The sequence below is a fragment of the Protopterus annectens genome, chromosome 5.part1 (genome assembly GCF_019279795.1).
Source record: "Protopterus annectens isolate FY-2018-M chromosome 5.part1, PAN1.0, whole genome shotgun sequence".
NCBI lineage: Eukaryota > Metazoa > Chordata > Ceratodontiformes > Protopteridae > Protopterus > Protopterus annectens.
The window spans coordinates 546,907,511-546,979,599 of NC_056736.1; positions in this window are offsets into that span (position 1 = coordinate 546,907,511).

Below are 72,089 nucleotides of genomic sequence, written 5' to 3' on the forward strand. Positions count from 1 at the left end.
TGTCAGTCATGTCAGTGTCATGATGATTTGCAAAGATAGCTGTGCAGATGTACTAGATTTAATACAAATGTATGTGCAGCTGTATCTCTGTACATCTCTGTGATACTGTGACCTGTCACCATCATTATGTCTTCCAGATAATGCCTCATTCACGCCTGCCAGCGTACAGCCACCAGGAGGATGATGTCCTCATCCCGTACCTCCATGAGAACTATGAGGTGTTGTTCAGCCATGTGCCACAGCATGCCCAGCAGTGTGATGACCTGTGGCAGGACCTTCGCAGGAGGATTAATGATGTGGGTGGCCATAACTGCACCTACCAGCAGGTGCGCAGACACTGCATGGACTTGATACGACATGTGAAACAGCGTGCCATTGCAATCACCAGGGGAACAGGGTGGAACAGGTGGTGGGCCACCAACCCAGCCCCCACTCACACACACTGAGGAGCTACTGGCCAGCCTGGGGACACACTCAGAACAGCATCCACAAACACTAGCTGCCATCGTGGAGGTGGGTGTCTCCCAACCAATGAGCCTGGAGTTGCCTGATAAGTCACTACTGCACATATGACTATTATATCCCATTTAGTTGCATGTGTCACTGTACAATATGTAACATAACATCATATGCAAAGTATGTTTACACACATGCTGCATACTACAGTATGCTACCCTGTGTATGCATACATGTGCATACTATATGCTATTGTACAGGCAAATGTGTTAACATGCACAATGCACCCTGTGGCTGTCATACAGTCATGGATAACATTCAAACTGCTGTGTCACCCCTATACAGGTACCTCTCGCGTGCCGCGTAGACATCAGTCCGTTGCAGGTAAGACTGTCATCAATATCCGGCATGTTAATGCATATATTTATTCGCCATGTGGCTAGTTAACACATGTACACATGATGTATGGTCCAGTCATGATATACAGGTCGCATCTCCCATCATTCACACTGGCTATCCATGTGCAATATATACACATGAAATGAAACACCAACATGAAACCACAGTATCTGTCATTGCTACATGTGTGGACAGCTGTGCATACAACGGTGGAGGTGTTGTTCAATGTAGGCAGATGTACTATACATTGGAACAACACATGTGTGGTGCACAAACAGTATCACACAGTGAGCTGGGATATGGGCAGCCCACAGGAGTCACCATTGTGTTATATGCCCCTGCAATGGGTGCACACATTGTGATGTGCCATCTGACATGTCTCAGACATGTAATGTTCTGGCTGCAATATTGTCACACTATCCCATAATACATACCCCAAATACCAAACATACAACCCATTGTCTGCATAGCCCTGTGGATGGTGACATATCTGACATCTAGGGGTGTATGTCATATGGGACTACACAGACATGTGAGTTAGACAGCCTTCACAAACATTTGGCCAACACATGTTCACACATGGCCATGGAGGATGGCCAGAGACATGTAGCCACACAGTAGATGTGATGTGTATACACCCTGTTGCACATTGTCCACACATGGTCCAACTATAGCCTTAGTTGACTGATTATACAGTTGATGTGGTACACTGGACATCCTAAAAGGCTGTGCACAGCTAGCGGAGGTGTCACGTAAGTCGACCATATAAGATGTGTTGAACATCACAACTGTCTCATAGCATGACAGTAGTCACCTGTACAGCTTCCACAGACATTGACATCACATCAGGCGACAGATACCGTACATTTCCCTTGCTGTTGTAGGACATCACCGTCAGCCATGCACCTCGTGTGTGTGATACATCAATGTCATGTGGGACATGGTATATTGACAAGTCTGCCATGTGTGGACATGGTTGCCAGGCAGCTAAGACTCTGTAGTAGTTGTGCAGGGGTGTAATCCGTAGGTCTTCCAGTGACCTGTCACATGACACAGCATGGTTTGGTGCGTATACACCTCAGCAACGTGGGTAACAATCCTCAGTTATGTCATGTGTATGCACACAGTTATGGCTTTGCAATGTGTGCATATTACACACTGTATAGCAATACAGACGTCTCATGATGCCATGCAATGGCACAGTGTCTGTACTTCACACCGTATAGCAATGTAGAAGCCTCACACTACCCTTCCATGCTCATGCACATTTGCTAAACGTGCATTGTATCTGTAGGGCATACAGCCAACACTGCAATGTGATACCCATTACAATGCTGTACATGTGACAGGACACCATTGTTTCAGTCATGTATGCATGTCAATGCACACGTCAGCAGATTACATGTCAAGGTTACTTCAGCCATGTGTACTGTTAACCTGTGCTGGTCCACATGGTGTATCACAGATGCATGCTTACTACTGTGATTGTGTGAACTGCATGGCTACTGATATGACACCTGCTTGCTGTTGTGTGCAACCCAGGGAGGTATGCTAACTACCACTATTAATGTCTGAGCTGCATGCCGTCTGCTGTATCACATGCATGCTGCATGCCGTCTGTCAAATCACAAGCATGGTGTGTGTGTGTGTGTGTGTGTATGTGTGTGTGTGTGTGTGTGTGTGTGTGTGTGTGTGTGTGTGTGTGTGTGTGTCTGTGTGTGTGTGTGTGTGTGTGTGTGTCTGTGTGTGTGTCTGTGTGTGTGTGTCTGTGTGTGTGTCTATTGTAATGTAGAGTTTTTCTTTGCATTCACAGGTGATGTAGGTGCATTACCCTCCTGCGGTCCATCTGATGTTAGTGTCCCCACAGATACTAGCAGTGATGAACATATGCATGAGGTACAGGCAGGGTTGTCAGGGGCTGAATCTGTGCCAATGGTTGCCATCGCAGCTATGTCCCCCTCTTTCCCGCACACAGTTCTCATGCCAACACATACCCCATCACCAGTGGCCATAGAGGAAGGACAGTCAGCCTGTGTTAGCTAGGAACAGGAACGTGTGGTGGCTACAGAAGGTGTACCTCCACACCATGGTGTCAGTTTAATGACTGCAGATGTGCCACACAGGCATGTGGCCAGTGCTGCTCGTAGGAGGACCTCTGGCAGACATGCACCTGCAGGACAGAGCGCAGCAGCTGGTGTCACCAGACGCATGTTCCAGACTGTAATGGCAGCACAGGCATGTGCTGAACAGCAGAACATAGAAGGGCAAAGGCTTCAGAGGGCTGCTATCCGTACTCTAAATGACAACATCCAGGCATTGGCAAATGCTCAACAGCAGATTGCTGATGTTCTGGACAGGCGATTGGGTGACATGGTCGGAATCCTTGATCATGGCATGGCAATCCACGAGCATAAGCTGTCTGTGCTGGAACATCTTGTAGGACTGAGGCGTAGGCCACATGGACGTAGGCCAGCTACACCACCTAGTACAGGTCAACATGAACGAGCCACCTCACATGTCCGCTCCCATAGTGCCGGTAGCAGTAGCAGTGCGGCTGGTGCTGCGCTGTCCACACCAGGACACAGCAGGCCACGTGGACGTGGCCCTGGATGTTCCCAGTGGGGAAACGGTTTCAGTGGACATGTGTCATCAGACAGTAGCCAATCTGTACCTCCGCCTGGTAGTGCCTGTGCAATCCCAGGCAGGCACAGGTCACGTGGCTGTGGCCAGACACAGTGAGCTGTACATCCTGGTCTGTACAATCTGGAGCTGTCAATAATACCCCTGTGTAGGCCTGGCAAAAGGCAGAACTGTGTGCAATCATACATGCACACAGCATAAACATCTGTAGGGCACTGCAACGCCCACATGCGTAACTACCACACATGTCCACTCAGATCACGGGCCCTTACCCACACACATGATGTCATCCACTGGTGCAGCCTATGTCCCTGGCAAACATTATCACCCTGTGCATATGATGATGCCTGTGCCACATCCCTGTCATCTACACTATCCGTGCAGGGACATGCTCAAATGTTCTGATGCATAGGGTGAACAGAATAGTGAGAGAAGTGTATATTACATTAGTTGTGTACTGTTGACAATCACCAGACATACCATATAGTACAGGTTTATAATGCATTGTTATATGTTCACAGTATGTGTCTTGGTAACAACAGTAACAGCATGTTGGTAATGATGCCCTGGATCACTCCTTATGGTCTACTTACATGTGTCAACAAGTAGCAGTGTTTGCAGTTTCCCATGTGTAAATGTGGAGTACTCACAGGCATGTATGGCAATACCAGCATGCTATACGTAGCCTCAACCTGACTGTTAGAAAGGCTACCATACCATAGATGTCCACACATCTACTGATCCAGAAGCATGTGGGCTGTTTAATAGGCTACAGTAGCTAAAGATGTGACATCCATACCAGGTCACATCACAGGTATGTTGACACGGTGTGGGGGGTTTACACAGTGGTCTGGCCAATGATAACGTTAGAGGCCACTTGATAGCATGAGGCCTCACTGTGTAGCAGTAATACCCTGTCACATTACAGGATGAGAACACACACAGACATACACAGAAACACACAGTAACATGCCTACACTCACGTGGTCAACAACACTATAATGCACACTCGATAGTGTTGAGATGAGGACGCCTGCCTATGTGGTAATCACCCTCACAGTACTGTGCACCCACATGATGTGACACAGAGAATGAACATGTACAGTTAGCCAGTAAGGCTGAGACTGATGTCATCAACAGGGTAGTAGACTGCATCACCATGAGGGGTTAGGGATCCTGTCTGTTCTGTATGGTAGCATACACCCTCACTCCATGCATCAGACAGCCATACATACATACATACACACACACACACACTGGAGTCCACAAATGTCATTCACATATGGATAGCTGACATGTGTGTGATACACACACCACCCCTGCCTACGTCATGCTTTTCACACTGCAGTATGTACAGATCTCTACAACAGTGTACAGGGGTGTGTAACAATTGGGGTGTATTCCCCACCATATGTGGAATATATGGTCACACAAGCAAACACACATGGCAGTACTGTGAATGATACACCTGCTATATGATGATACGTCTGACAGACATGCAGCAGTATTGGCTGCATTATGGGTACCAATGCTACCTTCAGCAATTGTGCTGCTATATGCACACGAGAGGATGTAAGCATTACAGGTGTCAAGTGACTTACAGTCAGTAACACCCTACCGCTGTGTAGGTTTTATGTTTTCACCATCAAGTAACAGTAACATAGCGTACTGTTTGCACATGTAATGGTAGGATTGCTTGTGACACACCTGTGAGCCATCCCCAGCAAACATCCATCTGCAAAGGTGGATCATCACTTTATGTACACACATCCATCCATACCTGATGTACATCCTACCGTACTGTCAATAGTTCACCATATACAGGTGTCAATGATGGGGCTGCAGTGCAACTGCATGCTGTAGTTAGGCACAGATGAATTATCAGCTACTGAACATGCATGGTAGCTGCATGCACACCACTACATGCACATGTGTGTTGGTCCTACATGCCTGTCATGTAGCCGTGTTTGTATGCATTGCAATTGGTGGACATGTGTGATGACATACATAACACATGGACTGTTGTATGATATGATGGGTGTCATGGGTTACTAGTACAGAGGGAATGTTTCCTCGGTCAACATTGCTACCTCATGTACTGTTAGCATTCAGCAGCCAAGGACCTACCTTCCATGTGCATGCGTGTGATTGCTTTAGCCACTTGTCTGCACGGATGACAGCAAAAGCTATGCTATGCACATACGTGTTGTGTGTGTGTGTGTGTGTGTGTGTGTGTGTGTGTGTGTGTGTGTGTGTGTGTGTGTGTGTGTGTGTGGTCCATGCACATATCCACTGCGATTACATGTATGTCATATCCAGCCATGTGTGTTCTTTGGTGTACAGTGGCAGTCATCTGTCACAGCTGTGTAAGACCCAGGGCCCCTGTTATGTGTAGAGCAGATCTGGTTATGTACAGTGGTATCATTGCATTGCATAACACATGATGGAACCCTGTCAGTACATGTGTAGTCTGCACAGTTGCTGTAGACCTATGTACAGTCCACTGGTCATGAGTCACACGGTGTTGTGGTAATGTATGGATGTGTGTTGCTGGTCCAAGGACATGGTGATGTCTGAGGGCTACATAGTAGAATGCGGAGTTTACCTCTGTGATCTGCACCTGAGACATCTGTGATGGCTCTTGAGTGTGTACTGGTCAGTACATATGAGTGGCCTTCATGCACGTGGGGACAGTAGCACTATACTGTGCCCTTCCATGTTTAGAATCCGTGTGCATGCAAGACAGCCCTTTGCTACTGATAAGTGTGTGAGCATGCCCAGTATGCCATTGTGTAGATGGACACACAGTATATTCCAAACGGGCGTGTGATACTAAGTGTGTGAGCATGCCCAGTGACACCTTGTGTCAGTGATGTGCCTCTGTGTATGTGCATGGCCATTGACATCCTGTATAGCAATGGTGGTCATCCAGGCAACAGATGTCCATTCCCCACATCAGGATGGATGCCTACATTCAACACACTGGTTGACTGTCTTGAAGGGTGTACTGTCTGTGGTGCATCTCGTATCTATGTAGTGTTCTAATAGTGCTCCATAGATAGGCAGTTGTCCCACTCACACCACTGCCTTGTGTTTGTCTATGTCTACCTTGGAACCGTAATATGCTTTTAGACTGCTCACTCTCTCTACATTCCCTATCGGCGTCTTTGCCTTTGCAGATGATGTCATCCACCTGGAAGTATGCCTCTGGGAGTGCTGTGTTTCAGTAATCTCGGTACCGCGTTCTGTAACTGTGTAATGCTGTAATGTGATAAGGTAGTTAGGTGTATGTTCGACTCCCAGCCCTCCCAAGTGTGTGTGTGTGTGTGTGTGTGTGTGTGTGTGTGTGTGTGTGTGTGTGTGTGTGTGTGTGTTTCCGGCTGCCTGGGGACAGAGTAATGCTTTTAGATGTCTCACTCCACATACATTCCCTATTGGCGTCTTTGCCTTTGCAGATGATGTCATCCACCTAGAAATATGCCTCTGGGAGTGCTGTGTACCAGTAATCTCGATAGTGCATTCTGTAACTGTGTAATGCTGTAGTGTGATAAGATAGTTAGGTGTATGTTCAACTCCCAGCCCTGCCAAATGTGTGTGTGTGTGTGTGTGTGTGTGTGTGTGTGTGTGTGTGTGTGTGTGTGTGTGTGTGTGTGTGTGTGTGTGTGTGTGTGTGTGTGTGTGTGTGTGTGTGTGTGTGTGTGTGTGTTTCCAGCTGTCTGGGGACAGAATAATGCTTGTGTGTGTGTTTCCACCTGCCTGGGGACAGAGTAATGCTTTTAGACAGCTCACTCCACATACATTCCCTATCGGCGTCTTTGCCTTTGTGGATGATGTCATCCACCTAGAAATAAGCCTCTGGGAGTGCTGTGTGCCAGTAATCTCGATAGCGCGTTCTGTAACTGCATAATGCTGTAGTGTGATAAGGTAGCTAGGTGTATGTTTGACTCCCAGCCCTGCCAAGTGTGTGTGTGTGTGTGTGTGTGGTTCCGGCTGCCTGGGGACAGAGTAATGCTTTTAGATGTCTCACACCACATACATTCCCTATCGGTGTCTTTGCCTTTGTGGATGATGTCATCCACCTAGAAATATGCCTCTGGGAGTGCTTTGTACCAGTAATCTTGATAGCACATTCTGTAACTGTGTAATGCTGTAGTGTGATAAGGTAGTTAGGTGTATGTTCAACTCCCAGCCCTGCCAAGTGTGTGTGTGTGTTTCCGGCTGCCTGGGGACAGAGTAATGCTTTTAGACGTCTCACTCCACATACATTCCCTATCGGCATCTTTGCCTTTGCGGATGATGTCATCCACCTAGAAATATGCCTCTGGGAGTGCTGTGTACCAGTAATCTCGATAGTGCGTTCTGTAACTGCGTAATGCTGTAGTGTGATAAGGTAGTTAGGTGTATGTTTGACTCCCAGCCCTGCCAAGTGTGTGTGTGTGTGTGTGTGTTTCTAGCTGCCTGGGGACAGAGTAATGCTTTTAGATGGCTCACTCCCCATACATTCCCTATCTGCATCTTTGCCTTTGCGGATGATGTCATCCACCTAGATATATGCCTGTGGGAGTGCGATGATGCCGGAACTCGGTAGCGCGTTCTGTTACTGCATAATGCTGTAGTGTGGTAGACTAAACAGATAGGTGCTCGATTCCAAGACATGGCAGGTGTGTGTGTTTGGCAGTTATACCGTATGTGTTGGTATCTGTGGGTGGCTAGCTGCGGGGTGTGTTTTGTTTCTGACCTATATAGTGTCCACAGCCCGCATATTCTACCAAGACACTGGTTTGTCAACACATACATTCGCCAATAGGTCTGGTGAGTAACTGTCAGCAGCCCTACTCCTACCCTTGATACGGTCTGACCCATGTGACACAACATAACACATGTGCCTTGATAGTAACAACACTACATGATGCAGGTGGCACATGTTGTTTCCCTTTCATTCCTGTCTAATGCATTGCTGTCATGTGGTCCGTTGTTGTGATATAAATGCCATATCTACATATGTGTGTACATGTATATGTGTGTATGTATATATATATATATATATATATATATATATATATATATATATATATATACATGTATATATGTATACACATAATATATATGATATATGTAGTTGCAGAGGTGGACATAGATGTGAACATATATGTCTGGAGACATCAGCACAATTGAATGTTTGTGCCGGATGATCTGTACATGATAACCTAGGATCTATGTATATCTGCCATGGCATGGTGGTAATGCACATCGTCTGTAGAGTGCAGGGCCACTGGTTGTAGAAGTGTAGACACTGGATATTTTGTTGCTGGGAAGACTATGGGACATCGAATATGGAGATAGTAAGGCACCTGTTGCCAGTTGTGTATGGATCTGAGCAACACTGAGCAGTGGTTATTAATTTGGAGGTTCGGTATGGGTCATATAACTATGCATTAGAAGACTATACTATGCAGATGAGGTTGACTATAGTGTAGCACATTTATCACCATGGTGTGCTGCTGGTCCCTGGAGTGTATGTGTGTAGTCAGCCGGGTGCAGGTCTCGAATATAGTTGACAGCATGGGAGGGGGGTCAGGCATACTGTATGTACATTGCAGAACTGTGCCTCAGGAGTGCTCCTGCCTTAGTACACTTAAGCTAGGGGTGTGTCTATACCTGCCTGGTGACATTGGGAGGGATGACAGCAGTGTTGGGGTAGTCAGGGTGTACAGGCTGCACAAACAGGTGTTGATCAGCACAATCAGCAGATGACATGGCCAGCCCGCACATGAACAGTACATTAATGCGAGCAAGCAGCATACACACAGGTTTCGTCTGCACTCTACACCACCGGTGTATACCTGCAGGGACATTTCACAACACAGTCCAACCAAATGACACAGGCTGCAGCAGGCAAGATATACCAACATGTGCAGGAGGCTGGGGCAGTGAGGATGTGTATGCTGCAGAACAACCCTTACTGGGGTGACATAAGACTTATAGACCGAAAGCGACTTACCAGGGGCTACATGGGCTGGGGATGTTGGAGCACTATGGGGTGGACAGAGACCTCCTACAGCAGCTTGTTGACCTGTGCCTGCCACACCTGACACATCAAACAGGCCGAGGGAAACATCACAGTGGATACCATGGTATGTGTTGGCCTAGGTGTACTAGCCACAGGTACCTCACACAACACAACTGGGGATATCATGGGTATCTCACAGGCATCTGCATCCAGAGTATTGCACCTGTTCACAGACACCATGTCAACACATGCTAGTGAGCACATACATGTCCTCAACACACGTGATTAGTAGACCAGCAATATGCATCTGTTCAACCACATGGATGACTACCCTGGGGTACTGGATGCTATAGCCTGCACACACATACACATCGTAGCACCACCCGGTGAGTGGGGTAGGGCCTACAGTCACTGCAGGGGCATACCCTCCAACAGCTAGGCGATATGCGATGGCCAGGGCATGAGATTGAATGTGTATGCTGTCTGCCCTGGAAGCTATGATGCATCTGATATATGGCTTCTGACACAGCTGTAGAACACCAATGCCAATATGGACATCCCCTACAGTCTCCTAGTGGGGGATGCTGGGTAATCACTGGTGTCGTGGCTGATGACATCAGCAATGCACACACACCTGAACATTCACACCATACTGAGTCGGATGCACAGGCAAGACATATACTTGTGCATGTGTTTGGGATGCTCAGTTCACAGTTCTGGTATCTGGACACATCTGTTGGAGCTCTGCAGTATTCACAAGCTACATGCATACAAGTTGTTATGGTACTTGCTATGCTACACAATCTTATCCACAGTAACAGTTGCAGCAGGAACAGCATGGGGCAGGGCTACACAGCCCAACACCACTGCCAAGGCCTGTACAGGCACAGTGTGGCTTGGTGAAGGAACTACCTGAGCAGGGCACAGTTGGTGAAAGCCCGTGCACAGTATGACCTGCCCTTGGCAAAGAGGCAACACAAGGCATATGCACTGACACAGTAGGTACCCAAGGATTTCCCCTCTCTGACCCGCACACAGTACAATGGATGCCAAACATGACAGTACCTGTGCTCAGCCATGTATAGAAGGTGCACTGTGTGCATCCGACATAGGCAGCACTCCAGCACCGTCCCCAAGTCCGGAACACACCCAAGGTATGTCTATTGACCTAACAAGTGGCAGTTGCATTAGAATGTGTAGTTACCCATTGCTATGCTATGTATGTGAGCATACAAGTGACTGTGGTGGCCAAATGTTAGGGCAGCAGACAGTACACATCCATAGTGGCACCATGACCTCTGTAGCACATACGGGGGTCACAGTGGTAGCCTGTAGTACACAGGGTGTCCTAACCGACTACAGATTATGGGCTGACCATCATGTGTGTCCGTAGAGCCCACACACGTTCCATGCAGCTGGACAGATGTGGACCAATACAGACAAATGATATACGATGGCCTATGGATATGCCCAATGAATGACCCCAACCCCCTAAGACACACACAGACGACAGCAGGCCAGGCAGTTTGATGTAGGTTGTTTAAGCTAGGACATCCAACACCACTGTGCTGGTAATTAAAGCTGGGAACTGACGTACCCTGGTATGCTTCCAACCAGCAATTTAGGTAAGTCCACACACTGACATGGAGTACCCGGCATACCAGTACAGTAGCAGCAGATGTGTACAACTGTTGCCTGTGCACCCCGTCAAACCTACACATGTGAGAGTCATGTGCGCCACCCACGGTGTTGTATAGGACTGTGGTTGTGGTTGGATGTCCCCCCACGCTATGCAGACATGTAGCAACTGTCAATGCCACATGACCATTAGCTACCGTGCAGACACAGCATGACACCTGCCTGTGTAGAACTGAGGGGTCAGCAACACAGTACTTTCTGGATATGTGACACATGCAATACAGTTGACCATACTTGGCATGCTCACACACATGATGGTATGATGGTAATGTCGGTCGACAACATGCGTAACAGTCATACTGGCCATGCTCACACACTGAAACACAGGATGGCCAGGCATGCATACACCAGTGGTCCGGACATATCTGCCAGTACATTGCTATACTGTTGGATGTCTGCGCTGTATGGTGTGTGTGTGGTCTATTGTCTGTACATATGCCATGGTCTATTGTTAATTCACATGAGCTATGTGCACAGGGTACTTCTACCATCACATGTATAGGGCAGTTCTTTGTTTGCGGACAGGCCGACGCCTTTGGATACAGACTGGGTAAGGCACATTCCAGCAGGTGGGAGCAGTTGTGCATGGGTTTGCACAGTGTTAAGCACTGCTGACCTCTGGTCACAGCACCTTATACACATTTAGACTCCACATTTCTTTGACAGTGCACTACTGGCATACTGGTAGACAAACACGCTTACAGCCGCTCGCTCAACGACATTTCCTCTTACATTTGTCACTCACGCTGGGTGAGTGCGATCCCTTGTTATGCGTATTACATCGGACTACATGACTACAGTATCGGGTATGTGTAACCATTTTGCGATGGCAGGCATTCGACTGTGCAGACACGGTGGCCTGTCCAGTGATGTAATCATATTATATGCGTGTTCTTCATATGATCTGCTCCCATCTGCCTGATACATGGGAACTGATACTCTGCAATGCTGACATGTGACTTGAGTTTGTTAATGCAGCTGTCTGCCAAGTCATGCTACCACATACCTACTGCACGTTGTCCACCTTTCAGATTGCACGACGGGAGACTGTAGGTGTGACACCTTTCCCACTTTGCATGGGACAGTCCCTCATCACGGATATCTCATGTGACAATACCAGAACTCTCCACCAATCGGGGACACATTTCGACAGAATCAGGGACAGGTCAAGAAAAATCAGGGACGCTTTTACAAAAGTAGTGCTATTAACTTGAAACATTGACAGAATCAGAGCATATGACTTAATACACATATTCTGAAGTAACAGTTGTTTATAACTCTTACTTATTGTCATTAGTCAGTAAGTGTAATTCACCACCTTTTATTCAACAGCCACTAATTTTAGGAGGGATTAAGAGGGACAGAGTTAAACTTTCAGTCAAACTCAGGGACGTACCTGACATTCAGGGACAGTTGAGTGGTATGGACAATACTCTAGCCATTACAACTGTCCTGATTAGGGGACATTCTCATGTTGTACGTGTCTGTACTTGTTGCTTGTTACAGGTCTTGTATACCTGACACATCGATATGTCATATGTAGTAGCATAAGCAACTTTACTGCTGCTAGACTACTCTTTGATTTGTTCCGATATGTATATTTCTGTACTATGCATGGCTGTAGGTATGTTCTGCCCTGATACATCTGACATTTCTACAGAGCAGGTTCCACTTTGGCCATTCAGAATGGTGGCGGCCCTATAGACCCTATATGTTGAGCTATCACATGTGTTAAGGCAACACATACCCACAGCCAGTAGTAAATGGACGACTTCCACGGTTTTCATACGTTAAGGTTATTTATGTAGCATTATAATTGATAATACTGTTTCCTATTACATGTAGCTGTTACTGATGCAACACATTGATGTCTGACACCACTACACACACTATATAGCCTCCATTCCCGAACTCACAGGCCATGTGCCATAACTGTCATTTTGCAGGACACAACTGCACAGATGGGTGTGTCCCTCGCAGGCATACGGGTGTTGAACCTCTTCTATTATGCTATCATCTACCTAAGGTGGTCAGCAAATTATGCACTTTCCATCAGTAGCAGAACTCACATATCAATGGGTGTGAATGAACATTGTATCAGGAACAATGCATAACACTCTGTGGGACACATTTAGATGATTGGTTCTATTAATCAGACACATTCACAGTCACAGAGCATATGTATTCATTCACGTTTGTTGAGGTACATGCTGTTTATGACTCATACATGTTGTCATCTTTCATTACCTGTATTCTGCCACCTGTTCACCTAATATCACTAGTTCTGGAAGTGTTTAATTGGACTTTGTTACATTCTGATACATAACTATGGATGTCCATGCTAATCGGGTACACGGCACTGAATTGTTCTCTATGTATTCTCCCGATGGTTTACAGACTATCCGGTAAATGTGCTCTTCAGGTTTGAGAGGTGTAGGTGTATGCTATGCCCACATAGTAATATTAATGACTTCCACTGGGTGGGCCTACTACATCTCTGCCAACCAGCACCTGCACACTTAAGCGCATTAATGCATACCCATGGTCCACCTACCTGGCACCCCTCTACAGCAGTCATGACAAATACTTACTGTGAGCGCAGCTGGGGTCTGAGCACACCCATACACATTGCCCACTCTGCCCATCTCGGGACACATGTCGTACATTTTGTCAACCCATGTATTATCACACTTGCACAACCTACTGTTCCATGTACACCTACATCCTGCTCATATTGGTGTCAGCAGATTCACACGTACCCTGAATTTTTGGGGTCCCGCAATAGACACCGTTATCCATGTTTAAAGTGTAGAGCTTGCAGAACTCTCCCACTGGTACTTTCCTACCAGTGTTTTGGACAGCGGCAGTGTATTGATCTGTATTGCCTGTCTGTATGTCTGTCTGGCCTAGCTGGGTGATGTGGGGGGTACAACGTTTATTTATTTGACCTCCCAGTCACATACACCCAGGCTGTAAATATATTACCCCTAATTGCTGTGAAGTAACCTATTTATGTACATGTGCGTATTTACACTGACATATTTTGTTTTGTGTGTATGTATATATATCACTACCTGTTGTTTGTGTATATATATCTATCTATATATATCTGTAGTATATCCTTGTGTGTGTGTGTGTGTGTGTGTGTGTGTGTGTGTGTGTGTGTGTGTGTGTGTGTGTGTGTGTGTGTGTGTGTGTGTGTATATATATATATATATATATATATATATATATATATATATATATATATATATATATATATATATATATATATATATATATATCCGTATGAATATATATGTGTATGTAAATTAATATAGATATATGTATATATACGCTTTTATCTATATATACATCTGTGTGTCCGTTAACCTATACATTTCCTGGACATGGACACTTACACATGCATATTGGGTTTTATCTCTGCTTCAACAGCATACTATTGCCTTAGTCATTATGACACCGACACTTCACTCTGGTGAACTTGTGATCAGTATACTGCATGTTATACAGCGGACAGATGTCGCACGTTATTCATGTCTGGGGTGTCGCTGGTAACTGAGATGTGATACAGTGTCATTCGACCTATTACTCATATGCGCAGCCTATTATTCCTTCTACTGTGTTTGTTTCTGTGCACATTCATATTATTACTGTTGATAGGATGTGTGTTTGTGTTAATGTGACTGTACATCAACATATTGTTGTCTTCATGTAGTTGTGTCTTTCTGCTTTTCCCGGTTTGGGATTGTCACAGCAGAACTCCGTTCCGCTCATGGGTGGCGTATAGGTTTTGCGTGCCTGGCTGCCAGCCCTGATGCACAACGTCCGACAACGATACACCCATTCACGCATGTCTCCACGCAAACGACGCTCTATCTGGGAATCGCACCTACGTACTAGCTGACCTCCACGGGCTGCTCCATTGCACCAGGTGCAACATACCCTAGCACTCCTGTGTCCATAATCGCATATCCATAGTTTCTCCTGCACACCCGTGTTGAGTTTCATAACAGCCATTATCCACCTGATATCACAGCCATGACACACCTTTACACATTGCCCTCTCATGAGCGTTGGGGCTCTACACACATTTTGTATCACCATGTGTATTTACAGGCTCACCATCCATTCATATTTGCACATACGTGCCTTTCTTGGTGTTATGGATTACGAACGATTTGCGGGTTACAAGTGTAGGTGGTCGCAACATGTACTACATTCTGTCTGTTTACAATGTTGCTGTAGCACTTCAACGATGTTATGGCTACTGGTATAACCCTGCCTCTGGTGTGAAGAGCGGTGCTCTACTCACACTTGTGCAGCTTTATGTGACATACGCTGCAAGCACTTCATAATTCCTTACTTGCTCTGGATTCCCTCACAACCCTTATGTTTGCTTTCATCTTTCAGTGTTCCTTACATATCTATATCTATATATATATATATATATATATATATATATATATATATATATATATATATATATATATATATATATCTATATCTATATATATATATATATATATATATATATATACATATAAAAGATAAATATATAGATATATAATTGCATATTTTTGTTATGTCTGTGGATATTTATCTATACACGCATCTATCCATATATATAAAAGTTACAGCTGTACAAGACAACATACATTTGCTATGCTAATAGCTGCGTACACCCGCGCAGGTGCACTTGCATCTACTTATTCTGAGTTACATATGTTTACAGGCACTTCTTTGGGATTACATGTGCTTTATTCCTTATGAAAGTACCACTTTGATGGAATCCGGTTAACGGACCCATGCGAACGTGGTCACCTTTACATGTATAAATGTTGGCTTTACAGCACAGAGGCATTCATTACACAGTTAATATGTGCTATAGTCGTACTTGAAACGGGAATGCCTTTACATCGGGTGGATGCTGTAACCACTACACTATTGGTGTTCTGGATCATTTATATGTATACCCATGGTTCATAGCTACTCTGACATACGCCTCACCGCTTCCCTTACACAGCAGGCATCCATTCTCCTGCTGGGAAAACGCAGTACTACAGTTAGGACATTCCCTGTTTCCTACTGCTCTGGACCCGTACTGCAAGTCTACTCACTCCAAGGATATTCAGAACTCCTAAACTTATAGTTCTCTCACATACGCATGTTTAATTGTCAAGGTGTTCATGTGCTGCTCCGGGTTTAGGCTCGGCCGACTGGTGACTAGAACTGCCCTGGCGCTGTTCAAAGATCAGACGTAGCACATGGACAGAGTTAGTCCAGATTTTAACATTCTACCTGTGTTTACAGACGCAGGTGTTTGGGCACCTCTGACCACATTATTGGGTCGGAGCTACATAATTTAGGGTGGCGAGTGGTTCCACTACATAATGCAGGTTGAGGGGTGGTTTCCACATGTTTCCCTTCCCATTTGACTATTTCATTAATTTATAGATACAATGAATATTATTCTGGACATCTGTTATAAATTCACTACAGGTATGCAATAGTCCTGTCAACAGATGTGACAGTTGATTGCTATACTTCTGTGTATGGACCTCTGTGATACTCCGGGACTCGTTTCTACAGTGACAAGGACAAGGCTATGACAACTCATGGACAATCACGGACACTTCTACCATATTAGTACTATTAACTTGGAACGTGTTGACAGATTCGTAATACTACTAATTTTCTGCAGTTAAATGCATCTATTACTCTTCATTGTTGTAAGTAGTCATTCTCATTCAACACCTTTCCCCCAAAGGTCACTGGCTTTGTGAGTGGTTAAGAGGCTGGCCAGTTATTGTGCGAATGCTCTGACCATTGGTAGTGTTGACATTGTCATATGTACAGGTTGGGATGTATTTTGGGGACTAGGGTTGCCACCTTTTCAAATGGCCAAGTTGGGACATTTTCGGAACACACATCAGATTTTACAAGCCGACACATACCCACAGTCAGTACAAAGGATAGAACTTTACTTATTTGCCTACATAAAAGCCTATTGTTGTAGCAGTTTAGTTGCTTATTCTGTTTCTTGTAACATTTAGGTATTTTAGATACTGAAATAATTATTTTCTGCAACTATTACATAACATATGGGACATAATTATGTCCTACAATCCCAGGACATCTGCCATTTCTAATGTATTTTGTCAGGACACAACTGTCCAAAGAGGGGTCACTCACAAAGCGGGACAGATGGTAACCCTACTGCGGACACCAGATTGTTTGGGCCAACACATAGCCATGGTCAGTGCAGGTTTAGAACATTCATTTGTTTCCTAGCTGTGAGCCTTATACCTTTGGCACTTTTGTTGTTTGCCTGTTTCTTCTACAAATTACATTTATTCTATCCTGATGTGACCGCTTTAGGCAACTGTTACATGCAGTATGGTACATAGTTATTTTCTACAATCACAGGACATTTGGCATTGTATCATTGTTGGTCAGGTCACACCTACACACACATTAATTGTCCCTCATACAGTGGATCAGGGGGTATCCTGTTTACGTCAGTGCCTTCATCACCCTTATACCATGTGCCACTATGCGAATGTGTGCAATATATTCTCTCGCTTATTCATGTCGGGACACGTTCATCACATGCAGTTGTTTGATCCTGGGTAGTAGGTTCTGCATGACCATCTAGGGCTGGACAGTCTCGTTAACCACTACTGTACATTCCAACTTGTGCCCAGATATCTACAGGACTGGACTTCGTGTCTTCCTACCCATTCTAATGTTTACACAGGTTACTTATCCCATGAGGGATATCCCAAAAATTGAACAAGACCAAAACAAGACAAATACCGAACATTCTTCTGGCATTATGAAAATGTGCTGGGGGTTTTACATGCAAGGGATACATAGTTTGCAATCCTGAAACTGCCTAGGGTGACACTACCTACTACATATGCGTAGTGGTCACTATGTGTAGGTGTGGCTGCACCAAACCAGTAGGCCAAGTATGGCTGGATTTGGTGGACATTCAGGTATGAGAGCAGGTTGTGTGCTGTGGAGGGGATGTGGGGTAGTCCATTATGCATCCAGGTGTGTTGCATTTGATATGGCCAGTTCCATCAGGACCAATCTGTGGGTAATGTGGCAGTGACATGTCTATACATTTGTATCGCACATTTTAATATTCATATGTTTGTGGGATTGTGTTATAGAGTATGGCCTGTCTGGTTGTATTGCAGATGTGTATACATGTTTTTGTGTTTCTTTCTGCTTCACCCAGTGCTCCCTCATACACCTCCAGTTCACGTATTCTGCATACGACACAGTGTTGCCTTGGAGGATTATACCATTACCCATCCCCCCCACACACATATTCCTGACACTCCATCCATCACTGCTTTTGTTGATGGCCCATGACACGGTCAAGGTAACACACTGCATACCCTACATATGTCAGGTACCTGTATGGTTGTGTGGCCTACCCTGCCATGTTTGACTTTCCACATGCTATACCTCACGCACATAGGTACATGCCCATACTTAACTTTCATGACATGGTTGGTATACCCGGGTAATACCCGTTCAACTGTGACACATCCTGACAAGTTCGGCTTGGACCGCTGATGTGCGGATTTTGGCCCACTGTTCTAATCATTGGTAGGATGCCACCTTTTCCTATGTCCAGGATGGGATATATTGCGGACACATATCTGACTGTACTGGACAACATGCACCCACAGTCAATGGTATGGATAATACTGTTCCTTTCAGCCTACATGTTGCCTTATTGTTGTAGAAGTTTATATGCTCCTTCTGTTTCATTTACATGCTTATTCTATTTCCTGTCACATTTGGTATGTGAAATATGGACATACCTATTGTATGTGACTATTACATGCGTTGTGGCATATAACTCGGTCATATGTTCACTAGATATATACATTTATCGTGTTTTTTGTTATGGACACATCTGCCCAGCTGTGTACCCTCCCTCACAATATGAGTCAACTGGTGCCCCTGACCATTGGGCTGGACGTACTTATTGACGGCGCGCTAACATATGATGCGTTTCACTTCCACTTAGTATAACTATCCACACTGCGTTGGACTACGGGTGCATGGTTTTCAATGTCATTTGTTTGCAGGATAGGGAGCTGTTATTCCCTACTGTGCATTTGTGTTTGCTTCTTCATTTTGTGTTCGCAGGAACTGTCTTGCATGGTTTGCATACATTTCAGTATCCACAGACACTGACAGATGTGATTACTATTGCTTGCAAATTGTTATATGCAAGCATTTTAGGTTGCATGTCGACTGCTGCCATTTCCACGCATCTGTGCGGCACTTTGACATGCCCTATGCACTCGCGCTCCTTTCCTATGCACGTGGCTGTGGCGGCAGCGTGCCTTCATTGATATGCATTTGGTGCTACTGCGCCATCTTCATGCCGCATGGTCTGCGCAAGCCAATGCCGGCCTTGCGCTGAGCTTCATGAATCCCGGGGATTAATGGTATAACATGATAATGGAGATACATTATTTGATATATCCATGGAACAATCCTAAGGATGAGATTAAAGAAGGAATAAAATGTGATTTATTAAGACACATATATGTAAATAAAGCAAACCCTACACTTTTTGTTGAGTACCACAGGATATTTTACATCCACCTGAGCTAGCACCAACCCAGGTAGAGAGGACCTCAGTTTAACTTTCCATCTGAAGGACAACATCCAACATGAGTGTGACATGAGGATGGGGCAGGGGTAAGGAGGCATTTTTCTGTCCTCTTCATGAAATGTATTTTCTGCATACTACTCCAACTGTTTTTCTTAAACATTGTATTATTTCCTTCTTGCATTTGTCACAAAATATTTAGCACTACTTTGGCAGAAGGAACAGTTGTATCTCAGAAATTTTGCAACCTTATGAAAATTAAGCAAACACATATTAACAATCCAGTTCTATAACTGGGTTCCAAATACCACCTGCTTTTTTAACTGTGTGTTAGTATTCACCATCAACCATCATCTTCATGTATCTGGAAGAAAATGTTGATTACAAGTGACATTTTGAGTCTAAACAAGAAAAAAAAATGCACACCATGTCAGTCCCATTATGTCATTTTGGCACAAATTAAATAAAATATGATAATTACTTAGAGTGCTAAAGGCAAATTATACTGTAGATCAAAATACGAGGAAAATCTTTTTTCCCTAGTTTTGTTGTTCATCTGGTTAAGGGATGAAAGCGAGAGGGACTCTGCAGTAGCCAGAAATCATTGTTTTCTACTGTCTACAAAATCAGTCTTCCCTTGACAAAAATTAGTTTTCTGGAATTTGGCAAGCCCTATAAAATACGGTGGAGTTCATGCATGTTACCATGATATATATATATATATATATATATATATATACAGCCAAGTAACCTTTCTGAATGCATAAACAGTTAAAACACTGTAACAGGCCTGTCTGTGAATTCGGTGTTATCTACATCTCTTTGTAACCTTTATTAATTTCCTAACTGGTGAATTCTACTCTAGTGAACCATATTGCGACACTTGATCTTGAAACCTGCCGTCATGCCACCATTCTGATATTTTGTATTATTAATTGATAAAGCATATGCAGTATAATATCTTTAAGTGTATTGCTCTTCCCTGTGGTGATAATGTACAAAATAGACTTTTAAAATAGTAATTCTGCAGTTGACAATTTTCTAATGAAATTAAATCATAATACTAAATACCAGACCCATGTGTGATTTTTAAGAAACATGTTAATTGCATTTTATTATGGCATTGACTCAATAATTTTAATTTTCACAGTGAAGAAATACTGAAATATTTATTAAACAGATTATTTGTTCCCCATACTCATAACATTATCCTTTTTTTAAAGATGTATACCTTAAGCTCAGTATACTGCAGTTCAATATATTAATTCAGCAGTTTTTTATAGTTTTGGTATATGACTTATTTATGCAAAGGGCATGCATTTATTTTATTGAGTAAAAAATTCTTCATGATTCTGTATTAAACCGACCCTGGAATTTAACTTGATTCTTTGATATAAAGCAACTATCTGATATGTCAAATATTAGCTATGCATATCTATAAATCAAATTGTGGGACAATGTCAAACTATTAAAAAATGTGGTTTACATTAACATAGTTATACAGCCATGTTGTTACCAAAGAAGTGAGACTTAACTGTTGAAAGTAATTTCAAAGTCACACAGCTTGTCATATGATGATATGTCTCAATTGCCCAGAATATTGCAGGATGTGCAGATTTTTGCATTATATTTGCCTCATATTTTAGCACATTCTTCATAAAGTTCTAATTTTATGACAAATCATTCATAACTGATGTCACTAAATTATAGCAGACATTTCATTTCAGACTTCGTAACCTTTGGGATATGCATTATAATGGAAAACATGTTATCCTAGCAACTTTCTAAGTTTATAAAAATGATGAAAAAAACAGCAAAGGAAGTTTCTACTTTGTTAAATGAAAACAAACTATAAAACATCCTGTCAAACAATTAAAATCTTAATTAAATAATTTTATCCAAAGATTTCATCAAAGCAAAGAAAAAAAATGAAAATCAGTGGTTTAAATACAAATGCTTAATAGAGGAAATATCAAATAGTTAAATGAGAAAAATTTAAAAAAAATAATTAAAAATTATACTGTAATGAATAGCACACAATGTCCACACATCATAACATAAGTAATAAATCAATAAATGCAAATATCATCTAAAATTATTTTAACCTTCTTACTTAAATAAATAAATAATATTTAACGTCTCATTAAGGGGTGTGTGCTTTATCAGCTTATAGCCTTAATTGCCATAATGTTTCTTTTTTTTTCAACTAAATTTTAAAATCTACTTGACTCATATCTTTACTTACTTTTTCCAGTCTAAAAAAAAATAAATTTCTTATGTTCAGGGAATTCTGTCATCTGTCTATGTAAAGCATTATTAATGTTTAAAACTTTCCACATAAAATGTTTGACAATAATTGCATAATGCCATAATATATATATATATATATATATATATATATATATATATATATGGGTCTATTTCAGTTTATCAAAGTTTCAAAACTTTGAAACCCATATGGCTGAGACAATATGATCGAAGTTTTGAAACTTCAACCACTTTGTACTGAGATCGCTGTACAGCATGGAACTCAAGATTTACCATTTTCTTCACTTTAGCGTGATCTCGGAGTTGGTATATTTAATTAGCAGGGGCTGTGGTGGGTGTAGCCCCCCCCCCCCATATTGGGGGTGCAGGGAGGCTTGCCCTCCTGCAAAAATGTAAAGATAAGTTTCAAAACTTCGATCATATGTTCTCGGCCATATATGTTTTGAAGTTTGGAAACTTTGACAAACTGAAGTAGATATATATATATATATATATATATATATATATATATATATATATAGTAAGCCTTCATATTATCATGTGTTAAATAAATACATTTACTATTAGACACATATCTACAGACTTAACTGCTCCCACATGAAAAAGTACCACAGTTCTAGATGTACTGGGTACAATAACTTTAGTACTATATTTACACAATACATTGTAATAGTTTTACCATTTTTATAAACAAAATAAGGACGTTCTCCTACTAAATAATATATATATATATATATATATATATATATATATATATATATATATATAAAACAATATATATATATATATATATGTAATATATATATGTGTATATATATGTAATATATATATATGTGTGTGTGTGTGTAATATATATATATATATATATATATATATATATATATATATATATGGATCTACTTTTCTTCATTGAAATTACACTTGTTTGAAAAAGAAAAGTAGATCCCCACTTCACCGAAAGTGCACTTCAATGAAACTGTACTTTCGCTGAAGTATATTCCCGGATCAGTTAACCCAAACAAAAAACACACAAAAAAACATCTTTTGCAGAGGACCACGCCCCATTGCAACCACCACATCCTCCTACTTTAATATTATCACTCTGAGATTGCACTACAGTGGGGAAAAGGGAATATTCCCTTATCCTCTCCGTACCACAATCTCAGCACTAGTTTGCTTAGTTGTACATCAACACTAAACGTTGATGTACAACTAAGATGCAAACTGCTTGTTTTTTCTTATTTCTTATTTGTTTTTTTCTTTTCTTTTAATCTTCACACGAAAGTGCATTTTTGACAAAATGCACTTTTGCGGAAGTGCACTCATGAATTTCTGTTTCATTGAAACGTAAATTTGTTTCAGTAAATGGATCCCATATATATATATATATATATATATATATATATATATATATATATGTATGTATATATATATATATATATATATATATATATATATATATATGTATGTATATAGCAGAACTAGCTCTAATAATTTTTCAATTAGTAAAAGAACTGATCATTTTCTTATTGACTGTCATATGTACAGCACAAACCAATTTATTTGTTGAAAAGTTCACTTTAATTTATTTTTCTGGAACCAGAATAACAATAACTATTTAGTAAAAAAGGCAAAAAGTCTACATCCTGTTTAGAAATAACCTCTTGAGCTGCATGATCTAATAGCAATGCCTCATACCCTCTGGAAGCAAACATATCTTTAATATAAAAACTTCCTTAAAATCTATTACATTTTTTGTCAACCTTATTGAAAACACTATTATACGCTTCTAAGTTTCTACTAAACATTATTGAATTGCAAGGATTTATTGACAGAAATATCTAACTTGGAAATATCTTCACCCAAAGAAGTAATAAGAGAGTTGTTATGTCTCATCAAGATATTTAATCACTGAATACTACTATAATTAAAAATATAAATCTTTGAGTTCACTACCTACAGCATCATGAACAGTGATGGTGTTTGGACATTTGAAAAACTGAAGTCTCTTAGTAACAGTGTGCAGAGAAATACACTAATTTGGATGTAAGTTGTCATTTTTTGGTTTTCTTTTCAAATGATATCAGATGTCTTGAGCATTGACAAAGAAGTTAAAATTATTATTGCACAAAAGCATAATAAAATCTGTAGAGATTTGAATGCATATCAAAATGGTTCAGGCAATGTTATTCCACTTGTTAAAACTACCACTTTGGCAAGGCTGATAAGTTTACATCTATTAATTCCACCAGTTATTTATTTATGTTTTATTTTATTCATTTATATATTTATGTTTTGGATTATCGCAGCAGCTTCCATCCCTCAAAAGGTCTGCCTGATTAGAAGAAGAAGGGCAGTCAGTTACAATGGCAACATATCTTCAAACAAATGAAGACTATTTGAAAAGGTACACCAACAATAGTTTTCATTGGGACATTAACTTCAACACCAGCAGAGGACATGGATATGCAGAGGGTAAAGAAAAAAGTAAAAAGTTTTGACATTACATTTGTTAATGACTTCCTCATGGATTTTAGCTGTACTAATTAATGAGACTTTTTTACAAAGGCAGTTAAATATTATAAATAAGGGTTTTATTTTATTTGTGCTTGTGTTTGTAAGACTTTAAAAGAACTGAGGTTACATAGTCACAAATGAAACCATGCTTATTTGTTGCATGGCATTGGCTCTGAAGAAAAACTTTTATTAAAGTCTACTACATATACCTCCCCCCATTATTCCTCCCTGGAAGTGTTTCTAGAAACTTGTGAACAGCAGATTGTTGCAAGGTTAAATTGTAAGGCTAATAGTAGAATTCATAAACTGGATTTGGAAGAAGAGAAATCCTTTTATGAAAGTAGAATACATCTATGTATAATGAAGGCAGATAAGGGGGAGGGATGGTCATTATGTATATAAAATAAGAGGGAGGGATGGTCATTATGTATATAAACAATTATATTGCAGAAATGATTTCCATTTCCAATCAATAAGAATATAAATTGGTTACTTAAATAAAATACACAAAGAATATAAATAGAACAAGGGTTTATAGAGTTTAACATATATAGTTTTCTGAGTATAACAGAACCCAATATAGCAATATATCTGGGATTCCTACACTTCATTAAAAGAAAAAAAAATCAATGGAATGTCTGTGTACCTAGATTATCTTTGTGATACTTTTGTGCAAAGTTTACCATCATTTATTAGAGATTCTGGTTCTTTCTTTTTTTTATTTATTTTTTGGATAAGCTTAGGTAATTTTTTTTCATGCGAAACATTTATTGTATCTACTGTCAATGTGCAAGTGTTATATACTTTTATTTCTACCACTGAAGATTTAGAGTTTCTGAGGATATATTTAACAAAATGTACTTAGTGGACTAATATAGCAGTAACCCATGCCTGGGTGTGGGTAATGCTGGATTTACCCATGGTTGGTGTCGTTTGGTCATGAGGGCAAAGCCCGAGTGGCCAAACAAAGACAACTGTTGGTAAATCCAGCATTACCCACACCCAGAAGTGGGTTATTGCTATTATACAATGACATTATTTAAGAAACAAAATACTTACTTTTCTTAAATAATGGCATTGTATAATGCCTCCTTGCTGCCCTTCCACAGCTGTCTGGAATTCTGCGGCAGTTCTGATGTACTGCACATGCGTATGCTTACGCAGTATATCAGAGGTGTGGGTGGAAGCAATGGAGAAAGCTAGATCTCCATTGCTTTTTACAAAGTGTCTCGCTATGTTAAAGGAGTTTAACATAGCGAGCCAGCTTTAAAAAAGCAACGGAGAATCTCCGTTGCTTTTTACAAAGTGTCTCTCTATGTTAAAGGAGTTTAACACAGTGAGACAGCATTACAAAAAAGCAACGGAGAAAGGAAGATCTCCGTTACTTTTCTTAAACCTGTCTCGCTATGTTAAACTCCTTTAACATAGCAAGACTGTGTCTAAAAAGCAATGGAGATCTTGCATTCTCTGTTGCTGTAAAAAAGACTTATACTAATGGAAAACGTCCGGGCGACTGGACCTTTTTCCACTAGTATAAGTCTGATTTACAACGTGCAGGCTGACCAATCAGCATGCATGTTTTGGAATATTAATGGGGGGGTCATTGTATAATAAAAATATTAACACAGTTTTTTTATTAATGGACATTGTTCTAAACAACATTTTTTATATTTAATATTGGCCTTTAACCTCCCATTATTTTTGACTTTATCTAAAATGCTTACTCTGAGAGGTTGAGAGGGTGACATATATTGATGTTACCCTTTAATATAAATGAAGACTTTAAAAGACCTATCAAAAGAAAGGTTACATCACTGCAGTGTAGTAAACTGTGAGAGTGGCTAACAGCTCTAATGGTTGAATGATATCATACATTATGCAACTACAAATATAAATAAGGTCCAGTAATTCCAGGTGACCTGAAGCAGGTGCTCAGAATGTAGATAACTGCAACAATCTCTGCAATGTCTAGAATGAGTCTATGCCTTTTGGTGTCTGCACAGACAGCACAGCTGAGTCCTAGTAGAAATAGCTTGAAACACACTGATGGCAGTCCATCTCCTGTAGCAGAGAGTTCACTACAATGTTAGTAAGATATATTGCAATATAGAGTGGCACGTGGATGGCACAACTGTCGAGTACAAAGGACAAGCTAATGCAAACCCTTTTTAAAGGACAGACACACATTTCTTAAAAAGCAGACATCCTGTGGTAATTCAGGATCAGAGACTACTACAGGATTGAAGATGCGGTGCCAAATGTATCTGGCCCACCCAATGCCACCCCTGGGAGCATGGCCACCCCTGGGAGCATGGCAGACACTGCCTTAATCTTTGAATAATCTACTGTCCTGACTGACATATATGGAGACTGATGTTATTGTAAAAGCCAAGCATATGCCCTTTACAGATATGTATAACAGAAGCAAACTGGAAGGACATGTGAGTGATGCATGCAAAACAAATGACAGAACTACAGGGGATGGCCAGTGCCTTTCATTACCAGTGATTTTCAGAAATCACTCATTCAACCATAAACCATGATGATGCAGACTCCTCTGTTGTAGCATGACAATTGTGCTGGTAGCCACACATGAGTAGTCACACTCCACCGAAGGCCCTTCAGGACACATTATACAGAAAATTATAGCTATTGTGTCTGTGGAGATTACCTTATTTCCCTAACACAGATGTCATGTTATGCATGGTACAGCACCATTGTGCATGCAAGAGGTTGCCAGTGTGCACTTCTGAGCAGATTTCACCATACCCATAGCCACTGCTGTAAAACTGTGGGAGTGTTTTCTGCACACAAGGTATGGGGATGAAGATATCAGGTATCTACTTGTAGTGATATATTTGAGCTTATAGGACATGTTGTGGGCTGTTAGGTGGCATACTTAAATGAGCTATGTAATGTTTGACTGAAAACAATTGTGTAGATTATAAGTGATGTATAATGTTTGTAACAGGAGTGTGTCAGTATTGTTTGTGATGTAAAATGCTTGCAAATAGGATTGTGTCATTTATATAAATTTAAGATTACTTACATCATAAGTGATGGTTTAATAAAGTTGTTTCTTGTTTAAAAAAAGGGGGCAGACATTGAATAATTTAAGTAATGTTGCTTAGGCTGCATGATAGATGGAAATATTTGTGAAGCATAATTGTTAATACAGTCTGATTGCTTTTATATAAATGTAATTATGACTGACTATGTCACAAGTGATAATTCAATAAAAGTGTTAAAAAAATGCTTTTCAGGACAGCCCCTACATTACAGAAGAGATAAATCATTAGTAGTATAGTCATAACAATGACTAACAGTGTGTTTTTCCATTTTGCATATACAAGTACCATAGGGGATCCTACTGTACTATACATGATCAGATGCATGAGTAGGTCACTGAGCCATGTCAGCCTGTAGCCATTGATTTTTATAAGCAGTTTTAAGCATGCATGCATGCATTGCAATATGCAGAGCACAGTTTCTGCTCACCAAGCACAAGGGAGGCCAATGTTGTCTTGCATGGAGTATAGGGGTGCCATGTCCAACATGCTGGTCTTTCAGTAGTCTTTGATCATGATTCAAAGCTGACATGGAAAATCTAGTATATGTGCTGGCTTGCCTTCCTTCTCAGTAGACTTATTTTGATGAGATTTAGGTTTTCAGGAGAAAAGGCATGCCCAGAGGTTGAGTCTAAAAGACAAGCTGAAGGGATGTAACAATTTGACTGTAATCTCCCCAGATATAGTCCATATGTGATCATGCCACTCTTAGCTTACCACTTACAAGAAAGAAAGTAAAGGGGTTACACTAAAGAGTACATAGGTTTGTTAAACATACGTTGATAACATGTAACAAAAAGCTTCTTATCCTAAAAGAAAACACATTGGAATCAAACTGGTATTAAGCGCTTTTGTTCTTTAATTCGGTACTAAGAACTTCATCAGAATCAATAAATTCCAGCCTGAAACCCTTGTTATAAATTAGCAGGGTAAAACACAACAAAATATCATGAGCCAATGAGAAATACAGATGCAAAACCGATAGAAAACACAAAATGTACAGTAACCAATCAAATTAAGATGAAAAAACAAAATGGTGGAGCTTATGCCTACCAGCGCAGAGAGCACTTGATGTTAAGATTCTCATTCATTCCTTATGCGATAAGTAAAAGCTGACACTTGAGCTCTCTAACTTCAAGGAAAGAGTTACAGTCACCAGAAAATAAATCTATCTGCTCTAAAATAAAAAAAAACTTTAGAGAGAAATGTAAGCACTCTAAGCTATGTTAGCCAAATGCATTGTTGTCATCTCTGCATCACACTGCCACTAAATGCTCCTTTATTTGATTTGACAGCCTTCTGAATGTTTTGCCAACATAAAAAAAACTGCATGATTCACAAACCCCTGCATACAATACAATACATGAATGACAATCAAAATATCTGTTAAAGTTAAGTGTAAATTGCTAGTGTTGAAAAACAAGATTAGAACCTGTGTAGATGAATTTACATACAACACAAGTACCACAGGTTAACATGCCCGAGGTAAGTTGTGCAACCTTAGGTTGTAACAATAGAAAAGGAGGATAATTTTTCTCAAAAGCAAAACTAAGTGTCTTTGTCCTTCGTGTGTGCTGAAATTCACCATTGCTGAGCAAGCAACAAAATAGCCATCTGGCATAGCATGGTAGTTTATTTGCATTCATTATACAGGCAGTGGGAATTCCACTCACACAAGTAGTGACTATGCTGTGATAAGCTTATCAAGAACAATTACAAACTCACAAAACAGTTTGTGTCAGTAACCTGGAGGATGATTGTTACAGTCAGCATCATGGAGTGAGATTTTAATACAGGAATGCAAGCTCTATTTGAATATTCTATATCATAGCATTGAGATTAGTCCTGTGGAACATAAGTAAACCTCCAGCTGAATCTAAAGGTTAGCAGTGTAATGTAGAAAATTCTGAAATTTGATCTATGACTATTGTGACTTTAAAGCATGCCTTGGTCACTGTAATAGTGCTAATATCTTATAAGGAAAGGAAAAAATTAGGGTTCCTCAGTTTCCTATAACTTAGTAATGACAGACTCACTTCTGTACATACCTTTCAAGTGTTCTGATTTGCCTATAATCGCATGAGTTTACTTTACAAAAAAAAAAAAAAAACACAGCCATTCTGACTTTCCAGTGTAACTGCTGGGTCTATATTATAAGTTCGAAGTCTGAAAACTTCGAATCTCCTATGATCGACTCTACATGAGCGAAGTTTTCAAACATCGAACTTAAAATATAAACAAACTAAAAACAAAAAAAACCTACCTGAACTCTCTATGCAGGGGGCAAGCCCCCCTGCACCCCCCACACCCCTGCTACTTAAATATACCAACTCCGAGATCGCACTACATTGAAGTGAAGGGAACTATTCCCTATGGTGATATCCGTTGAAATGTTCAATGTTTGAAAACTTCATTCATATGATGTTGATCATATAAGATTTGAAGTTTTCAAACTTGGACTTATAATATAAACCCTATCTGCTTGCAGTCCTGTAATCTGACAGTAATGTCCTCTATACTAGCTACAGACAGTTCAGGCAATCAGAAGGTTGCTTTACTGTCTTTGATTTTCTGCAAGACGGCCAGATGCACTTCCCCAACATGCTGACACACACACACACACACACACACACACACACACACACACACACACACACACACACACACACACACACACACACACACACACACACACACACAGTCACTGTTCCTGCAGCCTGCTAAGAATATGTGAGGCTCATGACAGCTGGACCAGGAAGACTGCAGCATTAGGAGACCCAGATGATATTGTTTATATGTGTGGAGTCACTGAGATACTTTAATTGCCAATAACTTGTCCTGTACATCTGCTCACAAGGAATTCTGAGGGGCTGCTGATTTTGTTTATTTAAACTTTAGGATCATGGACAGCAGATACTCACCAACATGTTTTTTTTGTCTTGTTAGAACAATTATTCCTTCCCCAGCTATTTACAGCAAATGAGTGAGAATGTTATATGGAATAATGACCAAAGATCAACAGCATAGTCAGATAAACACAAGTAAGTGTAAAGAGAAAGTGAAGCAAGTTGATGGTTAATAACCAGCTGCATTTGTCAGCTGAGTACCAGAGTCATACATTCTATTCTAAAATATGTTACAGAATTTTTACTATCCGATTTTTAAGTTTTGTAGCTGTAAAGAAAAGAATAAAGGACTGATTTCATGCATTTACAGAAACAGAGATTTCCTGAATATGGGTGGCCACGGTGGGGCAGCGGTTAGCATTGCCACCTTACAGCAAGAGGTTCTCTGGTTCGATCATCAGCTGGGCTGCCTTCTGTGTGGAGTCTGCATGTCCTCCTTGTGGTCGCATGGGTTTTCTTCGGGTGTTCTGGTTTCCTCCCACATCCCAAAGACATCCTGTAGGTCGATTGGACACTCTAAATTGGCCCTAGGTGTGAGTGTGCATGTGTGCCTTCTGTGGAAGGTTGGGTGCTGGGCTGACAACTCAACACTGTAAAACTCCACTGCCAATCTTCAGCAGACAGGTGATCTGCTGTGGCAACCCCAAAAAACTGGGAAAAAGCCGAAAGAAGAGGTGTAAACATGATGATCAACTGAGAGAGAAAGCGTTATCCACATAAATACCTAGGTCTTTAATTACTGTATTTTATCAGACGAGGACAACTATCTATAAAATATGAGTTGGGAGAAACATTTCTGCCAAATGCTATTATGCTGCACTTTTTTCATTTAGTTTGAGACCACTCTTGATGCACCATGTATGGTTGTGGTGGAAGTTAGTCAAGGATTTGTGGTTGCCTTCAGTAGTGACACAGTAGCTAATCTGAGCATCGTTTTGCATTGGAAGACACTATAGACAGTCTACTGTTTATGGTTGATTTGGTAATAGATGATTTGCATTTCAATTTCATTATTATTGGGAAAGTAGAAGATTTGTTTGTGGAGTGGAGAAAGAAAAAGAACAATTAGGGTGGTGCATAGGTCCAGCATAATGTAACTGAGCATTTAAATGCTTATTAAATGAAGTCCTTCAACACTTCAGCCGGAATTTAGAAAAATTGTTTAGGCAGCCATGTTAGGGAAATAACACAGAGTAGAGAACTGCAACACTGATTAAGTATACAGTAGGAGTGATGTAGCATGCCTGAGTGTGAATAAGTACCCAGTTCACTTGTGAAATAAGACCAAGTCATACAACAATCTGGACAGTGAACATATGACCACAAGGGTCCATTAGTATGCAGGTGGCATGCTTGCTATGATGCACGTTCACATGAGCAATAATGCAGTGCTATGACCACAGTTGACAGTCCAGATTAGGGCTACAAATCAAAGTCCCCACTATGTTTACTTTGCAAACTGGAAGAAAACAGATGGCTAAGATTGGAATAATGGGAAAGAAGAAAGACAGGAATATACAGAAGAAAAAGTCAAATTGAAGAGTTGTGTCAGGGGTGAGGTAGCAAGAGTATATATATATATATATATATATATATTTTTGCAAAAGGTGCCCATATTTTCATATTTCCAAGAATGGTTGAGGGGAAAAATAGCAGGGAAAGTTGGTAACTATTTGAAATGTCAGGACTCACAACAGTGAACCCTGAAACATGGAGACTGAATTGCTGAAAAATGGACTAACATATACTAAGTCCGAGATGGCCATTTCTCTGACTATTCCCTTCTCTACAAGGTATGATGATCTTGGAGTTAGTATATAAAAGTTTGTGGAGTGTGGGAGGGGGGTTTCAGAAGGCTTGCCCCCCCTGCAAAAAGGAAGTTTAAAGGAGACGAGCAATGTTCAAGATTTTGCTCTTTTTCTGTTTTTCTTTTTGGCTTGTCAGCACTTGACCTTATGGAAGTGTAGAACAGAGATGGAAATAATCAGCCACAACATGGCTGGTGATGGAGATGGCCATTTCTATGACTATTCCCTTCTCTCCAAGGTATGATGATCTTGGAGTTAGTATATAAAAGTGTGTGGGGGAGTGTTTGCAGGAGGCTTGCCCCCCCCCACCCGCAAAAAGGAAGTTTAAAGGAGACGAGCAATCTTTGAGATTTGCTCTTTTCCTGTTTTCTTTTTTTTTTTTTTTTGGCTTGTCAGCACTTGACCTTATGGAAGTGGAGAACAGAGATGGAAATAATCAAACACAACACAAAAGGAGAGATAATAATACCCCCAGCTAGTAAACAGAGGCTGGAGCTACACACAGGGACAGAAAGTATGTACATTTAGCATACTGGTATTGTAGGTCTATTATTAGGAACTAAACGCATCAACAATTAGTAGCTGCAAAGATCAGCACTTCCCCATGACTTTCCAACATTGCGTGGAAGAGGGCATACAAAAATATTAAATATGATTCCGCACCGAACATCAGCGTAATGTTTATATATGTTTATGGTATATTACCAACAGAGACTGTCATACCATTCTCACACCCCACTTACCTTCAATTTCTTAGTCATCTCTGAATCTTATCAATAATAAGAGGGGATAGAACATTGCCAAGAGAAGGTGACACCTTCATAAAGATAAAACACTAATGTGTCCTATCAAGGGAAGATCCAAATGTAAATGTAATTTAGACCACAGAATCCTACGCTTATTGTTATTCTTCTAGTTTACTTCTAATGGTCAACAGATAATAATAAAACAATAGATGGTGCTTGAGGCCTATGCTGGGCAATTTGCTGACAATTTTTGATAACTCACTTTTTGTGCTATGAACACGATCCACCTTGACAGTTTTTCTTGGGCCACAGAATATTCCCTGAGAGAAGTACATCATGAAGTTTTATAAAGTATATACCATTCTTCAACTCATCTCAGAAACATGTCTGTATTACAGAAGTTGCAAGTATGTGCTCCTGGCTACTACATGCATCCACTACATCTCCAGCATCAGTCAGAGGATCCAGCAGAAATCATAGGTAACTGCTGTGCAATATAACAAAATGTGTGAAGGATTCTCCAAGAAAACAACTTCATTGAAGTAATAGAATTATAGTGGCAATGTGTAGTTAATAACTGAGTTTTGTTTACTGCAGATAAAATGCTGTCTATTATTCCCTCCAGCTTTTGCCGAAAGGAAAAGAACATTTCATGTAACCAATTGCAAATACCCATATTTAAAACAGGAACTAATTTAAACCAAGTGGTTGTAACCAACAATAGAGAACACCTTATTTGTATTTCTTGAGAAGCCATGATAGTGTTTCACTGGACTCACCTAATAAAAAGACCTAGTAGAATTTCAACAGATAGTCTGAGATGGTTTGTAATCATCTTCTTCACTTTAATTCATTGAAAAATCCCCCTCTTTAGTGAGTCATTCAGTTTGGTTTGTGGAGTAATCAATGCAACTTATTTTAAGATGCACAGACATGGAGTTAATTTTCTAGTAAAGGTGTCATAGACAAAGCCTTTACAATACTGCATTTTATACATTAATAAACTGACTTTCAGTTCAAAACATTGAATGTTGAGCTTTTCATAATGAAGCAATTTAAAATATTTATTTGATAGCTGGTAGTTATCCATCTGTTTTTGAGATGTAACTACTGAAACAAGAACAGGGGCCATCAGCGTGATAAATTAATTCAAGCAGATATAGAAGGAGCTTATTGTCAGAAGAGCTAAAACCTCTGAAAGAAACACTAACATCATCCCATTAAGTAGTTTGTTGCATGTGTTGCTAAAAATCGAGTCATTTGGTGACCAAAGAGTAGTAACTACATTGCATGGTATCTTAGACGTAAGACTACTAGATCCCACTTGTAGAGCAAGTGGTTCAATCCCAGTCTTACACTGAGTTTGTTAAAAGAACACTGCATAAGCTTCTCAGGCTAAACACTAAGACACCTCATTAATTACTTCTCAAAGCAACACACCCACTCTTACCCTTCACACCCACGGCCAGAACACATACCTGTAATAGAATAGAAGGGTGCTGACTCCAAACCCTTACAGCCTACTACGATTGCATCTAACTATGGTAATGTTTTAATAATAGGGAACTCAATTTTAAGACATAAAGATACCACCCTCACCAAGTTGGATAACAAGAGCATCATAGTTAAGTATCTTTCTGGAGCTAGAAGTCAGGACATATCAAGGGCTCTTAGAGCCTTCTCTCCTGAAAAATATGATTATGACCCAATAGTTGTCTACATGGGGATTAATGACCTTAAGTAATCAATCTAGAGGGGTGTACAGAATGATATGATTGAGTTTGCTTTGCATGTGTCTGATTTAGGAAATACACTGGTTATATGTGTTAATGTCCCATCAACCACAATGATGTTAAAATTCTAAACCCAGATAAATGGTTTTAATAATTGGTTATGTAGCTGGTGTCATTCTAATTGAATCCGATATGTGTCATTTTGGAATGATAAAACTGAAAAGCCTTCCTGCTTTTCCGGGCTGGACTGCACCTGTATTACCTGCTTCCATAATGACTTTTTTTAGGTAGAGTCCATCTATTCATCATTGAAACCTAATATAATAAAAAATGCCCAGGCATTAGGCTCTTCTGCAACTTGAAGACATTCATATATGTGTAGTTGCAGAGACAGGGTTTAAGAGCAGTAACAGCACTCCCTCTAATCCTGTGAATAGTGACTGTCTGAGCATGATAGATGTTTTAACACCTTGTCTGAAATCACCATTAAAACACAATGCATTTCTACTGAAGAACTTCAACTATCCATCAATAACCAGGCTTAACTACACTGCCAATGGTTGGCGTGTCCACCATTTCCTTGACATTCTAAATGGTAACTCTCTTTTACAAATAGTTAACCATCCAGTATCCTTAATCTAGTCCTCATAAATACGACCAATTCTAGGACATCAGTATATGTATTTTCCTGTTTTGTTAAATCAAACAATAAATTACTGACATTTTCCTTTAAAACTTTTAGTACTTCCCCTGTAAATACCTCTGTGTTTAAAGAGTTCTCAAAAGTAAACATTTTTTAGTTATGTGATAATCTAAATAAATTCCACTGTAAGTCCTCCAATGGATCTTTTTGCTAAAGCTTCTGTCTATGGCTCTTGATTTCTACTCCCACTTAAATAATTGTACTGATAAAGCAGTCAGTATCTACCCCAAATACATTAAATCATTGAAAAATAAACTCCTATGGTGGAATATCCATATAAAAATTACATAACTAGTGAAAGAAAGTACTTAATGCTTATAACAGGTTTCATTCTAAATACGTCAGAAGCATACTTAAACAAAGTACTAAAGAGGTTATGGGAATCACTGGAAGCTCAAAACTGAATAAGAATTTAAGAGTGTCACTTAAATTAATATAACTACAAGTCTTTCTTTGTCAATGTTAGGATGTTAAGAAGTAACAGCCAGCAAGGTTCAGAGCTACTCCATAATAATACTGCCCACTCAGACTTAAATAAAATAGTTAGTGTCCCTGTTATAAAAATAGTTCAAATTATACTCCACCCATGGTTAAAACTATTCCATAGATTCCACAATCCTTTCTATCTTCTTTAGTTTCCATGGAACAAATTCTCTCAGGCTATAACAAGCGAAAAACACCTTGTCCATGGACCTTTATATTATACTAATTTAAATATTATTTAATGGACTTCTAAATCGGATTAGCTAACTGATTGTCTAACAGAACCCATGCAGTCAAAGTCAGAAGTGCCACTTCTGAAAGCAAAACAATTTTACCAGTGTGTATGCCATGTGGTTCAGTGTTTGGCCCCCTCCAATTTGGCATCTCTTGGTCAGATCTTCAGGGCAACATTCTTGGCCTATAGTTATCAAAGTTTGCAGATGTCAGTAAATTAAGTACTGTTATTTGGCCTTCCACTGCCTCGCAATAGGTCCAATATGAATTAGACCAAATTAACAGTTAGAGCAAGGACAATGGTCTCAAACTAGTTGTGAAAAAATGTGGCTTAGTTTAGACTGGATAGAACAAAATAAATAAATAAAACATTTTCTGATATCATGTGGTAATCTGACACTGCCATAAGGGATTTTGGCACTCTTGTTAAAAATTCCTTATAATTTCTCCATCAGGTTTCTGCAGTAGTTTCGAAAGCCTTCTATCCAACTCATCTAATTCCCAAAGTTATCACCACTATATACAAAGAAGTGTTAATTCCACTTTATTCATATCTCATAATATCCATTATTAAACATATGCACCATCTGGTATGCATTTATATAAACATGCCAGTTAACTTGGGAGGGCTAAAATATTTATAACTGGCCTCAAAAATCTTAAGTATAAAGACAGAATGGCAATATTCTCTGTCAACATTCTGTTTCTTATAGGCTGCACAATGGAGATTTGTATTTAGCTTCTCAAGCTATGAAAGAGCCAACCATATCTGACCTTTTATTGTTTCACAGAATAAAAGGAATTGGGGATACCCAGTTCATGGAAGCAAACATTCACCAACAGATAAATATGATAACTACACATAATAATAATTTGTTAGTTAGTAATTCCCACTGGACACACAGTCTCTTTACAGGGGAAACCTGGGAGCAATATCTGGTTAAGTGAATTGCTCAAGGTCACACGACAAGCAAATGGGGATTGAGGAAAACAAACCTAGTACCACAGCAATTATATTTCACAGCCTTAATCCCAGAACCACCCGCCAAACATAACAGTTTCATATCCAACATATGACTCACCTCTGGAACAAACTTCTAGTACATGTCAAGAAAAGTAGCACCCCTTCAAACTAAACCTATATAACTGGATGTGCAGCCTCAAATACTTCCCAATTCTATCTTGTCTTGTTTTCCTTGAGGCTAGAATGAACTTTTGAATACAGGTGTTTGGCTTCATAAGTACTTACCTATTAACACCAGTTACTCCCTTTGCATAGTTTTTAATCTCTCCTTGTATTTTTGAGAGTTTCCTGTAGATCTTAGCAGTTTCCTCCCATTTCCCCAAAACACAAAAATTGACTGGCTACACTGAATTGCCTCCATATGCACCTTACTTACCTTCGTCAGTGTGGTCTGGATCATGACTGAGACGAGTACAAAAAGGAACAGATCAATGAACTGGTTATCAAACAAAAAAATAAAAGGTTAAATAAAATTTAATCCAAATTTCTGAGTGGAAATAAAGAGGTAAAGACAGACCACTAGAGATGTTGAGTTTCCCTGAGTTTCTGTAGAACTTCTGTGTAACAAAGGAGAAAACCAGACAGAACAAAAGTTATATAGATAAATATAATCACCTCAGTGAAGAAGTGTAACTGTCATAACATATGTAGGTAAAAAGAAGCCAGCTCCATTGGTAAAAGGATGCTAAAACTCTGACTTCATCCTGCTTGACTTAATTGGTGTGAGGTGGGTAGGCTTTGCTTGTCCTGAATTGTAGATAAAACTGCTTAAGAGAAAAAAAATATATAACGCAAAATATATGACTATAGCATGACATTGTAAATAGCTACAGTTGCTCATGACATGAATTCATATAAAATGATAGAAAATTATAGAAATCTAGAATCTTGAATATTTGTCACGAGGCAAACAGCATCAATAATTTAGGAGGCAGGGAAGTTAATTACTATTATTCATTTTTAAGAGGAAATCATGTAATTCATATTGTTGTAAGGTGACGTCCCACTCACCAGACTGAACAAGGAAAAGATCACAGTAAGCTGCCTGTCGGGTGCTAGAATCCGCCACATAACACAAGCACTCAGGTCACTCCACAGCAAGTACAAGTATGACTCAGTCATTGTCCATGCCGGTGTGAACGACCTGAGAAGTACCTCCCTGGACTACATGAAAAGAGACATAGAGGAGCTCTCAGATTATGTAGCCCAGGCCGGTATGACCCTGACCCTGAGCAGTATCCTACCCTCACCAAGAATGATGCCATATTACAGAGACAAAATGATCAGCTTTAATAATTGGCTTAATTACTGGTGTCATTCTAAGGGGATCCAATGTCTGTCTCCCTGGGATGACATGCTTGACAAGCCACGCTGCTTCGCAAGGGACGGCTTGCACCTGTCACCCCTGGGCTTCCGGATAATGGGAAAGGCTTTGCCACCCCATAGTGCCTTTTTAGGCAAGGCTCAAATGATAAACCTACCACCCTAGAAAACAAAAATGGAAAAAAACTAAGGGTAATAGTGCTCAATGCCAGAAGTCTAAACCTCAAGATGCACGCCCTCGAAGCCCTCCTCAGTATGGAGAACATTGATGTCTGTGCTGTGACTGAAACCTGGTTCAAGGCTCCTGAGAGCACCCCAGCACTATCAGGTTATACCTCATATCATGCGTTCCGGCCCCAAAATCTGGACCAAACCACAAAAGGAGGGGGAGTATCCATATTCATAAAGGATACCCACACCTCCAGGTTAGTGGCAATGCACGAAGCATCGGAGACCATCCAGGTGCAAATAACCATAGATAAAACTGCCCTACAGTTTGTAGCATGCTACAGACCACCCTCTCAAACTCAGGAAACCCACACAGCCTTCCTGAAGACACTGGAGAGTATGAATGTCTCTCCAAACACCATCATATTGGGTGACTTCAACTACCCAATCATAGACTGGGTACATTACTCAAGCCCCAACACCCTAGCCCAAAGGTTCCTGGATTTCATAAACTCAAATGCTATGGAACAACTAGTCACCATTCCCACAAGAGGAGAAAATATACTAGACCTGATCATCACAAACATGGGGACAAAATGCTCCACACCGGAAGTATATCCCTCATTGGTGAGATCAGACCATAAATTAATCTCACTGGAGATCCACATCCCGCCCCCAACCACAGCAAAAAAGACCACAGTGAAGAACTTCTCAAAAGCAAACTTCACACTTCTTAAGACTGGAGTGGTATCCATCAAGGCCCCCGAGCCAGTGGAAACCACAACCCACGCTGCTGAAACCCTTACAAATGCCTTCTACGAGCACCTCCAGGAATGTATGGATCAAACAATCCCTAATAAAATCAAGACCCTTTCCACCAAAGGCAGGCGCCCGGTCTGGTGGACCCCAGCCATAAACAAACTCTACAACAAGAGGAGAAAGCTACTACATGACAGAGCAAAATCCCTAAAAGGGAAGGCATCTCTGATCAATACTAGCAAAAAACTACGATCACTCATAAAATCATCCAAGGCCAACTTTGAGAGAAAAATCACTAAAGACACAAAAGACAATCATAAGGCCTTCTTTAGCTATGTTAGAAACCTGGGTGGAAACTCCCAGATATGCTCAGAATTAGTCCAAAATGATACAAAAATCACTGAACCCACAGCCATTGCCAACATACTGGCAGACAGGTTCAGTGCCAATTTCTCCCCTCCCTCCCCCCCAAAAGGAGAAATATCTATCCCACCAGAGTCTAGCCTCCCAAACATCTCAGATGCCCAGGTGAGAGCTGCTCTCTCTAAAGCAAAAAACACAGCATCAATGGGACTGGGTGGTGTCCCCGGCTGTGTGCTACACAAACTCAATGAGGAACTAAATCCACACATAAGGCTGCTGTTTAATCTTAGCCTTACTACAGGATACGTACCCAAAGAATGGCGTACGGCAACTGTGGTCCCACTCCACAAAGGTGGTGCTTCTACCGACCCTGGAAATTACCGCCCCATAAGCTTGACGAGCCTTGTCTGCAAAGCTATGGAGAGGATCATAATGGAACTCATAAATAAAGACATTGGGGACCTACAGACACTGGATCCTACCCAATTTGGCTTTGTCAAGGGCAGATCCTGCCTCTTGAACTTGGTTGACTTTTTCGAAACAGTCACTGAGGCCATTTATGAGGGTAAGGCAGTTCACACAGCCTACCTTGACCTAGCAAAAGCGTTCGACACAATACCCCACTCGGGCATCATAGAAAAGCTCACCAGCTTAGATGTAAACCCATATGTCACAAGATGGGTTGCAAACTGGCTCAAGGACAGAACCCACAGGGTTAGAGTTGCTGGTGCCATGTCAGACTCTAAGCCGGTCACGAGCGGTGTCCCACAGGGCTCAGTCCTGGGCCCCTCTTGTTCGGCATTTATTTTTCTGAAGTGCAGGCAAACATAGGGGATTGTGGCTGACAAAATTTGCAGATGACTGCAAACTGGGCACCATAATTGACACTCCATCAGACACAGACATCCTCCAGAGAGGTCTCATAGAAATGGATAACTGGTGCCAGAGCCATGGCCTTAAGCTAAATGCCAAAAATGTATAGTCATACCCTTTGGGAAAAACAAGGTAACCCCTAATTACCACATAGGTGGTAATCCATTAAACACGGAAGAAGTTATCAGGGACCTGGGGACCCAAGTTGACAGTAACCTCTCTTTTGACACTCACATTGCCAAAGTGGTTAGGAAGACCTTCTACATTGCCCACCTGATCATGAAGGGATTCACATCCAGATCAGGAGAGGTCATTGTACCCCTGTACTCTTCACTTATCAGACCAATGATTGAGTACAACACCCCATTCGGAATGTACCTTACCCGACACCTGCAGCAGTTGGAAAGACCCCAAAAGTTCCTCACCAAAAGGATAAAGGGGCTCAAACATATGTCATACGCTGCCCGACTGAAGAAACTCCAGCTCTATTCAGTCGCATACCGTCTGCTCAGAGGTGATCTGTGCCTGACATACAAGGCCATGTACAACCCGGAATTAAAGGACATGCTCCACCTCAAAAAATCCAAATCCACCAGAGCCATGAGAGCAAGAGACTTAAACCTCAACACAGATATAAATAGGACGTGCTGGAGGGACAGATTCATCACCCAGAGACTCCCTACACTATGGAACAGAATCCCAGTCCATGTGAGGCAGAGCCCCTCACTGACTCTGTTCAAGAGCAATCTTGATGAGTGGATGGGAGATCATAGGTTTGCCCCGGGAATCATCTCTGTGTCACTGCTGGACAGAGGCACAGCAAACTAATGGGTATAGTATTCTCATCCTAAGGGGTTGTGAAAGCCACACACACTCTGGCTAGGCTTATAATGCCCTAGGGCAGATAGCCTAGTATGAACCTATGAACCTATGAACCTATGGAGGACAGTAAGTGGTAGAACTGACATAAGGTTGCCATATTAGGAGTTACAGGTACTCTGAGCAATCCTGTCCAATAGAACGACCTACAGGTGAAGTCATTATGTATTATTTTTCATTCAAATAATCTTAATCTTGAATCTTTTCAGAAACTGATAGACTGAGTGACAGTTTCACTGAACATTTTTGCAGTATTTATTTATTTGATTTATTTATAATTAACTGAAGTTGGGCAATGTACACAAATGACCAGTTGCAGGCATAGCCCATGTTATATGAATCGCAACACAAAATTAAACTTTGGCATAATATTAGCTTATAATATATATTAAAAACAAAAAGTGGCACAAAAGTAGAACCAAGTGCCACTACAACATAAAATGCTGCCCTCGGAACACCAGTACCAGAAATGAATAACCCATACTTGTAATCCCAAATTCTTTAATAAATCACAGTAAGTAAAACAACAGTTTACCCAGAAAAATTCCCAAGTCTGTATTCAGGAAGGGTGTTTGTTTAAAAGATATGTATGGACATAGTGCATGTAGTTCCCTGCTCAACAATCAACATTAAACTGGTACATTTAAATATGGCTGCTGTAAACGGTGCACTTATATCAGTAATGCTAAATTTATTTATTTGGAAAGCTGTGATAAAGAGTTGAGGTCCAGTCATATACTAACTGTAACTCTATTGGTTTAGTGTTTCATGTCTTTAGTTCTGATAAAGTTCAAAGGCAGCCATGGTGGTGCAGCGGTTAGCATTGCTGCCTCACAGCAAAAGTTTCTCTGGTTCAATCCTTGGCTAGGGTGCCTTCTGTGTGGAGTCTGCATGTCCTCCCTGTGGTTGTGTGGGTTTCCACTGGGTGCTCTGGTTTCATCCCAAAGACATGCTGTAGGTGGATTGGACACTCTAAATTGGCCCTAGGTGTGGGTGCGTGTGCCTTCTGTGGAAGGTTGGGTGCCAGGCTGGCAACTTGACCCCATAAATCCCCACTGCCAATCATGAATGGACAGGTGATCTGCTGTGGTGACCGCTAACTGGAAAAAGCCAGATGAAATTCAAGGTGTTTGAACAAAAGAGCTGAACTGTTTTGTTTTACTTGCTGGGATTTATTAAAGAATTTGGGATTATACCTACAGACTACTTATTTCTGCTACTGGTGTTCCAAAGGTGTGTGTATATATATATATATATATATATATATATATATATATGAAATGCATGAATAAAGGAATAAAGGAAACTGCATTTATAATTATATAGATACAGACAATTTATATAAATACAAACATATATACTGCAAAAACAAAGGAAACTGCATTTACAGGGATACATATATATATATAATGCATGAATAAAGGCATCTACATTTATTTAGAGAGATGTCTGTTACAATCTGACAAACATTTCAAAGGCAAAATTTATGCAGAAATGTAAATAAGACGAAGCAAGAAAAAGGTAAAAAAAAGAAAAAGAAGGGGAGAAAACAGGAAGGGGGGAATGAAAGAAGACAGAGATGTAGAGTAACCTTGAGTGTAGATTATGCAACAGTATATAGATAGGGGTCTATATTAGATCACCGAGTGCTTAAAAAAGCAAACGGTGATTAATCGACCCTATGTAAGCAAAAGCTTACAATTTCGAACTGTCAGAACAGCGATTTTTTTTTCCTAGGGAAAAAAAATCGCTGTTCCAACAACAACAAAAAAAAATAAAATATACTTTAAATATTACATGGTGCTTCACCCCCCCTACACCCCACTACTTAAATATACCAACTCAGAGACCGCACTACAGTGCAGAAAATGGCAAAGTAATGAAGTAGCCAAGCAAATTCTTTCCGAGGGAAAGAATTTGCTTAAAAGCCGCTTCAATATTTTGCCAGTTCAGGCTTTTGAGTTCGACCAAGACGCATTCGAAAGAATGCATCTTCAGTCTTCTTCTTCTAATAGGGAACCTATAGATAGGATATCACCTGCAAATTAGGAAGTCCTCAGCTGAGTATGCAAGGTATTGCATTCTGCAGAATTATGTTAGAAACATTGCATATTATCTACCAGGTATGTCAACAAAGAGTTGAGAATAAGCATGTAAGTAGCTAGAGGGGTGAGAGGGACTCTCTTGTAAGGGACCTACTGAGATGGAGGTGTAAAACTCTATGACATGTCCTATATTCAGAGAGTTGCATTCATGCTGATATTTTTTAATATACCTGATCATTTTCAGATATTCAGATGGTTGCATTCATACTGTTTTTATTAAAATATCTGATCATTTAGATTCCTATATATAGCTCCACATCTCAAGCTCTCTTTAGTAGTTTTTCCATTTTATTGTGTTATCAAAATAATCTTTGACTGCCATATACAACTACAATACCCTGTCTCACTAACCAACCTTTTTGGCAATCATTTTTGTTCATATTTTAGACAATACCCATTGACTAAACCATATGTTTTTTATACATTCCACTGTCAATGAAGATTACATTCTCTAGTTTCTATACTCTGCTATGAATCCTTAATATTTTTGGCACCTTTATCTCCATTTTGCCCAGTTTGCTATTTTCCTTCAGTTCTATAATATCTTAAAGAATATCTTAAAACACACTGGCTATGTCCCTGCTCTATCCCTGACTAATATCTCATTCCCCATCCTGCTCTCCCTATACTTCTCTGCTCTGTCGGTCTGATGCCTACCAGTGCTAACTAGTAAGTTAACCTCTAAAAAGTATTTAACAAGATTTCCTTCTTAGAACTCTATAAGAGTTTACTTAATTTAAAAATGCTAGCCCTCCTCTACACTAGATATAAACATAAGTTTGTACATCTGTAAACCAGGCCAAAAAAAAATAATAATAATTATATATTATCTTTGTTTTCTGCATTAGATCTTAGCCTAAGCCTTACTAAAGGACTCTGTATATATTTTTTTTATGTATAACCCTGTATATGTTTTTTATGTATAATCTAAATAATGTACTGCAAATCATGTTACTACTGCATATAATGTAATTTATGTTATTGCCTATACTTGGAGCTTTTCTCCCCGGGCCTCTACTGTAAATGGACATATATCCAGTTAGACTAGCCCAGTCAACAATTGTAAAATAAATAAAAATAAATAAATAATGTCTAACTGTTCTATATATAAAGATCGAGAAGTCATTCCCGGGATTCATGAAGCTTGCGCCCGGTGCAGGGGTAGCATAGGCGGTATAACGCCAAATATGTATGCCGAGCGATTCAGGTATGATCCCATTCCACGTGCACTACCAGCATACGCCAGATCTGTGCAGCTCTCAGCTCAGGTATGCTGATTACCCCATGCGCAGTACTGCAGCATGCAAATGAAGTTACATAGTGATTCATGAAGTGGTGCAGGCATACAGAAATGTAAACCAAAAACAATGGTTTACATTTTTCCAAACTGAACATCAGAGCCATGAAAGCAGACCAGACTCATGTACTACAAAGTTAACATACGCCAATGGCTAAATATACAGGCAATGGCATAACAAAACAAGTACAACACATAAAAAATAACATGTAATGTCATGGCCACAGTAACGCAAAGTACAACCGCAGGGGATGTGTGCACAAACGGGAACACAAGGAAAATATATACAGATGTCATAAAATTGCAATATAGCACAAATCATGATTTCACCATAATAGTCAAAGGTATGCATGCTACACCACAAGCAAGCTGCAAGGGTTTCCAAGGTTCTGTGACAGTGTTCGGCACGGTACCTATGAATTAGTAGTCAATGCCATGCAAATGAGGCAAGTAATACTGAATTGCAAACATCCCGCCAGCCTAAGGATGTACCATACAGCGCAGCACTACAACACCGAGGAGTGGTCTGGAGGTATACATGACATCAGCAGTGGGGAGTGCCACCGTAGCTGTAAGCACATTGGAGCAATGCAAATCCAGGTTGCCCATTGCTAAGCAAAGCCGCAGGATATGGGTGTGGATGTAGGTATAGCTTTGCTTAGTTGAGAGCACACGTGGTACCCGAAAGCGCATGTGTACGTGGATGACAAGGTGCCCGAAAACCGGTAAGCGGACGCACGCGCAGCGCACCACAGCTCAAACAGGAAGTTTACGGGAAGACAATGAGGAAATGCCGCAGTAGGGTAATTGGAGTACAACTGAGTAATTAACGCCTATTAACTCACAGTGGGCCATTGACGGCAGCTAACAAGGCTGCTAGTAGCAACCTGCAGAACAGGATAGGGGAGGTGTCGGATTGCAAAGAAAAGAGAACTGTCACCGCAGAGCAAAGCAAACCTGCAGTAGATTGGCTATAGAACACATTTCAGAACACAATCCTGGTTTGGGAAAGTACAAAACAAGAAAGCAGGCTGCTAGATGCATGCCCGACAATGGGAGGGGAATCATTAAGAAAAGTTAAGGCAAGGGCAAGAGGTGATCCACAGCAGCTAAATGCAATTCAACACCAAAGGCACCACAATAGCAGTACCTGTATTAAAACATATAAGATACCCTGCAGCTCTGATTGTACATACACACCCTATGACATCATCAGTGTTCAAAGCACAATAGTATAAACTGTGAAGGCACCTCACACTCACCCATGTATTCCCAACCACTGCACCATCGGTGTAAACAGACGGGGAACTTTTACAATGTACTTGTTGGGAGCTGCCATAGCTGTGATTCAACACCATGTGTTGGAGACTGAAGGTGGTGTGGAGGATGATGCTGACAACCACCTCAGGCCCCGAAGGAGGAGAAGAGTGTTCAGACCAAGGGTAACTTACCAGGGGCTACACGATCTGGAGATAGTAAAGTGTTACAGGGTGGACAGGGACATCATACAGCAAATTGTTGAGCTGTGCCCACCACGCCTCAGATCCAGAAACAACAGAGGGGAACCCATCCCAGTGGAAACTAAGGTATGTGTAAGCTTGAGAATACTAGCCACAGGTACCTTTCAAAGGCCAACTGAAGATATCATGGGGATCTCACAGGCATCAGCATCCAGGGTACTCCACCAGTTCCTGGATGTCATGTTACCACATGCCAATGAGCATATATATTTCCCCCAAACTCAGGAGGAGTTGGCCAACAATATGCGTCTCTTCCACCATGTGGCAGACTACCCAGAGGTACTGGGTGCAATAGACTGCATGCACATACATATCAAATCACCACCTGGTGAGCATGGTAGGTGCTACATAAACCACAAGGGATACCACTCCATCAACTGCCAGGTCGTGTGCAATGCCCATGGCATTATCATGGATGTGTGTGTGTTGGCAGCCCTGGAAGCTACCATGACTCCCACATTTGGCATGCCTCACAGATGTATCAGGTATTTGTCAGGGGGAACATCCTATATGGCCACCTTGTGGGGGATGCTGGCTATGCACTGGAGCCGTGGATGATGACTCCCATCAGAAATGCACACACACCCATGCAAGAACGCCATAATGAGGCACACGCGCAAACCAGAATCATCATAGATTGTGTGTTTGGGATGCTGAAATCATGGTTCCTTTGCTTGGACATATCTGGTGGAGCCTTGCAGTACTCTCCAGGCAGGTGTGCTCACATCTTCATAGTATGTGCCATGCTACATAATAAGATCCTGCAGAAACAGCTGCAGCAAGGACATAATGGTGAAGGCCCTCACAGCCCACCACAATTGCCAAGGCCATCACAAGCACAGAGGGATTCAGTCCATGAGCACCCTGTGCCAGCCCCAGTAGGCAGACAGAGGCATGGCCAATATGCCCATGCCTTGGCAAAGAGGGAACGTATAGCACATACAATGACAGTGTAGACCCCTATGGACTGACACACTTCTCCACATGCACACACAGTAAAATGGATGGCACACACACACGACCACCTGTAAGTTGTTATGTATATGTGGTCTACTGTGTGAATCCTACATAGGCAGCCCTCAACTATTGCACACACAATAGCTATTGAAACAAGGTAAGCCAACACCTGGACAGTAAACGAAGCTAACAGAATGTGTTGATACTGTATGTATAGGTTCCTAGGTACATCGGTAGGTACATGCCTGATTGTCAGAGGCCATGCTTCAGCCTAGGCAACATGTGTCTGCTGTCATCACCCCATCGATTAACTAACTGTCTCTCTGTGGAGCAGAGCCAATTGCAGGATCCATGTGTGTAACCACTGTTCCCCACCCACTCTGCATGGATTCCCTGGTGTGTTAATGATGGACTCCATATAATGTAATCAGGGATGTAGTTCCAAAGCATAGGGTGTACCCATGACAGGTATCCTTCACCCCAGCATTCTCCAGTCATGGTTGTGGCAAGGTGTTGCACATTACAGTGCATGGCTCACTGTGACATGGATTCCCATAGCTGGAGCACATCCATTGAACATCATTTGGACATACCATTAATAGGTATTATCCATATGTAAACTAACTGAGTTACACATTTGATTGCAGTATGGAGGAACATCCGTATTACAGTCCACATACAAAACACCATAACACCTGTACATATCCCAGATGCCCAAGTGGTAAAGCCACTGACTGTCATGCATGTTCCCGGTTCCACAACCTGCAAGGGCCATTACGTAATCCCAATGGCACGAATAATGGATATTGGATGCAGGTCATTAGAGCATGTTTAAGCACATGTTAGTGGGTTTATGCGCCAGCAAGTGATGGTAAGCGTTGTTTAAACATCACTACAGGGATATGTGCAAAACAGGTCTAAGCTTTGCTGAATATCGTGCAGATCATGGTCAAAGATGACCAGAACAGGTGAAATCAACATTATTCACCCTTGTACTAATAGTGCCTGCTCTGAGAGGTAAAACAACCACTGCCAGGAGTAGAACACGCAACCATGTACACAATCACCTACCACTAAGCTACCCGAGATGTACCAACAGCAGGTGTGTATTGTGACAGGTTAAAACACAAAAGGGCGGAGTTCAGGAAATAGTATACACCGCCATGTACCCAACGAAAGGTGTGTTCACTCTCTCTCTCTCTCTCTCTATATATATATATATATATATATATATATATATAATAATATACAGATAGAAAGGGTGATAGAGAGATATATGTCGATATATACGGATATACATATATCTGCAAATATATAGATAGGTTAACAGCATGTACATAACCATGGAGGTACAAATAAATAGGATACTGCCAACTACCGAATGCTTTACATACCAACACGTGTAATCACGAGGCTTATAGACCGAAAGACCACAGTCCCAGAACACTAGAACCACGAGTACTATTATTAAGATGTTAAGGGACATTTAGTTATTGCTGCTGGTGCTGCGGTCCAGGTAGGTACTGTGTTTAAGTGTGTTTCTGATTGCAGTAGTGTGTGTAAGTGTGTGTTGTGAGTGTGGTGTGTGTTCCTGTTGGACTGTAATGTGTGTGTGTGTGTGTGTGTGTGTGTGTGTGTGTGTGTGTGTGTGTGTGTGTGTGTGTGTGTGTGTGTGTGTGTGTGTGTGTGTGTGTGTGTGTGTGTGTGTGTGTGTTTGCTTCATGTGTCTGTTTGTGCTAACTCGGAGGTAGATTATTACAGTAGGTGTGGTCATAGCCAGCCTTAGGCATAGGGTTACCACCTGTCCCACTTTGAGAGGGACAGTCCCTCTTTGGGCAGTTGTGTCCTGGCAAAAAATATTAAAAAGGGCAAATGTCCTGAGATAGTAGGACATAATTATGTCCCATATTTTATGTAATAGCTGCATAAAATAGTTATTCCTGTATCTAAAATACCTAAATGTTACAAGAAACATAATAAGCAACTAAACTGCTACAAGAATAAGGTTTTATTTATGAATACTGTTAAGTTCTATCCTTTGTACTGACCGTGGGTATGTGTCGGCCACTAAAATCCGATGTGTGTCCTGCAAATGTCCCACTATGGCCATTTGAAAATGTGGCAACCCAAGCCAAAGAGGTTCAGTCACCAACACATCTGCAATGGGTGCAAATATCTCTGACAGAAATACATGAGACAGCTTTAATGTAGCAACATTCCATTACATATCGATGTATTTCCAGAGGGATTGAAGGATCAGCATCACCTGCATGCTATATAGGACCCAATTAACAATGGCTTAATGAATAAGCCTGCAATAACCATAGTATTAGTCTACTAAATGATAGGTCTTTAATTAGGGAAGGAGCCCTCACACACATATGGAATATGTATAAATGCAGTCCCCACAAACCTTTATCTGCTATGTACACCCACCTACATCTCCCCCACACCCGAAACAATTGCAATACAGACTGTAATAACATCACAAACATCCACTCACTCAATGACATCTGCAGAAGCTTTAACATACCTTGTGAGAGACACACTTGCAATGGCGCTATGTAAAATCGTTGCTGTTGTACAATGGAACAGACACCGATGTTACAGGTTTTGTTTGCAATAGTCTCGTATCAGACGGTTGAGATAACAACTACACGAGTATGTAGAACTACATACTCTAGCCATCACACACAATCCACGGGGAACATGAAGTCAAAATATGTGTGTCTCCATATAGCAGTTGCAATTCATCACAAAAAACACATCCAGGCTGTCTTCCTCGAAGGTAGGGCAAAAGGACAATGCCCAAGTGGAGTATTCAATTATACCCCACTGTTGCCATGTAATTGGCTAATGGAGTAGCTGCACAGCTGATGTGCATGTAATCATCTACTCCGGAACACCAACTGGTGGCAGGATAACACATGTTACTGGTATCTACATATAAAAGTATGGCTTGCCATACATTCAAACCATATGCTCATACCATAGAACCATTGAAACAGGAAAGGAGTAAGACAGATATTTTCATAAACTCGGGCCACTAAGAAGGTATGTAGAACACTCAGTATGTTAGTGTATGTAGTGCCTGTTCTGTATTAATGAAAGTGTACACAATGCATACAGTGGGAAAAGGTATTTTGTAGTGATGTTTTGTTGAGCATAGTAACGCTTGTAGAAATTGTGTGTACTACTGTGGGCCACAAGGTAAACATCTCATACACCACAAGGGATGCTACATAAGTGCTTTAAACACAACAATTCCACTGCAGCCGTTGTCAGTGGTAGGGTTTGTCCAACAAGTACGTGCCATAACAGGGGATAGTATATGCTGATATACTGTAACAGTAGGCATATGTATGGGTGTATAACTGAGAATAACATGTTTAAGGTGGTCCTGCTGTGCAATTATGCTTTGCATTATGGGATATTGTTGCAAAAATGTGAAATGTATAGTATTGTAGGTAGATATGTCAAATATTTTACATAGCATTACTGTTATATTATGCAAACATCAGGTATGTCTATTGGCATGTACAATACACAATAACAGGATACATATGGCTTGTACTCACCAGACAGTGTAACAGCATGATAGCTAATTGAAATGGAAGAGCTACTCAATTATCCGTGCACAAAGGACATGTAATAGCTTCATAGGTTCATAGTTAGGTACTATGCTGTCTGGCCAAGTCCATTCGTAAGGCCAACTACAGTGTTTTCACTTGTGGCACCTCCCTAGGTTAGTGTCCTGTGCCTGTGAACAGCAGAACCATTTGTTTCCTGCACCTGTGTACAGTACAGCCACTGCAGTGATCCCTGGTGTACATGTCTGTCTCCCCTCCACCCATCGAGGTATCTCTTGAAGAGTGCTAGTGAGGGTCCCTGCCTGATGTACATAAGAATCATGTTTCAAAGCATGGTGAGTATCCAGTTCAGGAATGTATCCCTCCAGTACGTCCTAGTCATTGTTGCATTTGGGTACATATCCCAGAGCATGTTGCTCTCAGTGGCTTTTGCTTATGTTGCTTATGTGGAGCATATCCATCAATATTGTTGTGGACATGGGCCTTGTATGTTCAGCAGAGATCACCTCTGAGTATGCAGTATGCAAATGAGTACATTTTGGGTTTCTGTAGTTGTCCTGCATATGTCATCCTTCGGAGGTCAGTAATCCACTTGGTGTGTCAATGTTGTGGTATTTAAAGCCATTGCTGTTTTGTAAGGTACACCGCAAATGGGGTGTTGTACCCTTGAACGTGTTTCATAAGTCAGGAGTACAGAGGTACAATGGTTGCCTTTGTTCTGGCTACAAATCCATTACAGATTAGGGTGGCCATGTAGAAGGATATCCACGCCACCTTGGCAATATGTTTATCAAAGGAGTGGGTGCTATCTACTTGTGTTCTAAGATCCCTTATAATGTCTAATGTATGTAGGGGACTACCACCTATGTGATAGTTAGTGGGTGATTGGTGTAATCCAAATGCGATGTCTATGCACCTTGTGGCATGCATCTTGAGGCCATGTTATTGACACCAGGTATCCGTCACAGTGACACCCTTATGGAGGGTGTCTGTATCAGCTGGTGAATCAATCATGGCCCCTAGTTTGCAGTCGTCTGTAAACCTATTCAGGGAAAGTCCTTCTCTGCTAGCCTGTACCTCAGAGAAGCATATACCAAACATGAGGGGCTCTATGACCGAGGACTGGGGTACCCCAATTGTAACTGATTGACAGTAGGAACTAGAGTATACTACCCTCACTGTGTGGGTCTTGTCCATGAGCCACTTTGCATAACATCTCGTGACGTAGGGGTTGATGTGCAGGTGGATGTGTATGTTGACAATACCAGAAAGGGGAACGGTGTTGAAAGCAATGAGAAGGCAAGATAGGCTGTGTGTAGCTCCTTACCCTCATCTACTACCTTGGTAACTGTCTCAATGGACTCCACCAGTTGTAGGAGTCATGGTCTGGCCCTAACAAATCCAAACTGGGTGGTATCAAAGGTTTGGAGGCCACCAATGTCTCTGTGAATGACTTCCATAATGATGTGCTCCATAGCCTTGCAGAACAGTCTAGTCAGGCATATAGGGCAATAGTTCCTCTGGTCCATTGTTGTGCCACCTTTGTGGAGTGTGATATCTGTTGCTGTGCACCATTCAGGGGCCACAATGCCTGATACAAGGCTATTACTGAATTTGGTGCCCAAGTGGGGAGCCATGTCTTTCTGAGGTTTGTGCAAATTGCAGCCTGGGATGTTGGACGGTCACATGGAGTCTGTGTTCCAGGCTTTAGAGAGTGCAGCTTTGAACTGCGTAGATGTGACCGCAGGGACTCTGCATTGTTCCTGTATAGATTTGGGCCCTTTAGGGTATGAGAGGGGTGTAAAGTTAACATTGAATGCCAGGATGTTGCCAATATCAGTCGGTTCTGTAATGTTCCTGCCTAACCGTTGTATGTCAGAGCAGATGTGGGTATTGCCATCGAGAGTAGTGACATACCTCCATAACACTTTGTGGTAGTCCTTGGACGAGTCGCAGTAATGTTTACGTAGCTTGCTTTGGAGGATGTGATAAGGGATCTCAGATTTCTACTGAAGCTGACCAGTGAGCTACCCCACCCATGGGATTGTACTCCACTTTCCAACAGTCTCCTCCTTCTGTTGTACATTATGTCCATGGCAGTGGACCCCCAGAGTGGCATCCATTATCTGGTGGGTACCGTCATGGCTGTGTTTGGGATAGCATGATCCATGCAGTCATGTAAGTGCTAATGAAGTGCAGTTGTGTATGATTCAGCGTTTGTAACTATATTGTCCATCTGCACAGGTGTCATGATGTTTACTACTGCTGTCATAAGAAGCCTGAAGCTGGCTTTGTAGAAATATTGTACTGTGTTTTCCGTGAAGGGTGTGGTGCTGGGATGTGGATAACAAGGGTGATTAGCATACGTTCGTATCTGACCAACGAGGGGATAAACCCAGGAGTGGAACACCAGTCACACATGTTGGTAATGTCCAGGTCTAGGATATTGTTGGCCCTGGTGGTGGTGTGGATAGGTTGATCCAGCCGATTGAAGGTTATGAATCCCAGAAAGCATTGGCCTAATGTATCGGTACATGAGTAGGTATCCCAGTTAAGTGTGGGGTAGTGTCAGTCTCACATCAGTAGTTCCTGTTTGAACCCTACTTTCCAGTACACTAAGAAGTGAGGGCTGTTAACCATGGGGTATGGTGTGGAATCCGTAGCAAGCTACAATTTGTATAGCAGTTATGGCCACAGTTAGTTGCACTTGGATTACCTCTGATGCATTGTGCTAAGCAACCAGCCTGGAGGTGTGTACATCCTTGTGAAATATGGACACACCTCCGCCGTGGGTGTTCCGGTCCTGGTTACTTGACTGAAAGGTGTGGTCTGCGTAATAGCCTGTTAGCGCAGGGGTGCTCTCAGGAGCCTAGAAGCAGGTCCAGTCACTACAGAGATATCGAAGTGGTCCATTATAAGGAGTGCCTCGGGTGCATGCATTTGAGATGAAGATGTCAAGCATTGAGTAACATTACCCTCAGGTTTTGCTTGCCTGTTCCTGTTATGGTGGTGAATATGTTATTTGAACCGTGTCTAAAACAGGCACTATAGGAGCAGCAAGAGCCTTAGACATTATCTGTAATCCCAGGGCTGACAGGTGCAGGTCATCTGTGCCAAAGCATCGAGTTCTGTTGACCATGTCATTCAAAGCAGACAGATACTGGATACCCTTGGAATGACACCAGAAGCATAGCCAACTGTTGAAGTGAATAATTCAGTCGTTGTACTGCGTTATCAGTCTGGACGAATGCAGAATGCTTTCAGGGCTAGGGCGATACCTGCCTGGGCTACAAGATCGGAGAGCTATTGCTTGTCTCTGTACATGTAGTCCAGGAAGTTACATCTCAGGGCATTCACACTGACATGGAGAATGACAGTCATATTGTACCTGTTGAGGAGTGACCTGAGTGCATAGGTTATGTTGTGGAACCTGTTACCCGACAGCCAGATGAAAGTGGCTATCACCTTGTGTAGCCTGCTGAGTGGGACATCAATGTGACCGCCTACAGAGTCACCTATGACTAGTGTGTTGGGTATGTTATATCACCCTATTGGCTGTAGTTGATGGGCACACATGAGTCTGTGGGCTATAAGTAATTGGTGTTGTGTTTGGTGATGGGGGCTGCCTGTGTTTCTGCTTCAGAGTCCTCTGTTGCCTACACAGAGTAGTATTGAGAGGCTCCACAAATGTTGTAGTCTTACTATGTGTGGCCTGTGGTGGGGGGATCTAGGGTGACTATGTGATGAGTGGGGTGTGGTGCAAACATTTAACATCCCCACATGATTGTCAGGTTCAGTCTGGGTTGGAGAGAGCATTACCTCCAGCATGGCTACATATATGCATCTCCCACAGGTTGTAGTGTCGTATGTTAGGAGGTGAGCATTGACTGTGTACATGAGACAATTGCTAGATTGCTTCATGATGCCCATATTCATCATATAGACAGGCGATAACACTGGGAATTTACACTTGGACATGCCTGAATATTCAACCATTCCTCACTAGATATGTGAGGTAAGTGTGTACAACAGCTGTTGTACTCTAATCAAGCTGGAAATGTAAGTACAAACAGTGTTCACCTGTAGGAAATGAGTAGGATTAAGTGCTATAGTAATTAGTAGCTCATGAAGTGCTTGCATGTTCTGAACAAGTGCTGAGCATGAATAAGCAATACAGATAGGGTGTTGGATAACATAAACTCATTGCCCCCCGCCCCCCAACAGGTACACAATCACATATCCATGAACACTACAGGGCCCCTGTAACCATAACTATGATGGTACAAGGTGCACTCAGGCTGCATGTGACCTGTCCACATCCCTGGTTGTATCATACACATATGGCAAAACAGTTTGCTCTACACATACACATCCATGTAAAACATAGGTTCATGTCAGTCCATGAAAACACTGAATGGTGCACACCAACAGTTATCACAAGCCACAAAGTGGAGACACCACTCATAATGGGAGGCACTGCACTATTAACCTGCTGAATATGGTCTGAAAGTCCATGAACCTTAATCAATGTAGATGTTGTTAGCAGTACAGATGTAGATGACAGTATGGATGATTTCACACTGCATATCATACCTGTGACAGGTCATAGGACATCATCAGCCATACTATGTTCCAGCTGCACTCAGTATACTAGATGTACCTTTGTATGCCACAGGAGTCTTCTGCCAGTGGCCTGTTGACAGAACCAACATTACAAAAGGTGTCCAAGTGACATGTGCATATTACAACAGTGGCAGCTACAGTAAAACAGGGTTAATGTTTTGTACTCCCCCCTCATTGTAGCCCATATCACACAGACAAATGGAAGGCATCTGTGTATGTAAGTATGTGAATAGCTATGACCTAGGAGCAATAGCTGGCTCAGTGTTGTGGACAACATACAGAATGGGCTTTGTGGGTGAGGTGCGTGACATATGTGCACAATCTGACAACTGCTTATTGCAATGTCACCGCTAGGTTAATAACCCTGTACCTATGAACTACCACCTAGGCAGCGGTCAACATTATGGACACTGTGTGTAAGGGATGGTGTTGTGCAGTTTACCTCCCTGAGCAAGTGACATCAGCAGGGCTATTAGGTAGTCATAAGAGGCAACCCTAGTCATGACAGGGTGCCATCCATGAGCATGGAGATCATTGTACAGTCATACTCATCACTCAAGTGACCAATATCAGATCACATATCACCTTTAAGGGGTATTGGCCATGATTGGGTGGGCGACACCAACCTTCACAATCCTCATCTCCACTATGCAGCATGCTACCTACCCTGCATAAAGACATGTCCAACACTGTGATGTTGGACATGCTACACGTACATATCCTGATCTGAAATACATACATCATGGACAGCCACCTTCCTAGTACAAGGATCGCCACATGCTGGACAGATCCCTGTGCCATACACGTTACATACTCCTGCCATACTATGCAACCCTGTCCAGCAAAGCTGCACATGTCATCTCTGTCAGACATGGTGTGATGACCACATGGTAGATGTATCATTAACTGTCCGGATCAGTTATGTGGCACTGATTCACCTGCCTGCGGGAACATGGCTGTCAGATACAGCTAGAAAACCTTACATCCTATGCTCATACATGGCCCAGGGCATACACACTACTACATGACCTTGGCCGTACATGCTATAGTTGATAACCATCCCTGAAAATACCATGCGGCTAGCCATTGTCCCATGTGTATCACATGTGCAACACAGGCGATACGTGGCAGGATGATGAACTGCTGTACAGTGCAGTGTAGATGCATATGGCAAAACACATGTATGTAAAGGTTTCCGTGCGCATGTCTGCATTGTCACAGCTTATGTCCGTTAAGGCAGTGTATGTGTTGATATGTGACATATACACAGCATCATGGTCAACAGCAGTAATGTGGACACATCCAGGCATGTGCTGATAGGTAAGAACACCAGTACAGGCAAATAGACATGCCCACATCAAGACACACATGGAGTATGAGCAATGTACTGAGGTGACACACATATATGGTGATAATATCCAATCCCCAACAGGTGTTACATGTGTGTGACACAAACATATCAGTGGTGTCAGTGTCATGAAGATTTGCAAAGACAACTGTTCATATGTACTAAATGTAATACACATGTATGTGCCGCTATATCTCTGTGCATCTCTGAGATATTGTGACCTGTCTCCATCATTATGTCTTCCAGATATGCCTCGATCAAGACTGCCAGCATATGGCCATTTGGAGGATGATGTCCTCATACCTTACCTCCAGGATAACTATGAGATATTGTTCAGCCATGTGCCACAGCATGCCCAGCAGCATGATGACCTGTGGCAGGAACTTCGCAGGAGGGTTAATGATGTGGATGGCTATAACCGCACCTACCAGCAGGTGTGCAGACACTGCATGGACCTGATCAGACATGCGAAACAGTGTGCAAATGCAATCGCCAGGGAACAAGGTACAACAGCTGGTGGGCCACCAACCCAGCCCCCACTCACACCTACCGAGGAGCTACTGGACGGCCTGGGGATCCCATCAGAACAGCATCCACAAACTCTAGCTGCCATCATACAGGTGGGTGTCTCCCAACCACAGAGCCTGGAGTTGCCTGGTAAGTCACTACTGCACATATAACTATTATATCCCATTTAGTTGCATGTGTCACTGTACAATATGTAATGTAACATCTTATGCAAGGTATGTTTACACACATGCCGCATACTATTGTATGTTACCCTGTCTATGCACACATGTTCATACTCCATAGTATATCCGATTGTACTGGCGAATGTGTTAACATGCACATTGCACCCTGTAGCTGTCATACAGTCATGGACAATGATCATACTGCTGTGTCACCCCTATACAGGTACCTCTGGCGTGCAGAGACAGCAGGCCATTGCAGGTGAGACGGTTATCAGTATCAAGCATGTTAATGCACAGATCTATTCGCCATGTGGCCAGTTAACACATGTACACATAATGTATGGTCCAGTCACGATATACAGGTTGCATCTTTAATCAATCACACTGGCTACCCATGTGCAATACATACAAATGAAATGAAACACTGACATGAAACCAAAGAAACTGTCATTGCTAGATGTTTGGACAGCTGTGCATACAACGGTGGAGGTGTTGTTCAATGTAGGAATATGTACTATACATCAGAATAACACATGTGGGGTATGCAAACAGTACTACACATTGAGCTGGAGTATGGGCAGCCCACAGGATTCACCATTGTGGAATATGCCCCTGCAATGAGTGCACACATTGTGATGTGCCATCTGACATGTCCATGACATGTAGTGGTCCAGCTGCAACATTGTCTCACTATCCCATAAAACATACCCCACATACCAAACATACATCCTTTGTCTGCATAACCCTGTGGACAGTGGAGTATCTGACATCTATGGGTGTATGTCATATGGGACAGCACAGACATGTGTGATAGGCGGCCATCACAAACATCTGGCCAACACATGTTTACACATAGCCATGGAGAATGGCCAGAGACATGTAGCAACACACAGTAGATGTGATGTGTATGTGTGTACACCCTGTTGCACATTGTCTACACATGGTCCAACTATAGCTTTTTTTGAATGGTTATATAGTAGATGTGGTACACTGAACATCCTAAAAGCCTGTGCACAGCTTGTGAAGGTGTCACTTAATTCGACCACATAAGATGCGTTGAATATCATGACTGTGTCACAGCATGACAGCAGTCACCTGTACAGCTTCCACATACATACACAGACACCACATCAGCCCACAGATACCATACATTTCCCTTGCAGCTGTTGGACATCACTGTCAGCTGTGCACCTCGTCTGTGTGGTACATAAATGTCATGTGAGACATGGTGTATTGACAAGTCTGCCATGTGTGGACACGGTTGCCAGGCAGCTAAGAAATGTTAGCATTTGTGCAGGTGTGTCATCCGTATGTCTTTCGGTGACCTGTCAAACATGACACATCATGGTTTAGTGTGTATACACCTCAGCGAAGTGGGTCACAATCCACAGTATTTATGTATTGTGTATGCACACAGTCATGGCTATACACTGTGTGTGTATTCCACACTGTATAGCAATAGAGACACCTCATGATTCCATGCAATGGCACTGTGTCTGCACTTTACACTGTATAGCAATATAGACACCTCATAATACCGTTAAATGGTCACGCACATCTGCTAAAAGTGCATTCTATCTGTAGGGTGTACAGACAACACTGCAATGTAACACCATTACACCACTGTACATGTGTCAGGACACCATTGTGTTCAACATGTATGCATGTCAATGCACACATCAGCAGATTACATGTCATACTACATGTTAATGTCAAGGACATATACCTCACATCAGCCATGTGTACTGTTAACCTGTGCTGGTCCACATGGTGTATCACAGGGATGCATGCTTACTACCATGATTGTGTGAAATGCATGGCTTCTGCTATGACACATGCTTGCTGTTGTGTGCAACCCAGAGATATATGATAACTACCACTATTAATGTCTGAGCTGCATGCCGTCTGCTGTATCACATGCATGTTGCATGCCTTCTGTCAAATCACATGCATGGTGTGTGTGTGTGTGTGTGTGTGTGTGTGTGTGTGTGTGTGTGTGTGTGTGTGTGTGTGTGTGTGTGTGTGTGTGTGTGTGTGTGTGTGTGTGTGTGTCTGTGTGTATGTGTCTGTGTGTGTGTGTCTCTATTCTAATGTAGAGTCTTTGTTTGCCTTCACAGGTGATGTAGATGCGTTACCCTCCTGTGGTCCATCTGATGTTAGTGTCAACACAGACTCTAGCAGTGATGATGAACATATGCTTGAGGTACAGGCAGGGTTGTCAGGGGCTGAATCTGTGCCATTGGTTGTCATCCCACATATATCCCCCTCTTACCCACATGCAGTTCTCATGCCAACACATACCCCATCACCAGTGGCCATAGAGGAAGGACAGTTAGCGTGTGTTAGCTTGGAACAGGAATGCGTGGTGGCCACGGAAGGTGTGTCTTCACATCATGGTGTCAGTCAAATCACTGCAGATGTGCCACACAGGCATGTGGCCAGTGCTGCTCGTAGGAGGACCTCTGGCCGACATGCACCTGCAGGACAGAGTGCAGCAGCTGGTGTCACCAGACACATGTTTCAGACTGTAATGGCAGCACAGGCATGTGCTGAATGGCAGAACAGAGAAGGGTAGAAGCTTCATGGGGCTGCTATCCATTCTTTAAATGACAACATACAGGCATTGGCAAATGCTCAACAGCAGATTGCTGACGTTTTGGACAGACAATTGGGTGACACGGTTGGAATCCTTGACCGTGGCATGGCAATCCGCGAGCGTGAACTGTCTGTGCTGGAACATCTGGTAGGAGTGAGGCATAGGCCACGAAAACTTAGGCCAGCTACACCACCTGGTGCAGGTCTACGTGAACAAGCTACCTCACATGCCCGCTTCCATAATGCGGTAGCAGCAGCAGTGCAGCTGGTGCTGTACTGTCCACACAGGACACAGCAGGCCACGTGGATATGGCCCTGGATGGTTCCAGTGGGGACACGGTTCCAGTGGACATGTGTCATTGGACAGTACCCAATCTGTACCTCTGTCTGGTAGTGCCCGTGCAACCCCTGGCAGGCACAGGTCACGTGGCCGTGGCCAGATACAGTGAGCTGTAAATCCTGGTCTGTACAATCTGGAGCTGTCAATAATACCCCTGTGTAGGCCGGACACATGGCAGAACTGTGTGCACACATACACGCACACACCAGAAACATGTGTAGGGCACCGCAACACTCACATGTATAACAACCACACATGGCCAATTAGATCACAGGCCCTAACCCACAGACATGATGTCATCCACTGGTGCAGCCTTGGCCCCTGGCAAACATTATCACCCTGTGCATATGACGATGCCTGTGCCGCATCCCTGTCATCCACACCATCGGTGCAGGGACATGCTCATATGGTCTGATGCACAGGGTGAATAGAATAGGGAGATAAGTGTATATTACAATTGTTGTGTACTGTTGACATGCAGAAGACATACCATGTTGTACAGGTTTAGAATGCATTGTTTTATGTTCACAGTATGTGTCTTGGTAACAACAGTAACAGCATGTTGGTAATGATGCCCTGCTTCCCTCCTTAAGGTTTAATTGCATGTGCCATTAAGTACCAGTGTTTGCAGTTTCCCATGTGTAAATGTGGAGTACTCACAGGCATGTATGGCAATACCATCATGCTATACGTAGCCTCAACCTCACTGTTAGAAAGGCTGACATTCCAAAGATGTCTACACAACTACTGATCCAGGAGCATGTGAGCTGTGTACTAAGCTACAGTGGCTAGAGACATGAAATCCATACCGCGTGACATCACAGGTACAGTTACATGGTGCGAGGGGTATACACAGCAGTCTTGCTGATGTCAAGGGTAGAGGCCAGTTGATAGCATAAGGCCTCACTCTGTAGCAGTAATACACATTCACATTACAGGATGAGAACACACAGACACACACAGGCACACACAGACACACACAGACATTTGCACACATGTAGTCAGACACAGTAACATGCCCACACTCACGGAGTCAATGACACACACTTGATAGTGTTGAGGTGAGGACCCCTGCCTATGTGGTAATCACCATTAAAGTACTGTGCGCCCACATGACGCGACACAGGGAATGAACATGTACAGGTAGTCAGTAATGCCTAGGACTGATGGCATCAACAGGGTAGTAGATTGCATCACCTGGAGGGGTTAGGGGTCCTCTCTCTTCACTATGGTAGCATATTTCCTCACTCCATGCACTAGACAACCATACATACATACATACACACACACACACACACTGTGGAGTCCACAATTGAATTCACCTATGTCATGCACATACAGATAGCTAACATGTGTGTGATACACACACCACCCCTGCCTATGTCTTGCTTTCTACACTGCAGTATGTACAGATCTCTCCAACAGTGTACAGGGGTGTGTAACAATTGGGATGTATTCCCCACCATACGTGGCATATATGGACACACAAGCAAACACTCATGACAGTACTATGAATCAAACACCTGCTATCTTATCATACATCTGACAGACATGCAGCAGTATTGCCTGCATTACAATGTGTACAGACGCTACCTTCGGCAATTGTGCTGCTATATGCACATGGGAGGACTTAGGTGTAACAGGTGTCAAGTGATTTACAGTCAGTGACACCCTGACTGCTGTGTAGGTTGTATGTCTTCACCTTCAATTAACAGAAACATAGCTTAGGGTTTGCACGTGTTATGGTAGGACAGCTTGTGACACACCTGTGAGCTGTCTTCAGCAAATATCCATCTGAAAAGTTGGCCCACCACTTTATGTACACACATCCACCCATACCTGATGTATATCTTACCGTACTGTCAGTATTTCACAATATACAGGTGTCAATGATGGGACTGCATTGCAACTGTATGTTGTAGTAAGACACAGATGAACTGCAAACATCAGCTACTGCACATGCATGGCAGCTGAATGCACACCACTACATGTACATGTGTGTAGGTCCTACATTTCTGTCATGTAGCCATGTTTGTATGCATTGCAATTGGTGGACATGTGTGATGACATACATGACACATGGACTGTTGTATGATATGATAGCTGTCATGGGTAACCAGTACAGAGGGAATGTTAACTCAGTCAACATTGCTATCACACCTTATGTACTGTTAGCATTCAACAGCCATGGACCTACCTTCCATGTGCATGCATGTAATTGCTGTAGCCACTTGTCTGCACGAAGGCCAGCAAAAGCTATGCTATGTACATATGTGTTGTGTGTGTGTGGGGCATGTACTTATCCATGGCAGGTACATGTATGTCATATCCAAACATGAGTGTATTTACTGGTGTACTGCAACAGTTATCTGTTACAGCTGTATATGACCCAGGGCCCCTGTTATGTGTACAGCTGACCTGGTTATGAACAGTGGTATCATTGCATTGCATAACACATGATGGAACCCTGTCAGTACATGGGTAGTCTGCACAGTTGCTGTAGAACTAGGTACAGTCCACTGGTCATGAGTAACATGGTGTTGTACTAGTGTATGGATGAGTGTTGCTGGTCCAAGGACATGGTGATGTCTGAGGGCTACATCCTTGAATGTGGCATTTGACACTGTGATCTGCACCTGACATATCTGTGATGGCTTTTGAGAGTGTACTGGTCTGTACATGTGAGTGGCTTTCATGTACGTGGGGACATTACCACCTGGAGCGGTCCGTAATGGTGTTATGGCCCACATGTCTGTATCTGAGGTATATGGTGGTAGTGCTATTCTGCACAACTGAGCCTTATGCCTGGTGTTCCTCACTGCACAGATGACAGTATTTCCCATTGTTGGATCTAGACTGGCAGCTGTGATTATGAACGCTACACATCTAGCACTGTTTAGCATACACATACAATGCAGTTGTCCTCTAGGTGTCAGGGTGTTACCTGGTCTCAGCATATTCATCTATGAATGGTACTATATATGCGAAGTAGCCATTCCTGGCAGGACATCACCATGGGTGGTATTAGTGTGCCAGGTTTAGATTGGTACAGCTAAGGTGATGGCAGCAGCAGACGTTGTGTAGAAAACCGGTGTCAGATATATACAGTGCAGCGTTCATGCTAGCAATGATGACTATCGACACACTGTGCCCTTCCATGTTTAGAATCAGAGTGCATGCAAGACAGCCCTTCGATACTAAGTGTGTGAGCATGCCAAGTACGCTGTTGTGTAGATGGACACATAGTGCATTCCAAACGGACGTGTGCTACAAAGTGTGTTAGCATGCCCAGTGACACCTTGTGTCGGTTATGTGCCTCTATGTGTATGGGCATGACCATTGTAATCCTGTATAGCGATAGTGATCATCCAGGCAACAGATGGTCATACCCCACTTCAGGATGGATTCCTACATTGAACACACTGGTTCACAGGTATGTACACCGTAACTGCCAGCATCCATGTCGATGTCCGCATTCCTAGAAGGTCATATTGACTGTCTTGAAAGGTGTAGTGTCTGTGGCACATCTCATATCTATGTAGTGTTGTAACAGTGGTCCATAGATAGGCAGTTGTCCTGCTCACACCACTGGCGTGTGTTTGTCTCCATCTACCTTGGGACAGTAATATGCTTTTAGACTGCTCACACTCCATAGAATCCCTATCGGCATTTGTTCCATTGATGATGTCACCCACCTAGAAGTATGCCTCTGGGAGTGCTGTGTTCTAGTAATCTTGGTAGTGCCTTCAATAACTGCGTAATGCTGTTGTGTGATAAGGTAGTTAGGTCTATGTTCTAATCCCAGCTCTGCCAAGTGTGTGTGTGTGTGTGTGTGTGTGTGTGTGTGTGTGTGTGTGTGTGTGTGTGTTTCCAGCTGCCTGGGGACAGAGTAATGCTTTTAGACTGCTCACTCTTCATACAATCCCTATCGGCGTCTTTTCCATTGCTGATGATGTCACCCACCTAGAAGTATGCCTCTGGGAGTGCTGTGCTCCAGTAGTCTCAGTAGCGCATTCTGTAACTGCATAATGCTGTAGTGAGGTCTATGTTCTAATCCAGCCCTGCCAAGTGTGTGTGTGTGTGTGTGTGTGTTTGCAGCTGCCTGGGAACAGAGTAATGCTTTTAGACTGCTCACTCTCCATACAATCCCTATTGGCATCTTTTCCATTGCTGAAGATGTCACCCACCTAGAAGTATGCCTCTGTGAGTGCTGTGCTCGAGTAATCTTGGTAGCACGTTCTGTAACTGTGAATTGCTGTAGTGTGATGAGGTGGTTATGTCTATGTTCTAATCCCAGCCCTTCCAAGTGTGTGTGTGTGTGTGTGTGTGTGTGTGTGTGTGTGTGTGTGTGTGTGTGTGTGTGTGTGTTTCCAGCTGCCTGGGGACAGAGTAATTCTTTTAGACTGCTCATTCTCCATATAATCCCTATCGGCATCTTTTCTATTGCTGATGATGTCACCCACCTAGAAGTATGCATCTGGTAGTACTGTGCTCCAGTAATCTTGGTAGCATGCTGTAGTGTGCTAAGGTAGTTAGGTCTATGTTCTAATCCCAGCCCTGTCAAGTGTGTGTGTGTGTGTGTTTCCAGCTTCCTGTGGACAGAGTAATGCTTTTAGACTGCTCACTCTCAATACAATCCCTATCGGCGTCTTTGCCTTTGCTGATGATTTCACCCACCTAGAAGTATGCCTCTTGGAGTCCTGTGATCCAGTAATCTTTGTAGCACGTTCTATAACTACATAATGCTGTAGTGTGATAGAATAGATAGGTAGGTATTCTATTCCAAGGCATGACAGGTGTGTGTGTTTGGCAGTCATATCCTATGTGTTGGTATCTGTGAGTGGCTAACTCCCGGATGTGTTGTGTGTATTTTGTTACTTTCCTATATAGTGTCCATAAATTTAATGATCGCCCAAGAGACTAGGTTGGCAAGACATGCACATACATCTGCCAATAGGTCTGGTGAGTAAATGTCAGCAGCCCTACTCTTACCCTTAATACAGTCTGACCCATGTGACGCAATGAAACACACTTGCCTTGATAGTAACACCACTACATAATGCAGGTGGCACATGTGGTTTCCTTTTCATTCTTGTCTAATGCTTTGGTGTCATGTGGTCCGCTGTTGTGATAATATCTATATATATATATATATATATATATATATATATATATATATATATATATATATATATATATATATATAGATATGGATATATAGATATAGATATGTATATAGATATATATATATATATATATATATATATATATGTGGACATTAGCACACATAAATCTACATGATGGAATACATGTCCTATACTATTGAATGTCTGTGCTGGATGATCTGTACATGATCACGTCGGATGTATGTATATCTGCCAAGGCTTAGTGGTAAGGCACATCATCTGTGGTGTGCAAGGTCCCGGGTTCTAGTCATGTAGAGACCGGTTATTTTGTTGCTGGGAAGAACAAGGGACATCGAATATGGTGATAGTAAGGCAGCTTTAACCAGTTGTGTGCGGATCTGAGCGACAGTAAGCAGTGGTTATTATTTTGGAGGCTCAGTATGGGTCATATAACTATATGCATTAGAAGACAATACTATGCAAATGAGATTGAAAATAGTGAATCCCGTTTATCCCCAGGGTGTGATGCAGATCCCAAGAGTGTATGTGTATAGATAGCCGGGTGCAGGACTCGAATATAGGTGAAAGCATGGGGGGGGGGTGTCAGGCATACTGTACGTACAATGGAGCCCTGTGCCTTGGGATTGCTCCTGCCTTAGCACACCTAAGCTAGGGGTGTGTCTATACCTACTTAGTGAAATTGGGAGGGACAACAGCAGTAGTGGTGTAGTCAAGGTGAACAAGCTGCGCAAACAGGTGATAATTAGCCCAATCAGCAGATTACATGCCCAGTCTTGACCAGAACACTACGGTAAAGTGACCAAGCACCATACACACAGGTTTCTTACACACTCTACATCACCAGTGTATACTTGCGGGGACATTTCTCGACACAATCCAACCAAATGAGAAGGGCTGCAGCAGGCAACATAGACCAACATGTGCAGGAGGCTGAGGGTGGTGAGGATGTCAATGCTGCCAAACAACCCTTAGTGAGGAGACAGAAGACTTTACAGACCCAGGGTAACCTACCAGGGGCTACATGAGCTGCAGATAGTGGAGCACTATGGGGTGGACAGGGATCTCCTACAGCAGCTTGTTGAGCTGTGCCGGCCACACCTGACACATCGAACAGGCCGAGGGAAACCCATCCCAGTGGATACCAAGGTATGTGTAGGCCTAGTTATACTAGCCACAGGTACCTCCCAAAGCACAACTGGGGATATCATGGGGATCTCACAGACATCTGCATCCAGAGTATTGCACCAGTTTCCAGATGCCATGTCACCACATGCCAGTGAGCACGTACATGTCCTCAACACACGTGAGGTGTTGACCAGCAATATGCATCTCCTCCACCAAATGGCAGACTACCCTGGAGTACTGTGTGCTATAGCCTGCACACATGTACACATCAAAGCACCACCTGGTGAGCAGGGTAGGGCCTACATTAACCACAGGGGCATACCCTCCAACAGCTAGGTCCTATGCGATGGCCAGGGCATTATACTGAATGTGTGTTCAGGCTGCCCTGGAAGCTATGACTATTCCGATATATGGCATCTGACGCAGCTGTACCACACCTTTGCCAATATGGACATCCCCTGCAGTCACCTAGTGTGGGATGCTGGGTAACCACTGGAGTCGTGGCTGATGACACCCATCAGCAATGCACACACACCTGAACAACTAAACCATAATGAGGCACAGGCACAGGCAAGACATATAATTGAGCATGTGTTTGGGATGCTCAGGTCATGGTTTTTGTGTCTGGACACATCCGGTGGAGCCTTGCAGTATTCACCTGCTACATGCACCCAAATTGTTATGGTATGTGCTATGCTACACAATATGATCTTGCAGAAACAGTTGCAGCAGGAACAGCATGGGGCAGGGCCACACAGCCCTCCACCAATGCCAAGGCCTGTACAGGCACACTGTGACTTGGAGGAGGAACTACCTGAGCTGGACCCAGTAGGCGAAAGGAGGTGTGCACAGTATGACCTGCCCTTGGCAAAGAAGCAACACATGGCATATGCACTGACACGGTAGGTAGCCAGGGAATTTCACCCTCTCTGACTCGCACAGACAGTAAAAGGGATGCCAAACATGACACTACCTGTGCTCAGCCATGTATAGGAAGTGCACTGTGTGCATCCAACATAGGTAGCCCTCCACCACCATCCTCAGGTCTGGCACACCCCCAAGGTAAGTCAATCAACCTACCAATTGGCAGTTGTATAAGAATGTGTTTTTACCTGTAGCTATGGTATGGATGTGAGCATACAGGGGAATTTGGTGGCCGACTGTTAGGGCAGCAGACAGTACACGTCCATATTGGCACCATGACATCTGTAGCACATACCAGGGTCACAATAGTAGCCAGTAGTACACAGGGTGCCCTAACCCACTGCAGGTTATGGGCTGAACATCATGTGTGTCCATACAGGCCACACAAGTCTCATACAGCTGGACAGCTGTAGACCAATACAGCCAAATGCTATACAATGGCCTCTGGATATGCCCAATGGATGACCCCAATCCCCACAGACACATACACACAGACTACAGCAGACCAGGCAGTTGGATGTAGGTTGTAAAGGCTAGGACGTCTGAAACCACTATGCTGATAATTAAAGCTAGGATCTGAAGTACACTGGTATGCCTCTAGCCAGCAAATTAGGTAGGTCCACACACCAAAATAGAGTACCTGGCATACCAGTACTACTGTCACTTGTGCCCCCCTTTCAACGTACACATGTGAAAGTCATGTGCGCCACCCCTAGTGCTGTGTAGGAATGTGGATACAGTTGGATGTCCCCCCACGCTGTGCAGACATGTAGCAACAGTCAATGCCACATGACTGTTGGCTACCCTGCAGACACAGCATGCCACCTGTCAGTGTACAATGCAGGGGCCGGCTCCACAGTACTGACTACCTGGACATGTGACATATGCGATCCAGTTGACTATACTGGGCATGCTCAAACACATGAAGGTATGATGATAATGTCAGTCGACAACATGCATAATGGTCATACTGGGCATGCTCACACACTTAAACACAAGATGGCTAGGTCTGCAAACACCAGTGGTCCGGACATATCTGCCAGTACATTGCTATACTATTGGATGACTGTGCTGTATGGTATATGTGTGGTACTGTCTATTGTCTGTATATATGCCATGGTGTATAGGTAATTCAAATCAGCTGTGTGCACAGGGTGTTTCTACCAACACTTGCAAAGGGCAGTTCTTTGTTTGCGGCCAGAACAAGGCCTTTGGATACAGAGTCGGTAAGGCACATTCCAGCAGGTGGGAGCAGTTGTGCGTGTATTTGAGCAGTGTTAAGCACTGCTGACCTCTGGTTACAGCTCCTTATACCTTTTTAGACTCCACATTTCTTAAACAGTGCAATACTTGCATACTGGTAGACAAACACGCTTACACCCGCTCACTCCCTCACTTGCATGTGCACCGACACTGGTGCTTGCATTTGTCACTCACGCTGGGTGGGTGCGATCCCTTGTGATGCCTATTACATCGGACTACATGATTACAGTATTGGGTATGGCTGACCATTATGCGACGGCAGGCATTCGACTGTATGGAAGCGGCGGGCTGTCCAGTGACATAATCATATTATATGCGTGTTCCTCATACAATCTGCTCCCATCCGGCTGATACATGGGAACCGATACTCTGCAATACAGACAAGTAAATGTGTTTTGGGAAACGCATCTTTCTGCCGGGTCATGCTACCGCATACCTATTGTAGGATTTCCACCTCTGAAATTGGCCGAAGTGAGACTTTAGGAATAACACCTTTCCCACTTTGCATGGGACAGCCCCTCATTAGGCATATGTGTCATGCGAGAATAATCTAGCCATAGCAAATGTCCTGATTAGAGGACAATATTATATTCTACGTTTCTCTAATAGTTGCATGTAACAGTTATTGTATAAATGACACCATGATATGTTATGTGAAGTAGCATAAGCAACTTGACTGCTGCTAGACTAAGATTTGATTTGTGCTAATATGTATATTTCTGTACTATGCATGGCTGTAGGTATGGTCTGACCTGGTACATGTGACATTTCAACAGAGCAGGTCCCACTTTGGCCATTTGGAAAGGTGGCCGCCCTATAGGATCTATATGTAGAGATGTCAGATTTGGCAAGGCAACACATACCCACAGCCATTAGAAAACTGACTACTTCACCGGTTTGCATAAGTTAAGGTTATTCTTGTAGCATTATAGTTGCTAATACTGTTTCTTATAATATCTAGGTGTTTCAGATACAACAAAATCATTTTATGCAACCACTACAAACAACATATGAACTCTTTTCCCGAAATCACAATCCATGTGCCATAACATTCATTTTGCTGGACACAACTGCCCAGAGTGGAGTGTCCCTCACAAAGGCGAACAGGTGGTAACCCCAAACTATTATGCTATCATCAACCTAAGGTGGTCGGCGGAATATGCACTTTCCGTCAGTAGCAGACCTCGCATACGAATGGGAGAGAATGAACACTGTATCAGGGACACTGCATAATGCCCTGAGGGACACATTTAGATGATTGGTTCTATTAACCTGACACATTGACAGTCACAGGGCATATGTATTCATTCACATTTGTCAAGGTACATGCTGTTTATGACTCATACATGTCATTAGTCATTATGTGTATTCCGCCACCTGTCTACCTAATATCGCTAGTTCTGGAAGTGTTTAGTTAGGACTGTGTTACATACTGATTCGTAATCATGGACGTCCATGATAATCGGGTACAAGGCATAGATATAGTCCCTATGTGCTCCCCCAATGATTTACGGACTATCCAGTAGATGTGCTCTTCAGGTTTGGGAGTTATAGGCGTCTGCTATGCCCACATAGGAATATTAATTACTTCCACTGGGCGGGCCTAATACATCTCTGCCTACCAACACCTGCACACTTAGGCCCATTATTGCATACCCATGATTCCCCTACCTGACACCCCTCTGCAGCACTCATGACTCATATGTACTGTGAGCGCAGCTGGAGTATGAACACACCCCTACACACTGCCCACTCTCCCTGTCTTGGGACACATGTCATACGTTTTGTCAACCCATGTGTTATTACACTTGCACAACCTACTGTTCCATCTACAGCTACATCCTGCTCGCATCGATTATCATAGGTTCACCTGTATGGTGAATTTTTGGTGTCCCGCAAGGGACCCCGTTATCCATGTTTAAAGTGTAGACCTTGCAGATCTCTCCCTCTGGTACTTTCCTGCCAGTGGTTTGGAAAGCAGCAGTGTATTTACCTTTATTGCATATCCGTATGTCTGGGAGGTAAACGTTTGCTTATTGGACCTCCCAGTAACATATGCCCGGTCTGAACATATGTTACCCGTATTTGCTGTAACATAACCTAGTTATGTACATGTGTATATCTACAATGATATATATATATATATATATATATATATATATATATATATATATATATATATATATATATATATATATATATATATATATATATATATATATATATATATATATATGTATGTATATAAGTTACATCTGTACATAACAACATACATTTGCTATGCTGGGAGCTGCTTACACCCACGCAGGCGCACTTGCATATCCCTTTTGTGAGTTACATATGTTTACTGCCACTTCTTTGTGCTTATGTGTGCCTTATTCATTATGACAGTACCACTTTGAAGGAATCCGGTTAATGGCCCTATGCAAAACACACGTTCAACTTTACATGTTTAAATGTTGGCTTTACAACACAGAGGCATTCATTACACAAGAAAATGATATGTGTTATAGTCGTACTTGAACCAGGAATGCCTTTGTGTTAGGTGGATGCTCTAACCAGTATACTATTGGTGTTCTGCTTCATTTATATGTATACCCATGGTTCATAGCTACCCTAACATATGCCTCACCGCTTCACTTACACAGCAGGCATCCATTCTCCTGCTGGGAAAACCGCAGTACTACACATGCGACATTCCCTATTCCCAATTACTGTGGACCCGTGCAGCATGTTTACTCACTCCAAGGATATTCAGAACTCAAAGCTTATAGTCCTGGCACATACGTGTGTTTGATTGTCAGGGTGTTCATGTGGTGATCCGGGTTTAAGCTTGTCTGACTGGTGACCGGAACTGC